The sequence below is a fragment of the Quercus lobata genome, chromosome 4 (assembly GCF_001633185.2).
Source record: "Quercus lobata isolate SW786 chromosome 4, ValleyOak3.0 Primary Assembly, whole genome shotgun sequence".
Taxonomy (NCBI): Eukaryota; Viridiplantae; Streptophyta; class Magnoliopsida; order Fagales; family Fagaceae; genus Quercus; species Quercus lobata.
The window spans coordinates 11,782,709-11,854,797 of NC_044907.1; the positions used below are offsets into that span (position 1 = coordinate 11,782,709).

The window sequence follows — 72,089 nt, forward strand, 5'->3', positions numbered from 1 at the left end:
GAGAAGTTGCTGCCCAGCAATCTCAATTCTCTTTGCATCAGTCGGTTTTCGAATCTCAAATATCTGGACTACAATGGGCTTCAACACCTTACTGCTCTCAATTCACTTGAGATTAGCAGCTGTGATGAACTCCAGTCCTTGCCTGAAGAGGCTCTTCCATCTTCCCTATCTCTTCTCTGCATCAAGGAGTGCTCTTTGCTGAAATCAAAACTTCTAAATAATAAAGGAAAAGAATGGTTCAAGCTGGCTCATATCTCTTGCATAGAAATAGATGATGAAATAATAAAAGACTGGTCCGAGATAGCTGATGTCTCTTGCAAGGAAACTGACGATGATGTAAATCTCCTGGAAGAGCCATAGTTTGAAGCAATGAAAATTCAATTTCAGTAAGGTACTTTTTCTACAAGTATATGAATAACAATTGCCCTGCTTAATGTCAATTCAATTTACTTTACATTGTGAATCAATTTTTGCACTTGCTAATAATCTTTTCTTTCCATCTTGCACTTAAACTGGGGCTACTTTGAAGACTTCTTCTTATTGGATCACCAGTAATTGCTTAGGTTTCTACATGGGTTCTTCTGCAGTTATTCACATTGGGTCTCCTACTTCATGTTTTTGTTGTGTATTTTTCTACCTTTGTTTCGTGATCAATCAAAAGTGTAATGTGAATCTTTTTGCGGGCTTCCAACTCCAGCTTTCTGCAAAATTTTGAGGAATTTCCCATTGCTCTAAGCATTATGTGGCTCAAAAGGCATCTTCTTATATGGGGGAGTTATAGCATTAGAAGAAGGCACCAAAATAAGTGGAGTGGATTTCTTCAACGAGCTAGTTTGGTATAATATGGGTTTTAAAGATGCATGTTTTTAAGTTGGATGTTGTTCAAGTGTTTGTTTATGTTTTTGAGTGAAGTGTGTCATTATATGTATTGAAGTCTTGGGATTGTAAGTTGACATTGATTTAGGAGACAGCTAATAAGAAGTCTGAGTTGGTTGTAATAAGATAAAACTTGATTTAAATTTGTGAGGGTTTGCTAGTTAATAGGAGTTGGTCGAATGTTTGTAATTCATACTGTTGGTAATAGATATTGATTGGCAATATTCATGGATGTAGGCTTATAGTTAGTCGAACCATGTTAAAATTTGTTGTCTAATGATGCATGCAAGGAGGAATTGACAATTATTTTCTCATAAAAATGCATTTGATATTGTTGTGTTTACTTGTATGAGTGGTCTAGATCTTGGTTACAATTGTATGGAAAAAAGTATTGTAGGTGATATATTCCTCTTATTTTAGCTCTATAAAATCAAACACTTAGTTACTTATTTAGTTGCTCTTCTGCAAATAATTAGATAATCTGAATGAGGAACTTTTAAAGAGATGTGATGAAGATTTCGAAAGAGTGACTTACAAATGAGAAAGAAATGATTCAGGGAAATTTGAATTCCTTAACTTGATGTTTAAGACAAATTCTATAATTCATTATAGTCCCTATAATTTTTATGCATTGATCATTCAATTGCCAAACATTATAAGAGTAAGTATAATTGTTTATTGGGTTTTTGTATATCTATATGCATTACCACTTTCATATTTCCCATTAATTCCATTATTTCATTCATGATACCCATTTACCTAAGTAACAACAATGAAGTACCTTCTGCAAATTGTAACGCATACGCTCAAATCCCCTCTGGTCAATATATAGTGACCTGTTTAGAAATTTGATATTCGCTAAAAAAAAATTAAAAAAAAAAATTGTTGCATAAGGGTTCGAATGTATTTGAGTATTCTACACAAATGCCATAAATACTTGTACGCAGAGAAAGTTGGTCTCAAGGTAAATTTTTGAAAAGAAAACTGAAAACCAATTTATGAAATGAAAATAATAAGATTGAACCGAAGGTGAATTTCCCAAATAATCCCAAAAACTCTTCTAATGATCACCCTTTCATGATTTAATGTCAATATCGATTACAAAAGTTTTATATACATTTTCTATTTTGATATATTGACACTATCTATGAAATTTGAATGTAGTAGACTAGAAATATAGATCTGAACCATAACAAAAATTGTAAGGAAATTGAAAATGTGAAATACAAAGAGTAAGAAAACAAATTTAATATCCAAGGGAGATCCAAATTGTGCATTCAAATGAGAAATTAAAGTATATAATCTTATGTGGGTTCTAGTAAACTCAACTTGTAAAATCTCTAATGATTGAATAAGAGATCCGAAGTTCAATTCTTACCTACACAAAAAACTGATTGGTATCTTGGTCTGATGATAAAGAATAAAAATCAAGAAACGGACGTCATATATTGAAACTCTATAATAATAATAAAAAGTATATAATCTTATATACCTTAGTATGGTAGTGCCTTAAGAAGGCATTCATAGGGAACAATTCAAAAAACAACTTACTTTTGATAAATATTAAGAGTACATTTTTTCTGATAAATAAAGATTATATTAAGAGAAAAGAGAGGGTGAGGGCCTAAATTCTGGTTAAGGATCCCAATTAGAAAGAGAAGAGATGGCTATAGGCCTATCTCATTTACAAAAAGAAGTCTAGCAAGCGAAATTAGGAGCAAATTCATTAATGTTCCTAGATACAAAACAAAATTCCCAACTGCAAAGGGATTTCAAAATTGACAATTTGTACCACCATGCACCCTTGATGCGATGATTACTTCACAAGTATAAGTGCTTGTGAGATGTGAGAAGTAAAGGCTAGAGTTCAAGTCTCCAAAAGAGAGTTTCACACATGCACACTTTTTTCTTTTCTTTTCTTTTCTCTTTAAAAAAAAAAAAAAAAAAAAGTAGAAGAAAAAAAAAAGACACTTATACACACTTTAGATTAAGTTATAATAGAATTTCTATCTTGTAAAAAAAGAAAATGACAATTTATTAGGCCAAAATGGTTAATAGATTAACAAACATTAGCATAGCCTTATAATTCAGCATCTAAATGCATCACTCAAGAACATATAATATATATATATATATATATACATATATTGTCAGACTGTGTGCCTTACTAATCCATCCAACAACCAATTGGTGAAGGATGAGGGGACACAAATCTTTTATAGCATTTGATCACAAACCAAGCCCACTGGTATTGGAGTGAATTGTGAAATCCCTCACAATCCCTCCCTCACAATGCGGCTCCAACAACTCAAACCTATGATCAGGCTTTGATATCACTTGTCAGACCGTGTGCCTTACCGATCCATCCAACGACCAATTGGTGAAGGATAAGGGGGCACAAATATTTTATAGCATTCAATTGCAAACCAAGCCCATTGGTATTGAAGCGAATTGTGAAATCCCTCACACACACATATATATAAATATATAAACTTTTAGTTTCTTCAATCTTTATTTCTTTTTTTGGGAAAGATATAAAAACTCAAACGAAGCACATTTGGGCACATGCTCTCTCCCTCTCAAACAATAAAAAATAAATCATATATTATATTTTTTGTGAACAACTCAATGCATGTATTGTGAATCCTACTACCCACCAACTAAATGTCTCTCTTAGGGCTGCCTGGTGTAGGCTCATCCTAAAAATGAGTTTGCCAATATATCATTGACTCATATTTAAGGTGAAAAAAAGTAGCCTGCATTTGGTTATAGGTCCAAGAACTAATTTTAATTCTTATATAGGGGTCCAATTTAACTATAAATGAGTCCAAAGTTAGGTTACAGGCTTGAGAATGTGTTAGTCGCTCAAACTCACCTGATCCAAGGATCAGCCTTCACTTATATCACTAGCCTTCACTTATATCACTAAGGCCATGTTTAACTAAGGATCTAACTAAGTTGAATCCTTCTAAATGCATACAAGAAAGAAATTGAATTTAAATTATGCATATGAGCTACACAAGTTACAAAGCAGGAGATGGATGTAATTATAGGGTTTGCAATATTTATTTTGAGGAAAGTAATACAAGACTTTAAATGAAAAAGAAAGGAAACATATTTCTACTACAATCATTTTTTTTTTATTAACCTGGATTGCAACTATAAATATTAAAAAAAGCTTTTTTTTTTTTTTTTTTTTTTTTTTTTTTTTTTTTTAATTTTATAGAAAAAATCAAAATGAGAGGTGGTTATGCATTCACCTCCTCAGCCTGCATACACATACAACCTACGCACATAGCCTTAAGGTGTGTTTACGCACCTTTATGACAATAGCTCTAACCGACATATTTAAACTAATAATAATAATAATAATAAAAAGGAAAAAATAAATAAATAAATAAATAAAAACACTAATCTAACAACTAAGGAAATCAAAGAAACTTAAAAAGGAACTAACATAGGCTTGAAGACTCAACTTGATTGGTTGATTCCGTTGTCATTTGGGCATAATTTCTCTACCAAACAGTTGAATAATATTGACCCTATATTATTTAAATATTATTTTTGAACTAATTTTGTATTGTATTGAATAATAATAATATTAGATAGAATTTACCTTCAGTTGGCTGGCACAAGCTAAACACTGATGGTGCTTCTATAGGGAATCTGAGTAAGGCAGGTGGTGGAGGAGTTATTAGGAACTTTCATGGAGATTGGGTCAAGGGGTATTCAAGGTCAATTGGGTATACCACTAGTGTGCTAGCTGAATGGTGGGCATTGAGGGATGGACTGATTTTGGCCATACAATTGGGCATAAACCAGCTAGAGGTGGAACTTGATGCTAAGGTGATTGTGGAGCTGCTCAATGGTTCTAAATGTCCTAACCGGAGTTACTCCCCTTTGCTGAATGATTGCAGGTACCTCTTAGCAAGATTTGTGCAGGTACGGGTGGGGCATATATATAGAGAGGCGAATCAATGCGCCGATCTTTTGGCTAAAAGAGGCTGTACTATGCAGGAAAATTTTGTTGTTTTTGATTCCCCCCCCCCCCCTCTGCTGATATGTATATATTGTTTAATTCTGATAAAAATGGGTTGTATCATTATAGGCATGTTGCCAATACGCTGGCCTCTGTACGCAGGTTGTAATGTTTTGTGTTGGTTTTTAATATAATATCTACCCTATTAACCAAAAAAAAAATAATAATAATAATATGATTATTATACTGATATAGTGTAATCCGATTAATCAGATCCGTAAATTAATCAACCCCATCCCTTGTAACTCGTTTAAAATAATTTTTTTATGATCTAAACTCAATTAACCTGACCTTACCCAACTTAACTCGTTTGATAAATCTACTTAAGATAGGGAAATGAAGAGAAGGTTGTGAAAAAGTTTAGTTAAAATTGGGAATGGGGAAGAGAGAAACTTTTTATTTATTTATTTTTTGGGTAGAGAGAAATTTCTTTCAAATAAATGAACCTCTTCTTTCTTTTCTTTTTTAAAATCAATTAACCTTTCCTTTCAATGAGTCACACAAATGGTTAATTAGGACACCGATATTGAGCTATACCAAAAATGTATGGAAGGAATTCACATAATTCCATAGAAGCTTAATGGCTTGATCTAGCCAACCAAGGTTAAAGAAAATAATATAATACTATTGTTATCTTTTTCTTAGTCTGGTGACAAGAATCTTAAGTTAATCAAACTATAGACATTACAAACAAAGAAATCAAAATAAATTATTGTCTGTTTGAAGCAATTTACATTGTTACCTCTAGCAGCATGTGTATTTACTCTTCATTGCTGTAATTTCTATAATAAAATAGTTTGATTCTTTTTTCTTTTTTTCTTTTTTATTTTATTTTTAACAATAGTCTAATTCTTTTACTTTGGTTGCCGCCTACACAACATAATGAGAGGAAAAGATTGAATCAAAATATCATATATTACTTAAAAAATAAATTTCATCCAACATATAAAATACAACAACAACCAATAATCACAATCCCAAAAGAACATATATTAGAACACTCAGAATTATAAGGTGAAATCAAAAGTAACCCAAACATGCTTCTTAGCAATACAGTTGACATTTGAGAACCTAATTGAATTTTTTATTTTTTTTTAGATAATAACCTTGTTGAACTTAGTGACAAATGTGGTTGAGATTTCAATAGTTCTATAGGGGATGAAAAAGAGAAACAATAGCACCCAGCTACCATTCACAATAAGACTTGCCTTATCAACGTTGCCTGGGCATGCTGCTCAACTGGGCTCGATACCATTCACAGCAACTGGGTTTAAGTAAGGGCTTTTAAGTGGGCCTTAATGATGCTGTTCAAGGGTGCTAAATATATAATTGGGTCGTGCGCTCAAAAACAAGGATTTTTTAAAAATGAATGGATACAGGCCCAATTGGAAAAGAAAGCACAGGTACAGTTTATGTGCAAGTTGGAAACCCATTTGACCCAGTCGAAAGTTGGAACAAACAAAGTTATTGGAGAAAGACAGCCCAGAAGCACGATCCAAGTCAGGCCCAGGTCGGATCTAGCCCAGCTCAGGTTCGTCTATTTTATTTCTATGTATCTATCTATTCCCTATGCTAAAAAAGTGTGAATGCTCAAAAGTACTTTTTGTTTTTGATGAGGATTTTTTTTTTTTTTTTTTTTTTTTTTATGTACTTCTTGATTAATTCTGATGTATTTTTTTGATGAGGGGGAAAAAATGGTTAGGGAAAAGGTTATTTTACACATTTTTCTTTATAAAAAACAAAAGGGGGTTATTTTACACAATATAGGGCTTTTTTTGAGATGTAATAGATAGGGGGTGTAATTACGTTTTTTTTATTTTTTATTTTTTATCACTAAAGAGTTGAATGGCTGGAAATCTGTGTGTGAGTATTAATCATAAGATTTACAAAAATGCGTTTTAGTGCTTGAAAATTCTTAAGCTGAAAGTCCATGTCATGAGTTTTCAAAAATTGTTCTAGGGAAAAAAGAAATAGGAGTGGAGAGAGATAGGGAGATAGAAATTAGTGGAGTGAGAGAGGAAGAAATAGATGGGGGAAAGTAGGAGTGTGCATGGGTAGGTTGGGTTAGGTTTGGGATGTTTTTCAACTCCTTTTGACTTCCTCAAATTGATAAATCTTCAACCCATTGAACCCATGGTAATTTAAAAACCAACCTAACCTAATTTGTGGGAATTGGGTTGGGTTTGGTTAGATTCTCAAAATGAAGTTATCTTGCATAATTAGTATAGTACATGTATTATTCTATATACTAGCATGTAACTCCATGCGAACCTATGGATCCATTTAAAATTAAACAAAATTTTTATTATAAAAATATAAATAATTAATCAAATTATTATTAAAAAAAAAAAAAAAGACATGTAACACGCATTCACGCATATGTATAAATACATTTAAAATTAAACACAATTTTTATCATAAAATATAGATAATTAGTCAAATTATTTTTTTAAAGTAAATATAATTAATCACAAATAAAAATTCTTACCTAAATTTAATACTACTTATTATCATTTTTTTTCTAATTTTTAATAAGATAGAACGTGTGGTGATTATTATTTTATTTATTTTTTGAGAAACATGTGGTGATTTTTATTGAGTATATGTAATTTTTTTTAAAAAAATTTTATCGTTCATTAATATTAGATTCTTAGTATTTTTCACTCAATAACTCACTTGATGCAAAGATTAAAAAATTTAAGTAGACAAATGACACATGCTTAAGTGGATAATTATAGAATAGTTCCCACATAAATTTAAACACGTGCAAAATTGGATTATAATTTCAAATTCTAATTCAACTTTCTCTAAGTTTTACCTATTAATATATATATATATATATAGATGACTTATAAATTTGAATTTTTTTTAGTTATATGATTATGTTTATTATGATTTATTATATTGGACTCCTCATTTTCTACACTAAATTAACTAATTTAGCACAAAAATTTAAAAATTTAGACTAGATGAGACACATGATACAAAATTAAACTCTAATTGAAATTCAATTTTTACATTAAATTAACTCACTTGACACAAAATTCTAAAATTTAGATTAGAAGAGACACATGACGCAAAATTTAACTCTAATTAAATTTCAATTTGAAATTTAATTGGATTTTCTCTCTGCTTTACCTATTATTATATATATAGATTACATGTATGTAAATATTTATTTAATAAAATTCTTGTTTATTAGACAAGAAAAAAATAAAATGAAAAATATATATATTATCTATAAACGCATTTAAACATTTTGTACAAAAATATATCAACTTAATTGAATTTCAATACTTGTGTCGAGTATAATTGTTTATTTTTTTAAGACATTTCATTACATTTAACAATTAAATTATCGAAATTAATATTTTTAGTTCTATTTTTATATTAAACATCAACATTTTCAATTTTTGTTATCATTTATTGATATTTTTTATAATTTAAATTATTAGGTTTTATTCTCTCTCTCTCTCTCTCTCTCTCTCTCTCTCTCTCTCTCTCTCTCTCTCTCTCTCATATAATCTAATTGCTAGATTTAAAATAAAAAGTAAAACTACTTGAAAATATAATAAAATAAGACAGTAAATACTTTTTTTTTTCTGCAAAGTAAGTAATTGAAAGAATATATTAAATATCATGTCATCATCTATTTCATTCACTTGTTATATAGCTTCCTTAAAAACATAACTAAAATTTGAAGACAAATATATACCAAATTTATTAAATTTTTAATTGGTTGAATTTTTATAACATATTATAAAATTATAATAGATAATATAAATATTCTACTAAATTAAAATATAATTAAGGAAATAACTTAACATATATAACTCTTTTAGTCTTTAGTGTTTTTCACATAAACATTTATAATTCAAATTCATTCTCCTCTTTTGGAAAGGAAATGAAATGGTTCCATAAATTTGATATATTCATTTGCTTGACCAATTAAAGCTAACATGGAAAAGAATTATATTTAAGTTAAAAAATTTGTAACTCAATTTGTACCTCTTAGTATTTTCAATATATACATTTAGGGTTTAAATCCACCATATTTGTTGATGGGTAAGACTTATGTATAGCTCGTCCTTGAATAGTCGTCCAAGGAATGTGAACTTGTCCTGGAATAGTGGTTCATTAGAAGAGTATGATAATCATGATAATCATGTCGTTCCCTTTAGATGTGGATCCTTGAGTCTCCTCCAAACCTGGTGTGCCTCGTTCAAACTTGGTGAGGTCGTCCAGAACTTATGAGGTTGTCCAAACATGGAAGGCCCTTAATATAGGTTTCGTCTACATGACTAGATGAATCAAACCACGTGGTGAGATCTTGATGTATCATTGTAACTCCCTATTGAATGTTTAACTTCCTATGGCAGTTATCCTCTGATCTCCACAAATGTGGGGGAAGTTACCAGACAAATAACTATCTCCATAGCACTATATATACACCCATCCCCGACAAAATAAAGGCAAGTTTTTTCTTTACACAGCTCTGAGAATTCTGGAATTCTATATCCTAAAAAAGAGAAACTAATTTTATCATCGGAGGGTTTGTGGCTGGTCAACCCCGGTCCCCTTTGATTCCTTGTTTTTATCTTCTAGGCCTTCAAGATCATCAAGATTCGGAACATCCAACCTACTGATTCTTAGAACATCATCAATTGGCGCCGTCTGTGGGAAACATCCGATTGTCTTACAATTTTTCTTCCTACGACAAAAGGCTGAATGGTTTGGACCAAATCGAGGGCTACCAGCCCAGGCCATTAGGTGAGTAGGGATGCTTTAAGCAATCTCCATCGTGATCGACAATCAGCCCCAATCATGCAATAGTCCTTTGTTCAACACATGTAGTCTATGGCAGCCGCTTACAATTTGTCTTCCTACGACAAAAGGCTGAATGGTTCGGACCAGATTGAGGGCTACCAGCCCAAGCCATCAGGAGAGTAGGGATGCTTCAAGCAATCCCCATCGCGATCGACAATCAGCTCTAATCATGCAACAGTCCTCTGTTCAACACATGTAGTCTATGGCAGCCGCCATGGCGGAGTTAACCTGTCAAAATCAGGAATTAACAAAGGAGATTAATTTAAGGAGGCAACACAACGAGGGGTACACTGAAGGTTAAGCCCTGAGCCAGGAAAATAGAGGAAATGTTGAACCTGGAAGCCAGTCAAGAGGTACCACGTCAAGAGAGGGAAGTGGACCAAATAAGGAAAGTTATGGAGTAGATGAGGGAGAACATGAGAAGGGCAAATCCAGTAGAGGATTTAGTCCACCGAACAGACTCCCCTTTCACGGCTTCCATCAATGGTCACCCCTTGCCTCCGAAATTCAAGATGCCTTCATTAGATTCGTACGATGGAACACGTGACCCGTTTGATCACATTGCTATTTTCAAGACGACAATGCACCTTCAAGGGGTCCCAGATGAAATTATGTATAGAGCTTTCCCTACTACTCTTAAAAGGACCGGCGTGAGTGTGGTTCAGCAAAATACCCCCAAATACAGTGAGTTCTTTTGAAGACTTGAGTAAGTTATTTATTAATAATTTCATCGGAGGTCAAAGGCATAGACGTTCATCGTCCAGTCTGTTAACCATAGAACAAGGAGAGAATGAAAGTCTGTGGTCCTTCATCACTCGTTTCAACAGGGAAGCACTGACTGTGGACGAGGTTCCGGATCTTGATGATCTTGAAGGCCTGGAAGATAAAAACAAGGAATCAAAAGAGATTGGGACATCCAGCCTACTGATTCTTAGAACATCATCATTTGTAATATTGAATTTATAAATAACTTTTTTCCCATTAAAAATTAAATCTATTTTTATTTTTATTGAAGTATCAAACCAATCATACTAAAGTCAACCAAATGGAGCCAAACGTGAGCCATTTTATTTTTTAAAGGGTTTAATTGTTCCCCCAAAAAAAAAAAACACCATGAGTTGTCTCCTTAAATTTAAATAAACAAATAAATATGGGTAAGCAATTGCGATCCAATCTTGCTGAAGTCAAATGAAATGAAGCCACCCATGAGCCACTTTCTTATTTTATTAATTTTTTTAAGGGTTCACTGTTTTTTCCCTACACACTATGGCATGAGTTGTCTCCTTAAATTAATAATAATAAATTTAAAAAAAGAAAAGAAAAAGAAAGTAAACAACCAATTCTGATTGACTCTGTGATTAAATTACATATGTCACAACAATTTTCTTTATTAAATTCAAAGTTAAAGCTAAAAGATAATTATTTCCAAATTCTTGCAGATAAATAAAATCTTGTAGAAAGCCCTTATGAACACTTTAAAATATTCACACAACCTTCATCCATCTTGCATAGATCAACCCCCATTTCTACTGATCGTTGTGGATTGGTGCGTGCGAGGGAGAGAACAAAATAATAAGGACAAATTACAACTTACTCATTTGTAGTTTGACCATTTATTTGTCTACTTATAATTTGAAATTTGACAACAGGTAGACAATTTAAATTTCAAATTTCTTCGTTAAGTTAAGAAAGAGAGAACCCATATTTACCCACCTGACACTTTACCCAACTGATGATGGTAGGCAACTCTAATGATGGTAATCTATAATTCACTTTGTTTAGCAAATGCTCTCACGTTATTTTTGTCCACGAAATGGAGCCAAACGTCAGCCACTTTATTAAAGGGCTAATTTTTCTTTTTTTCCCTTCACACTATGGATTGTCTCATTAAATTTAAATAAATAAATAAGGGTAAGCAATCAGGATCAATCATGCTAAAGTCAACGAAATGAAGCCATACATGAACATGAGCCACTTTCTTATTTTATTAATTTTTTAAGGGCTAGTTGTTTTTTCCCTCCACACTATGGCATGAGTTGTCTCCTTAAATTAATAATAAAAAATAAAAAATAAAAGGTAAGCAATTAATCCTGATTGACACTGTAATTAAATTACACATGTTGAAACAATTTACATTGTTAAATTCAAAGTTTAAAGAGCTAAAAGATAATTATTTCCAAATTCTTGCAGAAACATAAAATCATGTAAGATGCCCCTATGAACACATTAAACTAATCACACAAGTACCTTCATCCCTCTCGCATAGATCAACCCCCATTTCTGCTGATCTTTGCGGATTGGTGCGTGTGAGACTGAGAACAAAATAATAATAAGCTACAATAATATATAAGTTCTCTTATAACATTTTGTTTCAACGTAAGTGAGCTTACACAAAATTCCCTTTGTGGACAGCAAAGCTCCTAATGACCAAATCACTAAACAACTGTGATGGAATTTATAAGTTAACTGTATTATTTGAAAATACTAAACAATTGAACTACAACTCTCTTAGCAAGTCACTAAAAGAGTGGTTTTTTTTTTTAAAAGCAGTCACTGAAGAACCCTCAAAAAAAAAAAAGAAAAAAAAAGAAAAAAAAAAAAGCAGTCACTAAAGGAATTAGTAAACAACAAAAGAATAAGGGGAAATTACTATAAACTTACTTGTGGTTTTATCTACCTGTCGTTTGAAAAATGTCATTTTATCCGTTTGAGGTAAGATTTGTTTGTCTTATGTAACCCACCACTATTAAAAATACGGATAAATATGTATTTTTGCTCTCTTTTTATATTTCTCTCCTTCTTAAAAAAATAAAAATAAAATAAAATAAAAGATCAAAAGATGACACTCACTCCTTTCGTGTTCTCTGTCTCTATCTGTTTCTCTTATCTCTCACTCTAGTTCAGATTGGCAGTAGCTTTGGGTCACAGTGGCAATGGAGGAGCACAAAGGTGGTTGTATTGGTTTGGGTTTTGATTTGTGGAGGATGAGCACAACTGCTTTAGGTTTGGGTTTTGATAAGGAGCGTGACGTATGGGTCATTGGGTTGAGATTTGGGTTTTGGTTGTGGTCATTATGAGATTTTGGGTTGTTTTTGGTGGTCATAGTGGTGTCATGGTTGTGGTGGGTCATCGGTGGCTCTCTTAATTTCTTCATTCAAAACCCAAGCCTCAGACCCTCTGTTTGAGCCGCTTCTCTGTTTAGACTAGGAATTTTCACCTTCATTTGCATACAAATAAGTACTTACACATAAACAACATGGAGACAAACCCCACTACCTCTCTGAAAAATTTTCCATGATGTGATATATATTTTGAGTTTCTCCTGCAAGTTGGAACCCTTTAAAAAATTCACGGATTGCAATATCAAACTTCACAGAATATATATTGTCAAAAAAAAAAAAAAAACTTCATTGAATATACACAAGCATGCATCACAGCAAGGGGAAAATCTTCATACTGACCCAATAAGCGTCAATCTTAGCCTGAAAGACCAAAAGGGATACAAAATCCTACAAACAATGATGGTGGTCATATGAGATTCACTTTCATGCTAGCTCTTCTCACCATGGACCATGGTTCTTGGATTTTTTTTTTTTTTTTTTTTTTTTTTGTGGTTTTCATTTTTTAGTTTAGCTTTGAAATTTGATCTTATCGCTAGGTCCATTTGGTTGGAGGGATGAAAAAGTGGGAGGATAAAAAATAGTGAGAATGACCATCAAGCTAAATATGTGCGATAGTGTTCAAAATGTTCTCAATAAAATGCAACAGAGACACGAACTTGATGTTAACATTGATCAATCTCTATGCTCATTCAAACGGTCCAATTCGGTTATGAGCGAGAGATAGAGAGATTATTTATGATTTTGATTAATTTTACAAACTCAAGGAAAATGGTAAATCTTCTTATTTCAACATACTAACATGAGGTTGTTAGGGGTAAAGAGAGCTAGAGGAAAATCTTCTAAACACCTAAAGTTATTTAATTAAGGAATTGAGGAAGGTGGTGTGGTACTAGAGGAGGAGATTAGAATCATGAGACATTTCAATCCAAGTTTTACTTTTATTGCTTGTTTGGATGGATGGGGAGTAAAAGGGAGTAGAGTAGAGGGAGGGAGAATAAGTTAAATTACCTTATTTGGATGTTTTTTAAGGGAGGAGGGGGAGAAATTTGGAGGGGTTTTAACTACTTCTAACCCCTCATTTTTATGCCTCCAAATTGGAGAGATTTGGAGGAAGATTAGAGTATAAATGCTTGACCAAATGAATTACCAAATTTACCCTTATCATATGAATAAAATTACAAACTATGAAAATGTTAATTATCCCCCTTCTTCTGACTTAATTTCAAAAGCATCCAAATAAGGTGGAGGATAACCATTCCCGTCTACTCTCTTCTCTCTCCAAACTTCCAAACATAGCATTAAGGTTTTGCTATGCTAGCTAGTATATATTTTGTATTTTTATTGGCCACCAAATCAGTACGAAAATCCCTATCTAGGATGTGTACATAAAAAAATACTTTTAAAAGAAAAGGAGCTTATTAAACTATCAATAGTAACTCCAACTAATAAGGTGAGGTAGATAGATGGGAATATAAATCTAGAGATTGTTAGTGCATGCACGCATGTGTTGTTGTGAAGATGACACATATCGAGGATGACATGTTGCTTGTGTTTGTGTATATAGAATTGTCACTTATTTTATTAAGAAAAAAAGTAAGAAAAACTTTATGAAATACATTTTTATTGATGTATAATAACAAAGAAAAATCAATTGGCCCTAGTTTTAGATTCAATCTTGAAAAGAAAAAAAAAAATACAATGATTCAATCATTGATACAATCTAGAAAAATATATACATCATTTTTTTTCCAAGTTACAGTCTAAAAAAAAGAAAAAAAAAAGAAAAAAAAAAGAAGGCTCGATCTATGAACTCGAGACTTGAATTAGGAAGTTAAGTTATAAAATGAGAAGATGTTAGATATCCATTTTGCCGTGATATACAACTCAATCTTTGATAAATTGATGGTTATGTTATATTATGCACTTTTCATCCAAACAATAATAGAAAGGCAACAAATCATGGATGACTTTTTTTTCTTTTGTCCACGTACTGACTGATTCGCAAGTGTCAACTTGGATGGCTGCATTACATTCTATCCATCCATCCACTATCTATAGTTAAATCAGTTCTAGAAAACAATAATTTACCACATCAAAGCTAATAATTCATCCACGACCACGAGATTCTAGGAAAATGGTTAAACTGGCCAGCACGACTAATTTTGTAATCTGAAAATCATGCAGTCAGCCACAAAGTCAAAGTAGAGAAAGGAGCGGGAAAAAGAAGAAGAAAATCTCGCTGGACTCAACTCAATTATAGCGAGAAGCAATTTCTAGACAGCACAGGTTTTCGCACATTTCACAATCCTACGTACTTCTTCTCTTCAATCCATTGCAAAGACAGGCTCAAAAACAGGCTGAAAGACTGGAGAGTTTAGCAAACTGGAGAGATCTCCTCAATCTCAAGGGAAGTGTAAGCGTGAAACCACCATTCAGATTGCAGACTACTTCTTTGCTAGATGACCCTGAAGTGTTTTGTAGAGATAAAGATAAAGACGAGCTCATGAAATTTTTGCTTGGTGATATTGCACAAGGAACTGGGGTTGGCAAGACAACGCTTGCTCAGCTTTTGTATAATGACCCCGGGGTGATGGAACGTTTTGGTGAATTCAGAGCATGGGCTCATGTTTCAGAAGACTCTGATGTTTTTAAAATAACAAGAACAATTTTCGAGTCGTTCAGTTTGACGGACTGCAATGTCACAGATCTCAATGTTCTTCAAGTCAGACTAAAGATGAGATTGAGCGGGAGGAGATTTCTGTTTGTCTTAGATGACATTTGGAATGAGAATTTAATTGATTGGCAGTTATTGTTAACTCCCTTAAAAGTTGGAGCTTGCGGGAGTAGAATTATTGTCACGACTCGCAATATAAGTGTTGCATCAATCAAGCAGGCGGTTTTTACTCATGATCTATTGCATTTGTTAGATGAAGAATGTTGGTCATTATTTGCAAAACACGCATTCAGGACTAGCAACCCTGATGAACATCCAACTTTAAAAAGGATTGGTGGTAAAATTGTGAAAAAGTGCAGAGGGCTACCTTTAGCTGCAAAAACACTTGGGGGTCTTTTGCAATCAGAAGTAGAAGCTGACGAATGGTGTAATATACTGAATAGCGAGATATGGGATATCCCAATTGATAAGAGTAGCATACTTCCTGCTTTAAGATTAAGCTATTATCATCTTCCTCCACATCTCAAACGATGTTTTGCTTATTGTTCTATATTTCCCAAGTGTTATTAATTCAAAAAAGAGAAATTGGTTCTCTTGTGGATGGCAGAAGGTTTCTTGCAACAGCCAAGTGGTAATGACACAATGGAAGAGGCTGGAGACAAGTACTTCATCCGGAGAATTTTGTTGCAAGTTTGAACATGGCAAGCCACATAAAATTTTGGGAAAGGTTCGGCATTTTGCATGCTTGATGGGAAAGCTTGATGGTGCTGAGAAATTTGAAGACCTTATGCAAGTAATTAAGGACTCTGCGGACCTTCCTTCTACTAACCATTTCAAACGGTAATTGCCCTGCTTTAAGTGAAATAGTTAGTACTACATGATTGCCAGAAAATAAACACTTAACGTGTGCTTTCTTGTCAAAAAATCACTAAGTTGCCTACAACTTGGTGCAATTTGCTATGTCTACGATACTCAGTGAGTTACCAGAAAACATTGGAGGCCTCATTAATTTACGTCATCTAGATGTGAGTAACACCAATTTAAGAATGATGCCACCCAGGTTTGGAAGATTAAAGAATCTTCAAGTGGTGACTGATTTGTTGTAAGCAAAGATCTTCATTCTTCAAAGATAAGTGAATTGGGCCAGCTTTCACATCTTCGTACACTTTCTATCACAAAGCTGGAGAATGTAGCCTATTTTAAACATGCTTTAGAGGCCAACTTGAAAAGCAAGAAGTATCTCAATGACTTATTTGTCAAATGGACAACTACTACTATTACGACTCATCATCAGGTAAAAAATAAAAATGTACACGTCCATCTGCAGACTCATCAAAAACAGTATGAAAATGTACTCATTAATCTGCAGCCTCATGAAAATTTGAAGAAACTTTTGATTGAAAACTATGATGGCACAACATTTCCCAATTGGTTAGGTGATGCCATTTTCTCTAACATGGTGAGCTTACGACTGAGCAAGTGTACATATTGCGAGTCCTTGCCATCATTGGGGCAGTTATCTTCTCTTCAAGAGCTCTACATTGTAGAAATGGAAAGATTACAGAATCTAATTTTGTTTTGCATCAAAAAATAAGTCCGAAGGATCTTTGAAATTCTCTCTCCCTAGTAGGAGTCTTTCTTCCTCTCGTTTTTGAATACGAGCTGTTCCATCCCAAATCTTTCTTTTTTGGGTTGTATAGTTTTCTGTTTGTTCTCTTTTGGCAAGAGTAAATATTTAGTCATGGACCCAAGCATTCTCTCTAGCTTACAGAACCTACAATTCACAAAAGAAGAAGAAGCTATTCCCATCTTAGTCTCAAACTGCCCTGGCCTTTTGGAAGAATGTTCCCTCAGCCTCTTTGGGCGGCTCCTCTCTGATCGGCAACAGAACCAACGTGCTTTGAAGAACACCCTCAGATCAGCATGGAAAATGGGTTCAGACATAAGGATTGTGGAAGTTGGAAACAATATACTCCAATTCAAGTTCAGCTCAAAATTTCAGATGGAGTGGGTTGAGAGGTGTGGGCCTTGGTGCTTCGACAACAACCTGCTATTGCTCTGCAGATGGAAAAAAGGACTAACTTCCACAAACATTTCCTTCACCCATTCTCCATTTTGGGTACAAATTTGGGGTCTCCCCTTTGAACATATGTCACTGGACGTTGGGAAAGAAATCGGTAGCAAGCTAGGTACATTTATGGAAGTCGATAGGCGTTCATGGCAATCTGACCAGGCAAAGTTCATGAGAGTTCGTGTGGAGCTGGAGATTGATAAGCCTCTAAGAAGAGGAGCTTATATTGTAAGCTCTAAAGAGGAATGGCTATGGCTCACGCTCAAGTACGAAAGGCTGCCTACTGTTTGCTTCATCTGTGGGAAGCTTGGGCATGGTAAAAAACATTGCCCAGCAGCAAGGGACTAGCAAACAGCTTGCCATCAATATGGGGACTGGCTAAGGGTGGGGTGGAACACAAAAACGGCAGCCAAGGAAAAGAACCCGAGCAAGGAGATGGTTTGTGTTATCTCCGGTGAGGCTGATGCACAACTTTTGACCGGACAGGGGAATAGTTCTGCATCAACTTTCCTTCAAGCTTCTGGTCTTGTGGGCAGGAAGACTAATCTGGAGAAATGTGATTCATGGGGAAAAGATAACTCCACATGTGCGGATGGAACTCTTGCTGCAGAAGTACAAGCTATCAGGGGACCAACTGAGCTGCTAAAGACTACTGTGACAGGATAGGTTTTGGGCGCCTTGAGTTCCCTTGAGACATCACGTGATCAGCTAAGGCAGGTGCTCTAAACTGACTCTTTCTCTCATGGGCCAAAAAGCCTTGCTTCAGAAAGCCCAAAAGGCTCTTTCTTGCAGGGAAGCCCGAGTTCAAAAGCTCCATCAGAAATAAATGAGAAAGATAAATCTGAATTGATGAATGCGGCCAAGGCTGCCCATGTTGGTGTTATTTTTCAGGCAAAAGCTCAAGGAAAAGGAAAACAAATTTTGGGCAAAGGCAATCTGAAAAAAGTAGCCCGTGCAAAAGGGAAAGCCAGTGAAGACCAAACTCTCGCGCAAATGTTGAAGTTTGGAGCAAAGCATTGGAGAGTGACTGAAGTTTCAGAGGAAACGAACATCCGAGCTTCTAAACACCTATGTGAACCGGCCAATTTGGGTCCTACTAATGATGCTTGATCTTGTCTGCACTTTGGTGCTTATTAGGACCTTGGGCTTTTCTTTGTTTGCTTGATTTGTCTTCTTGAAAAGGGAGTTCAACAGGATTGTTTTCTTGTTAAGTTGCTTAGCTGGTTGGTTTGTTTAAGTTGTGTTTTTGTTGCTTAGGTTTGCTGATCCTGCGCCTGCTGGTTAGGTCCTATGGGTTTGTTTCCTTTTTGTCTTTCCTGTTGTATGCCAATTTCTTGAAGCAATGAAATCTCTGTTCCCTATCAAAAAAAAAAAAAAAAAAAAAAAAAAAAGAAATGGAAAGATTACAATTGCTGCATTCTGGATTTTATAGGGACAGTCAATTTGGAATCAAGCCATTCAGAGCTCTGAAAATTTTGTTGTTAGGTTCTAAAGTTTAGGACGTTATGTATTTTAGAACTTTAATTTGTAATGTTGGCAAACCATAATCAAAACAATGTGTTTAGAAGTGTTTAAAGCTAGCTCAAAGTTGTATGTCAATGTAAAGTTGTCTGCACTTTGGTGCTTATTGGGACCTTGGGCTTTTCTTTGTTTGCTTGATTTGTCTTCTTGAAAAGGGAGTTCAACAGGATTGTTTTCTTGTTAAGTTGCTTAGCTGGCTAGTTTGTTTAAGTTGTGTTTTTGTTGCTTAGGTTTGCTGATCCTGCGCCTGCTGGTTAGGTCCTATGGGTTTGTTTCCTTTTTGTCTTTCCTGTTGTATGCCAATTTCTTGAAGCAATGAAATCTCTGTTCCCTATCCAAAAAAAAAAAAAAAAAAAAAAAAAAAAAAAGAAAAGAAATGGAAAGATTACAATTGCTGCATTCTGGATTTTATAGGGACAGTCAGTTTGGAATCAAGCCATTCAGAGCTCTGAAAATTTTGTTGTTAGGTTCTAAAGTTTAGGACGTTATGTATTTTAGAACTCTAATTTGTAATGTTGGCAAACCATGATCAAAACAATGTGTTTAGAAGTGTTTAAAGCTAGCTCGAAGTTGTATATCAATGTAAAGTTGGAATCGAGTGTAAAGCAGAAAGCAGTGTGGCTTTCGGCCTAGCTCGATCGATCGAAGCTTAGGCTGGACCGATTGAAGCTCGGGCTGATTGCTTTTCTGCAGAATTTTCCAACTCAGCCCTAGTTGTTTTAAAACGTTTTCAGGGTTTCTTATTTGTCCTAAGTATAAAAGGCAAACCCTAACCATGTTTTAGTGTTGCTCATATTGTGGTTTGTGTAAATCTCTTGTGAGATCTAAAGGAGCTTTCCTTTACACATACTTAGGGTTTTCAAGGAAGAGACATTCTCTAAACCTCGATGATCAAAACAGTTGCTGCCATTAAAGTTTAAAGAATACATAAGCGGGGGTGCTTGTAGCTGGTGGGAATCCAAAGAAAGAAGGAGTCCGTGGATTCGAAGCTTGCACGTGGTCGTGTCAGTAAGTTCTATTGGTTGGTAGCATTAGGAAGTCGAGCGGGAGTGCTTGTAAGTCCTTTTGTATGAACTTCGATTCTTTTTGATAGTGGATTCAAGTTTACTTTGAGGATAGCTAGGTCAAATCCTCCCCAGGTTTTTACCGGTTTGGTTTCCTGGGTGATCATATCGTGTGTTATTTATTTTCCGCTGCTTTGCATGATTTGATCTTTATTATTGTGATAACCTAGAATTGTTTAATTGGACTAAGTAACAACTTGGTTAATTAACTAGGTTTAATCAATTGTTTTAAGGGGTTTAAAAACAAACATTTGTCATTCATAAAATTGCCATGTTGGAGTGTGTGGACACATGATGGTGAAGATATCCCTTTCCCTTCTCTCCAAGAGCTTCAAATACAAGATTGTCCTCAATTGATTGAAAGTTTACCGAAGAAACTCTATTCCTTGACAAAATTGGAATTATCTGATTGTCCGAAGCTCCTTCCATTTTCAGAAGACACAATCTGTGGTCATTACCAATTGCAACAATCTCACGCCTCAGAAGCAATGGGGTTTACATGGAATGAAGTCTTTAACTTGTTTTAAGATTGAAGGTGGATGTAGTGAGGCAGAGTTGTTTCCAGAAGAGCAATTGCTACCCAACACTCTCACTTCTATTCGCATCAGCGGTTTTCCAAATCTCATAAACCTAGGCGAAGGGCTTCACAGTCTCACCTCATTGAAAAAACTAGAGATCAGCTGTTGTGTTAAGCTCCAGTTGATGCCAAAAGAGGGATTGTCTCCCAACCTCCACTCTCAGGTTGTAACCGATTGCACCAATCTCATGCCTCTAAAGGAGTGGAGTGTACATGGAATGAAGTCTCTAACTTGTATTAAGATTGATGGTGGATGTAGTAAACTAAAGGTGTTTCCGCAAGGGGTGCTACCTAACACTCTCACTTCTCTTCGTATTAGCAACCTTCCAAATCTCATAAACCTAGGTGAAGGGCTTCACAGTCTCCTCTCACTGAAAAAGCTAAAGATTAAACATTGTGAGAATCTTAAGTTGATGCCAAAGGAGGGATTGCCCCTCAATCTACAATCTCTGTTTATTACCGGTTGTGAGAGCATCTTGCCTAGCACAGAATGGGGTTTGCATGGAATGAAGTCACTGGCTCATTTTATGATTACAGGTGGATGTAGTACGATGGAGCTGTTTCCTGAAAGGGGACTGCTGCCAGACAGTCTTATTTCTCTTTGCATCAGCAGACTTCCAGATCTCAAATACTTGGTCAATGGGCTTCAGCACCTCACATCGCTCAAAAAGCTGGAGATCGACTGTTGTAAGAAGCTTGAGTTGATTCAAGCAAAGGGATTACCAGTCTCCCTTTCTTCTCTTCGTATACGAAAGTGCTCTTTGCTGGCCTTGCGTTGTGAAAAGGATGGAGGGGAAGATTGGCCTAAGATTTCCTACATTTCCGATTTACAAATTGACTAAATTTCTTGTCAATTATCATGGCTGGATTAATTTTTTGTCTATTTTGGGAAGGATGCATGTGTTATTTGAGTTCTTGTATATTTTTTAAAGGGTGAGGATGTCCTGGACTTGTGACTTGAGATTGATTTGTTGAAGTACGAGAAACAGAAAAAAGTGGTAGCGCAATGAGATGTAGGTTGATTTGAGTCTACAAAGTTATTATTGGATACTCCAAGAGTATACTCTCAAAGTATTTCACAAATTTCTGTCTATGAAAGAATGTGACTATGCTTAAAAAGAGTTGGGAAGTGTGTGTAATTCGTTTTTTTTTTTTTTTTTTTTTTGAGAAGGCTGTAATTCGTATTATTTTGACAGTGAATGATTGGCATTATTTGTGAACATATAGTTGTTTATTTATTTATTTTGGTAAATAATAAGGATCTATTTATATGGTGTTTTTTCGCTAAACACTAATCTCTATCTATAACACGTTAGTGTCATTAACATGTCACAATAATTTTTTTTTTTTTTTTTTTGAGTAAACACAATAATTTGGGATTAAATATTAGTGTTTATTACATAAAACTCTAAATCATTTTCACTGGTTCAACATTGTTATTGGAGTTTTTTGGTTAAATATTGCTAAAATATAAGTTTATTGTTGTGCCCTCTGTGCCAAATTATTGGTTGAATTAAGTATTTATGTTCAGAAATCAAATCCTTCCCACTTTTGAAGAATGTTTGGAAATATTAGTTTTGACATAAAAGTGTGAAATTTAGCAATTGGATGAATTTTTTTACTTTGTTTAACTGCTGGTCAACTTGATAAAAAATGGTTAGGCATTTTGATCATTTTGACCGCAAACATGTAAAATTGGGTGATATGATATCCAATCAAGATAAACTTCTCCATTTTTAGTATTTCTTTATCCTGGAATCAAAATAGTAGTTTTTGCAATTTTTGTGTAAAAATTGGGGTTTTAGAGCGTAAAACGAGACGAACACAACACGGTATAAACGAAGTGTTTTAACAGTTTAGATGGGCATCTACCAAATTGAGTGAGGTTCAGTTCGGGTTTTTTACATTTCTTTTAACCATGCTATTGTTGCTTTCATATAAGATGAGGTAATGAGTTGTAATTAAAATATTCTTTGGTGGGTATTTTCGTGGTTCCTGTAATGTGTAATTGTTTTCATGTTGATGTCTTCTACAAGTGTAGCATCAGGTCAACGAGGCGTATCTACTAGTGTTGCATTAGCATCAACAGAAGAGAGGAGATCAAATGTTACAACTCCAATCACAAAATTGATAGTGCAAAAGGTCTCTCAACTCAAAGAAGTGTTGAAATTGGAGGGAACATGATGACTCACACAGTCTAGCCATCTATATATTACTAAAAGCTGAAACGTAGTGTTTAATGCTGCTGTTTTCACGTTGTGCCATATCAACTGCCACGTCATTCTTTTTTTTCTTTTCTTTTTTAAAATATAATTTTTCCTACAATTTTAAAATGGTTTTTACAATTTACAGCCCTATAAATGTAGCCCACTACTTATTTATTTACTTCCACTATCACCCTATAATAAATCTAGCCCACTTATTTATTTACTTATTTATTTACTTCCACTATCACCCTTTAATAAATCTGTATAATTAATCCAGCCCACCTCTTATTTTTTTAGTTCCACAATCAAACCCAATCAAAAACCTTTTCAATTCAGCTTTAGGGTTTTGTGTGAGCCTTTTCAGCTTTTAAAAAAAAAAAAAAAAAAAAAAAAAAAAAAAAAAAAAAAAAAAAAACCTAAAGCTTGAAAGGCTTCAACTTTTTTTTTTTTTAACATTTATTTTTTTAATATTTACACTTCTCCAACTTTTCTCTCTCCCTTACCATTTCATCTCCCCACTACTTCAATCTTTCCCTCTCTCTTACCTTTTCATCTCCCCACTACCCTCTACATTAATATCATTCTTTCTCTTTCTTTTCATCTTCCTTTATTTTTGTCTCTTCTTATTCACACCCTTTTACTATAAATTTGTCACTATCTCTTCTATTTTATGCATAGTTTTCCCTCACAAAAAAAAGGTCCCCTCTCTCTCTTTCCCTCTCTCTCTAAATTTTTTAGTGGATTCTTTTATTTTTCTTGCATCTCTACTTTAGGTTGATAATTTTTTTATATTCTTTAAAACTCTATTTTGGGTTAATGCGATTTAGTTTTGTTTTTAAAATTGTGATTTAGTTTTGTTTTTTAAATTGTTGTTGTTGTGTTTTTTTTTTTTTAATATTTTATTCTCTTTGATTGTTAAATGTTATCCTATTGCGTTCTAAAGAATTAAATATAGCATATAAAAATATAATATTATTCTATTACATAGCATGATTTTTTATAGTGCTCAATTTAGATGTTAAACTATGAGACTTTACTAATTTTTGTTTATTTTCTAATCCTTTGTGGTGGACAAAGTACTCTTAATAGTTGTATTAGAAGTACTCTATAATGCCATTTATTTAAAGAAAAGCAAAGGTTAGCCAAACAAAAATAATTGGATAGATGACAAATTTTAACTTTTGCAATTTTTTATTATTATTTTATAACAATGCATGTATAGAAATTTAATTCTTAAATTTTGCTAATAATTGTTTATTTGATAATATGTTTTGGGCGGCCGAAATTATAATTTCTACAAAGAAAATAACCTTAATAGATTATTAAAAACAAAATTTTATCCTAATATTGGTTCAATTAATCATTGTTAAGTTTTATTAATTTTTTTTTTAGTTTACGTTTTTTTGGTGTTTTGGATTGTTCCTATATTATATTTATGATTATTCCTATAATAAATAAAAATATAATTACAAAATACATTACTCATTATTAGATTAGTTTAAATTGTAAATTTTTTTTTTAATAAAATCACCATAAAAATAATTATCACTCGCAACGCGTGGGTTTGCGGCTAGTTTTTAAAATTTTAGAACAATCTATACAATACTAAAAAATGAAGCGTAGCATTTAATGTTGCTACACTCATATTAAGCCACATCAGAAGCTATATCATCTCCTTTCTATTTTTTTGTATTTTTCCTACAATTTTAAAATAGTTTTTATCAATTTTAAATTACTCACAAAGCCCACTTATAAATTTAGTTCCACCGTAAAGCCCAAGCACAAAGCCCTTTTCAACCTAAGCCCTTTGGAGAACCCTTTGAGAGACACGGTTTACTCAAAATTTCAGTTTTCCTTTTGTTGCACGTTTTAGGATCCTTCCCCTTCCCCAACGTTCACGGTTTCAATCTCTCTGTTTTCCTTTTATTGCACGGTTTCAGATTTCCTTTTGTTGCACAGTTTCATATTCATTCCCCTTCCCCACATTTCTATTCTACAGTTTCACCCCTTCTAACGGCAGCCTCTCCTTCTTCCTTCCTTCCTAACTTCCTCACCTCACAATATATAAATATTAACAGAAGCTTGATGATTCAGTATAGGTATCTCTAAATCTAGTTTATTTTGTGTTCTATTCTTTTGTTTGATTTTTTCACCATTTTTTTACATTTTGTTACTGCCTCTTTTGTTTGATGATTTAGTTCACGTTTCTGTTTTCCTTTTGTTTGATGTTGTTTTCCACTTTTTGTACCATACGTGTAGTGCATAATAAGGGTATGTGTAAATAGAGATTTTTTTTGTTATAAGTAATTGAGTTTATTCAATCTATACAAACACAGAGTTTAGGAAAATAAAAAGAGAAGGCTATTAATTCCTAAAACAATTCTCTTTAGTATTGTTTTATATACTTGCCCTTGGTACCATTGAATTTTTTTTTTTCTTATTTGTTTAATAACAGGCATACGTTGATTTTGAAATATTAAAGGATGAGTTTGAAAGGACCAAAGAGCTTTATGAAAGAATTTTGGACCAATTAAAGCACCTGAAGGAATGTATAAACTATACGAAGTTAGAATATAGTGTTTAAACTTCAGAATTGTTTCATATATATATATATATATATATATTTGCTGGGTTTTATGGTTTCTGTTGCTTGCTTGGGTGGTGTTATTTGATTACTATTCTCTGTTGAGAAAAAAATGTTGACGGGCTGATTACAATTGGTACTTTGATGCTTTTGTTTTTTTTGTTTTTGTTTGTTTGTTTGTTTGTTTTTTTTTTTTTTTTTTTTTTTTTTTTTTTTTTTTTGGTGTTAGCATTTGGACCCACAATAAGTATATTAGCTAGGTAGTTGTCCGAATGGCCAAATCACTAATACACTAGCACTAGACTAGGTGTAGAGTAGCAACCTATGAATAGTGCAGCAACATAGCAACAAGGGAACCACACATGATCGACTTTGTAACACACTAAAAATAGCTTTTATATGAATTTAAAAATATTTCACAAAAAACTATTTCAGGACAGTACAACACAAAATTTTGCTATGGACCTACATTTTATTGCTGTCATGATTTTTTATGTTCCCAAATATGAGGCTTAGGGTCTAAATTTGGTGAATTCCTTGATTAGTTACAATTGCTTTCATATTAGCCTACCATACTTTTTATGCAAATTCTTCTATTTATGGATATGCTTATTTACCTATGTTGATTTCAAGAGGAGGGTGGCACTGACAAATTGTTACTTGCTAATTGGAAGAGTTAAGAACATGATCCTATTTGGTAAGTTTTGTTTTTAGTATGTTTAGTCTTTTTAGAATATTTGAAAATGAACCAAATGCTAAAATCTTAAATCTGGGTTGCTCAAATGTGTGTGTTTGTGTGTGTTTTACATTATTCTATTTCCCCCTTCCATTACAATGTTCACATCAATCTTTTCTTGAATAAATGTCTTGGAGACATTGGTTTGTTGTTGGCCAAATTTCTTATTAGGGGTTTTGTTGTTTTTTAGGTAGAAGATGTGATACCCAAAATTGGCCATTATACAAGTCAAAGATTCAATAGTTTTGCACGTAACTACGATTACACAGGGACATAATGTTTGAGCATGAGATTTAATGTTATTTATGTGTTCCATTTACATTCTAGGAAACATAAGATATACTTAAATTCACAAACTATTTTGAGAAGAGTTTCTCATTACGAAACAAACATTGAGCACTAAAATACATGTTTTATCAAACATAATAAATAAAAGACCTAAATCAAATCACATTGTGATGCTTGCATTTTGGCATCCAATTATGCAAAAGATAAGTAATGATTCTGCGACTACCCAAAAAAAAAAAAAAAAAATGTAATGATTCTGCATGTATATTCAAGTTACAAGCTTAAGTATTATACCTGAAACTATGGTTTCACACTTGAAAGCCCACGAAAGTGCATTGGTTTTTGGGTTTTATTGAAAATTTAGGAGAGACCTCATGACTGCGTACCCAAAGTAAACCCCAAAGACCTCAATAAAAACTACAGCCAAATGTATATCATTTGGGCCAAGGGTGTGAGACCACTCCATAAACACATTCATGCATGATAATTTAATCATTGTAATTGAGAGAACCACACTGATAAATATCTGATTGTTTCATTCCTATAAATTTCCCAAATTTCAAACATAAGGGTTATAATGTTTAAGTTGGAGGTGATGCTTGCTATTGATACAAGTTTGAATTCTTCTAGAGGCCTTCATTTTTCTGCGTTTAAATTGGCCTTCCTTCCTCTACCTTTCTTTATAGTTCTTGGTTTTTTTATGGTTCTTGGTTGGATGTAGCACTAGGATATTTAAATTAGTCAAACTACACAAATTTGAATAGTGGACAACATTAAATATTGTCCTTTTTGAAGAGAGATATTTTATGTCAAAATTAAGTTGGATAAAAGGGACAATCACATTTAGTTTTGAGCTTGAAAATTTTGTTCTAAAATTTTATTTTTCCTAACTTCATGGCTTATATTATATTTGTTTTGACTCAGTTTTGTATTCAGAGAGATGTTATTTTTTCTTATTTTGTTGAGAGATAATTTTTTATAGGCTTATGGAGACAATTCAAGTGCAGGGAGTTCTTCACAATGTTGTATTGATATTGCCAAAGCCTTGAATGCCCCAATCCATATAAAACCTGATGATATGGAGATTGTTCATGTTTATGAGCTTCAAATTTAGTGGCACAAGACTTTCGACTTATATGTGGTTGATTTAAACTGTTGTCATTGTTATAATATGTAAGATATTTACATACAAGAATTGTTTGATAATTAATATTTAATATGAGTTACTTCTATCACTCTTCAGTTAAATTGTATTCTCTTGATATTTTTCCCTTTAGCTTTAATTTTTTAATTTTATTGTCCTCATGCAGAATACGAGTACCATGTACTCTTTTCTAATATATTTGTTTATTAGCATTTGTATATTAGAGGAAGCTTTCAACAAATATTCTTAATTCTTCTACCATTTTGCTCTATTGATGCGCCACAATTTAATTTTGTTAAACTACCCCGTGCATCGCACAGGTTAGCGACTAGTATCTTATAATTTTTGGCACATGTTATTAGAGTACTAGCATCAGCTTTGCAATGTTAAATGTCATTTTAATGCACCAAAACTTACTTTATCTATTTTATCTAAAGGTGTCAAATGGGTGGGTTTGGGTGGGTTTAGAGTGGGCATTGGACAATCTTCTATAGATTTCTTGGGAGTAAGCATTTCAGATGGAAAATATACTTTGCAGCCTCACATAGCTATCTCTCTTAACGAATTTCAAGATAAGCTCACAAGTGCCAAACAGATACAATAGTTTCTTGGAATTGTTAATTACATGTCTGACTCTTCATCCCAAAGATTTCCAGATACAAGAACTGTTTAGCTCCACTCCTGAAGAAAAACTCTCCAAAGTGGAATTCTGTTCACACAAAAGCTTGAAAAGATTAGCAGAAAAGCTTCCATCACTATAGATTCCAAGACCAGGCAAACAAATTTTGCAAACAGATGCAACTGACGAGTATTGGGCAGTAGCTCTTTTTGAAGAAATTGATGGAAAAAGAAACATTTGTGGATATAAAAGTGGAATTGAAAATTTCCAGTTTCATCTCCTTGGGCATAATTTTTTAGTAGAAATGAACATGTCCTCTTTCCCAAAAATGCTTTAGTTCAAAAAAAGAAATGCTCCCACATCCTCAGTTACTCAGATGGTCAAATTGGTTTTCACAATGGTCTTTCCAAGTAAAGCACATTAAAGGAAAAGATAACCTGATCACTGATTATCTCTCTAGAAAGCCTCCAGCTATTAATACCACAATTGTTCCTCCACCCCTATGTGTATATCCTATTACAGATCCATCCATATCCTCAGGCTCTTCCTCTGCTTCCCTTGATGATATTCTTAACATGATAGAAAACCTTCCTCCAGAAATAAAAGACCAAATAACGATCTTGACCCTTGAAGCTAGATCCAAAAAAATCATTTAAGTCCTCCATAATTACCTTAAAGAACACCACAACCACTTTCTTGCCATTCATCTTGACTTGGACCATCCATGGAAAACCTCTGTTGCTTTTTGGATAACCAACAAGACGGTCATACATTATCTTTACATGTGGCATTTACTCAATGAGTATTACTTGTATCTTCATTTTGAACCAGAATTTTACAAATTTATTTTCCCTCATGAAAATAGATATTTTCAAAAATTCTAGTTTGAAATTTTGAAAAATGATGCTCATGGTGGAGATTGGAAAAAGTATCCTGTCATATAACATCCAAGATTTGGTCACAAAATTACTACAAGATGTATAATTACTAAGCTCAATTCAAAAAAGGACATCCAAGCAGATGGTATCTTTCACCCATCAGAAATGCATTGGGTCACTAACCCAGATGACACTCTCTATTTACACATGGACACCTCTTGGGTATCCTGTCACCATGCTCTTATAAAAGCAGAATCCCTTGATAAGGGAATCTTATCGAAACAGGATCAAGCACCCCAAAAGATTTCAGACAACAATAGCCATATGAAGACATTTGGCAAATTCCTAACTCTTTTGTTGGGTTTGATGACCCTTATTATGATAAACAGCTCCAACACTTAAAAAAAATAATTAAAAATAATAATAATAAAAAATCCCAGAAACGTTCTAAGGCATTTTAGCCTTCTCCATGGTTGTCAGAACACTTATTGCCCATGCAAAAGCTTATCCAAAAGCAGCTAGCTAGGCCCCTACTTCCATCAACACATGTCAATCACAAGCCAGACCCCTACCATCTTGTGTAAAGCAGATTGTAAATTGTATCTGAATTTGGTTTGAGTTTCGTTGTCTATAAATAAGCTCTTTGAATCTTTGTAATGGCAAGAAATAACCTCCCTCAGAAGTCCTTATGACCTATGTAAAAAGTCTATTGAATCTAATAATATCAGTCAGTTTATTGTATCTAGTTTAGTATTTCGGTCATTTTTTAGGTTTAAAGGGTATTTTGGTCATTTTTTAGGTTTCGAGGGATATTTATGTCATTTTTTAGGTTTATAGGGTATTTTGGTAATTTTAGAGTTTTCATGGGTATTTTGGTTTTTTTAGTGGTTTTGGAGTATTTTAGAGTTGGGTGATTTGTAGAAATAATACTTCAGTATAATTGGGTACCCAGTTAAAACCCAATTAACATTAATGTTAATTGGATTTAATTGGGTTAATACGCATTTAATCCAATTAATAATTGAGTGGGTTTGGATGTGCAAATGGATTTGGGTTGATTTTGCCACCCTTTTTACCACATCATCTTATAATATACCTTACATCAAACATTCTATTTTCAACATTACAACACATTAAAATAATATAAACAAAAAAAATCATATAATTTCTCTAAACCCAAAACCTCTCTCTCTCTCTTCTCTCTACTCTAAACCAGAAGGTCCAGAAACCAATCACCAAAGCCTCCATAACCACAACCCAAAACAACAGTGACCACCAACCATAACCACTAGCAAAACACCACCACAACCACAAACCCAAATACAAATACAAAACGCCACCAAAATCAACCAACCCCAAACTACAAACATAAACCCACAAGTTGCAATGCAACCCACCACCCTTGGCTAGCTAGGCCCAACCCAAAACTGCCACTGCCCACCACCAAGTTAGAGAAAAAGTGAGAGAGGAGAGAGATCAAAATCCACCACTAGATCAGAACCAACTAAATCTGCCCATCACTATCCCTCCCACAACAACCAAAAAAAAAAAACCCACACAACAACCGTCACTGACCAACCAAAACCACAAAGATCAGCCTCCCTAGACAATAATGCTTCTAAGAAGTCTTTTTCTGAATCTTAGAAGCATCGGGTGCAAAAGCTCAAGCTCATCTCTTCTTTGTTCAACTATTTGCTTTTGCTTTTGCTTTCACTTCCTGCTTCCCTTCTTTCTCGAATTTGTGCAACATGGCTGTACTTATGGTGGGAGGAGCAATTCGGGTGCTGCTGGACTATGTGGATTCTAAAGAAATCAAAGACTTCTTTCTGTTACACGATTATAGGTTTCGTTGCAGTTTGCTGCTAAGGTGATCAATAATGCTGAGGAGCGGCGGGACAAGGAAACACAAGTTCAAGATTGGCTCAACGATCTTAAGAAGCTGTCTATTTTACACAGGATTTCATGGTTGATATATGCAATTTGCTGGACAGTTGGGGTGGTGGAAGTAGAGCAGATAAGTCCAAAGAGTATGAAAGAAGAATGATAGAGCAGTTCAAGGAAAGGATGGAGATCATCCTTAAGAGGATGGAGTTCATCCGTGAATCCGGAGAATTCATTGAAGCATTAGATTTTCGAAGACTACCTCCATTTGATTTTTTTGATGGCTACGAATCTGAAGTTGTATACGGTAGAGAGTTTGACAAAAGAAAAATAATTTCACTTGTTGTCAGATAATGCAAGTCGTAAACAGTTGTCTGTAACTTGGATTGCGGGCATGCCTGGGATAGGCAAGACCACACTTGCTGGGCTGGTTTACCACAATCACGAAGTAAGTCAACATTTTGAATTTAAGGCCTGGTTTTGCTTTTCTGAAGGTTTTGACATGTCCTGGGCGAAACGAGCAATTATTGAGTCAGTAACTTCATGGCCTAGTGTTACTGTGGAACGATTGTCTTTTGGAAATATATTGAAGGAATACCTTAGGGGGAGGAGATTTCTAATTATTCTAGATGATGTTTGCGTGGACAATAAGATTGATCAGAAATGGGACATCTTTCTATCTGATTTTGAAGATGTCGCAAGTCAGATTTGTTTGATTATAACCGCAGGCAGTTTTGGCTTTGCAGCACAAAAAAGCATTAATGATTTTTATGTTAAATTGAATCCATTATCAGAAGAAGATGGTTGGCCTATGTTAGAAGTAGAAGCTATTGGCAGAAAAATTTTGCGGCAGTGTAATGGCTTACCATTAAGAGTAAGAACACTTGCAGCTCTCTTGCGCTGTAAGCCACAGCCCACAAGTTGAGGAGTGGAAAGATGTACTGGAGCGCCTGGAGTGTTACAATACAAAGTTATTGTTAAAATTGAGCTATGAACTATGATAATCTTGCACGTACAAAGTTTATTTTAAAATTGAGCTATGATAATCTTCCTGCACATCTAAAGGCTTGCTTTGCATATTTTTCAATATTTCCTCAGGGTTATGAATTTGAGAAAGAAAAGTTAGTCCTCTTATGGATGGCAGAAGGTCTTCTTCAGCAGCAAGGAGGAAATCAAACAATGGAGGAGGTTGGTGACAGGTACCTTAATGAATTAGTGTCTAGACAATTTTTTCAACTATCAAGTGGCAATTAATCACGTTATGTGATGCACAATCTTTAAAATAAGCTGGCTGTTTCAATGATGAAGGAAATTTGTTTAAGATGGAAGGATGATCATTTAAGTATCTCCAAAAGGACACGGTATTTGTCACTTGTAGGAGGTGTACATAATAACTCAGTGATATTTGAGAGTTACGCCAATTATTTAACAACCTTTTTGACCCTAGATTACAAAGGCTGTCACTTGAGAGAAAATGAACTAGTGCGTTTGTTCAAAATGCGCCTCTTACGAGTGCTTTCTTTATCTCATTCTTATATCACTGAGTTGCCCAATTCAATCTGTAAATTGGAACATTTACGTTACATAAATCTCTCTCACACTACAATCAAGAAGTTACCTGAGTCAGTTTGTGCTCTCCGCAATTTACAAACAATTATACTGTCAAATTGTCAGTTTCTTACTATGTTACCAGAGGAAATGTGGAAGCTCCTTAAGTGACGAAACAGGTTCTGCAGAATCCTCATTGTCCAAGAGTCAATATGCCGCAGCTGCAGAATGCTCATTGCCTATGACTCAACTCAAGGTGTAGTTCAATCTTCATTTGACATGACTCTAGGGGCCACACAATCCTCATTGGCCATAACTCAAGGTGCCGCAGTCACAGAATGCTCATTTCCTGTGGCTCAAGGTGTTGCAGCAGCAGAATGCTCATTTTCCATGATTCAGAAAGTCAACAATGGATCACCAGAGATGTTGAAGAATAAGTTGCAGTCTCTTCTTTTGGTGGTCGATGATGCTGAGGAGAAGCAGTACAGGAGCAAAGTGGTTAAAGAGTGGCTTGACAAGCTGCGAGATGTTGTCTATGATAAAGAGGATCTCATAGATGAGATCCACACTGAAGGTCTCCAACACAGGTTGGATGAGATCCTTGATAGGGTAGAATCCTTTGCTAAGCGAAAAGATGAACTTGGTTTGAAAAAAAGAATAGAACACATGGAAAAATCTCCAAGAATGCCTGCAGCTTCTGTTGGAGACGACAACTCTAAAGTAATATTTGGTAGAGAATCTGACATAAAAGAAATTATCGATCTCTTGCTTTCAAATGATGCAAATGGTAGAAAGTTGTCTGATTTTGCTACTGGCCAACGATGGCATGGGCAAGACCACTCTCGCTCAGCTCATTTACAAGGATCACAGAGTCACTGAACATTTTGACCTGAAGGCCTGGGCCTACGTTTCAGATCTTTCTGACACGTTCATGGTTACAAAAGCAGTTTTCGAGTCGTTCACTTTACAGTCTTGCGATCTCAAGGAACAAGATATGTCTCAACTTGAAGCTAATTTGTGCGAGAGACTTGAGGGAAAGAGATTTCTACTTGTTCTAAACATTGCGTCCCCTTTTATTTTTGGAGGATGGGAAGCCTTACAACCTCATTTTATAAAAGCTGCAAATGGAAGCTATGTTATTGTAACTACACGCAATGAAATCTGTGCATCATCAATTAAACCTCTCTATGTTTATCACATTAAGCCATTATCAGATGAAGATAGTTGGTCGTTGTTTGTAAATTTTGCTTTTGGAGGCCAAAACCCAAGTTCATATCCAGAACTAGAAGATATTGGCAGACAAATTATGGAAAAGTGTTTTGGCTCTCCTTAGCTTTAAGAACAGTTGGAAGCCTCTTGCGCTTGAAGCTGCAAGTTGAGGAGTGGGATGCTGTACTAGATCATAAATTTCGCTTATGAGACTAACTCCAATGAATGCCACCAACAAGAAAGCTAAGTTAATTCAGAAATAAAGACTTGAAAACAGAACCTCAATTTATCTTTTATTAGAAGCTATCAGTGGTAACTTTAATTTTACATGGTATTGATAATTGATTACATGTTAGTGTACATGAGAGTGTTTTTTTGGGGATTACAAGATGCACAAAATACAATTCTCCATCAAAGAAATGTATCTAGTTCTTTCTTTCAAGAATCATGAATAAAAAGCGTTTGCTAGAGGAAGAGCAGCCTATCTTCTATGTGAAAGTGGATTATAAAGTAGAAAAATGCAGCTTTTTTTCATTTTCCTTTTGACACAAATTGATATTTAAAGTAAATAAACGAATATGAAATTGCCCCTACAATTATTAGAGTACGCATTTGGAATTAACAAAAATTGAAATTTAGAATAAATAAAATGAAAATGAAAGTGCCCTATTTTTTTTTTTTTTTTAAGAGAGTTGCCTATGGTATCCTCTTCTAATGATAGTTCTTTATCATCAGACCAAGACACCAATCAGTTTTTGGTATAGGCGGGGATTAAATCACAGATCTCTTATACATCTTTCAGAGACTTTACCAGTTAAGCTAACTGAAACCCAGCCCCTATAATTATTAGGGTTTAACATTAGAAATCCAAAACAACTTTAAGAAAATTAAACTCATAAATATATAGCTTATTCTTAATGAAATTTGTGAAAACAGAGTTTGAAAAGCTCTTAAGAAACTAGAGGTTGAAGACTAAGAGAGAACAACAGAGAGATATTTCTGCATTCTATTTATATTGTCTTGCATTGGTTTCATTATGACAAAATATTAAAAATCAATACAAGACAGTATATATAGCTTATCAAAAAAAAGAAGAAGTATATAGTATATATAGATTACAGAATCTGAGCGAAAGAGAAAGATCCTGATAACTCAATGTAGTTACACTATGACTAGCCGCTAGAATCGGTTAAAAACTGATTCCACCATTTATGAGTTATGACAGTTTTTATGTACGTTTAATGAAACGACATCGTCTGGTGGATTAGACTTGGGCTAGGGCTGTGTATGACACAGATCCAATATGTTGACGGCCCAAGCTTGAAATGGCAGTGTTTAAGTCATCACTGTTATGTGTCAGGACTCAGGAGCATTCAAATATTCTTAATTTGGCACATTATAATTTGGAATATTAGCAGGGTGCGTTTGTGACAACATTTAATAACACTACTAATGTGAATCAAATTTTCTGTTTTCATGAGATATTTGGAATCAAAAAAATATATGATCGAGAATTTGAGGTTTCATATATATATATATATATATATTGTGGAAAAAACTACATTTTTTCACTCTAAATTATATATCATTTTACACTTTTGTTTCACAGATGATCAAAATGCACGATTGACCCCCAAATTATAATTTTGTAACAATAACCCCTGCCGTTTGCTTTGGGGATTAAGTCTAAAAGAACTTAGTATTAAAAGACCAATTTATCCCTTCCTCTAAAACAGAACAATTTTCTTAATATTTTGTATAACAATAAAGTTGGGTTAGTTTTTACTGGTTTTCATCTAAGCCCATTACTTTTTTACTTACTATATCGACAATTGTGAATTCTTTTATGAAATTTTTGTCTCTAAAGTTATTGTATTAGAATTAGGTTTTGTAGATCAAAGTTTATGTTCCTATAATTATTCAAGTAGCATCGGTATTCTTTTTCCTTTTACTAACAACAAATAACTTAGGGCTATTATAAACTCACTTGTGATTTGGCTTGTTTTCACCTTGCCTATCCATGATTTAAAATTTGATACTTTGTCCAATTGAGATTACCTTTGTTTGTCTCCTATAACCCACCTCATCACTCTTACCGCTAAATACACAAAAAAAACGTAATAAAATTATATAAAATAAAATTTTAAAAAAATATATCAAAAATTTGATTTCTGTAAAAATATTTGGAAGCTTCAAGAGCTTCAATGAGAGGTCTTTTTTTCATTTGTGCATAGGGAGTAGTTGTGATTCCCCGTTATCCATCCCATTATATTTTTTTCCAAAGCTTAGAAGTCTTTTTCTCTTGGATTGTGCAAATCTGCATTCCCTAGCTAGAATTCAGAAAAAAATCTCACATCTCTTTAAGGCCTTGGATCAGGGATTGTCCTAATTAGCTAGTATCTTTTCCCAAAGGTGGATTGCCACCCCAAACTGACATCCATTTGGTTCTCCAGTTGCAAGAATCTTAAGGAACTGCCTCATTAGTTGCACACACTCAATTCTCTGCATTCAGTGTTTATAAATAATTGTCCAAAAGTTCTATCATTTTCAGAAATAAGGTTTGCCTTCGAAACTAAATTTACCCAGTATCACTTTCTGCAAGGAGTGGGGTTTGCATGAGCTTGCAAGTTGGTTGGAGATTGAAGGCGGATGTAAAAACGTGGTGTCATTTCCAGAAGAGAATTTATTATTTACTACCGAGCAATCTCAAATATCTAAACTAAAAGGGGCTTCAATACCTTAGTGGTCTCAAGTCATATATTGGAGATTAGCTACTGTAACAAACTCCGGTCATTGCCAGAAGAGGGTCTTCCACCCTCCTTATCTTTTCTTTGCATCAAATAGTGTTCTTTGTTGAAACCCAAACTCCAAAATAAGACTGAAAATGATTGGTCCAATATATCTCACATTGCTCGTATAGAAATTGATGGGGAAATAATCTTATAAGCAAGTCTTTCAGCACGGTACTTTTTCTACATTTAAATTAATGACAATTTGAATTGCCAGACATCAATTCAATTTACTGTACATTGTGAAATACTTATTACACTTACTAATAATCTTTTCTTTCTATGCTGCAAAATCTTGGGCTGTTTTGAAGACTCGTTAGGCCAACAAAAATTGCTCAAGTTTCTACATAAAGTTTATCTGCAATTATTCATGTTCCTTTGCTTTGAGATCAATCAATAGTAAATTGTTGCGGGCTTCCAACTCTAATTTTCTGAACAAGTTTGAAGAACTTACTGCTGTTTCTAAGGATTAAGTGTCTTCAGATCAAAGCGGTCTTCTTATATGGGGGAATTATATGATTAAGAAGGCTAACAATGTGGGGTAGATTTCTTTGAAGAATTGGTTTGTGCTATATCTTGGAATTGAAAGATGCACATGTATATAAGTTCTTTTTTTCTTTTTTTTTTTCTTTTTTAAATGGGAACACATGTATATAAGTTTGTGGTATACCTTAGTTGAAGAACTAGTTTTTCATATAATTTCCACAAACATTAAAAGATAATTTCCTTTTTCCACAATATTTTCATATGTACAATCAAACTCTGTAAAATGAAAACATTTTACTGTCAGCATAATGAAAACATTTTATAGCAAAACAAACGAAGTGCTAGGAGTGTTTGTTTGCTAAGTGTGAGAGTGCTTGATGTAGGTTTATTGATTATTTGGATTTTATTTGGGCTTATTAGTTAGTTAAGATGCTATTTTTGTGATTCAATAAATGACTTTCTTATACTCTTATGGAGAAAATTTTGCATGATTACATGCAAGGGCAGCCCTAGGCCTAGGCCACTTAGGCCATTGCCTAGGGCCCTTACTAGAGAAAGGTCCCAAATTTTGGGGGCAAAAATTGATATTTTTTTTGGAGATATAGGGAAAAAGAATTTTATTTTTACATTTTTCCTCTACTTTTAAGAATTCCCAAAGAGTTGAGTAATGTTAGATATGATACAATTTTAAATACATGGATCTTACTAATTACAAAAAATAATTCAGATAGAAAAATTCTAGAAATACTATAAATTTTACTTCAAAACCTTTACAAATTAATGTAATAATTAATATGATTTGTACGTGGAAGTTAACAACCTATTCAATCCATTTTTGAATTACTTTTTGTAATTGGTGATACATCTTTATTAGCCTCATGTTGTAAAATTTATAATATCCCTAACATTATCCATTCAAATACTTGTTTATTATCTTCTTAAAGTGTCACTAATCACATTCATTGTGACATTGTTTGTAAGTTTTTTGTAGTAAAATTTGTTACAGCTTTAGCATTTTTAGAAAAGAAAAAAAGAAAATTACAAAATAAAAAGAATGGATTTTTGTTATCAAAAAATTATGATAGTAATCACTAGTTAAATATTATTTAGATAATAACAAAAAAGTCACATTTAAATATATCATCTTAGGCCTCTAAGTTTGTTGGGCTGCCCCTGATTACATGTGTGTTCCTACACTTTCTTTTGAACATTTTTTTCAATCTCTCTAGTAACTTAAGTTCGTTCAAGGAATCAAGAGACCATGTCCTTTGCAGGAGTAAGCAGCCCCATCACCATAGTCACATAGCAAAACTATCTCTGAGTGTTGCTAACAATGTCGCATTCATGAAAACCACCATGCTACACCGTCCCAACTACCACCATGGCAACAATCTGTGGTTAACGTCACACATGAACCAAGTTCATGCAGCCCATTTAATTTAATTGGGCCACGAAAAACTTCTGTCCAATCAGCCTGTAAGCCCAGTAGCCAGTTTCAACATATATGACCTGGGCCTAGACACAGCAACAACCAGCTTATAGCCCAGGTCAGCAAGCCCAAGTTCTTCTTACGATTATTGGGACGGCCATGCACGTCATAAGTTGTGCCACGCCATGAGTTACACGTGTGAGGGTGTACGTGTGTAAAAACATGTTGTAGTCCAATATATCAAATAAAAATATAAAGATCCACATTCGAGTCAATGAAAATCTGCAGGAGCCAAGGTAGATCAGGCGAAATAGGAAATTTTTGCCACCCTTATTGTGCAAGGTGATAATACCTACCAAACAGAGCCCACTAACTTTTCCAAATCCTACCCTCCCTCCTTTATTTATATTTAAAAATTAAATTTAAAGTAAAATTTAAGCATTAGCCCCCCACAGAAATTAGAGTGTAACTATATTTCTTGTTAAATATGATAAAATAGCTTTTGTTAATTATATATATATATATATATATATAAGTACCAATTTTATTAAGCACAAACAAAGATTACATCCTTCTTGACTTCCTCCACACATCTCGAATAGAATTAGACGGGGAGTGTTTATGATAAAAATAACTTTTTTATAAATCATAATACTTATATTTTTAAGATAAAAAGTAAATTGTACATTCTTAATTTAACTGAAATTTATTTCAGACTTTTAACTTTATGTTCGTTCAATTAAGTCCTCTAAATTTTAAATTTATTCAATTATGTTTTCTTACAATTTCATTAAAAATTGCCGATAAAAAAATATTTTTCTCACGTGAAGAAAAATTCTATGAAATCAATAAAAATATTTTAAAGATTTTTTTTTTTTGTGTGAGAATTTAAAAAAAAAAAATTAATGAAATTGGAGTGAGAGCTTGTGTTGAATAAATTCAAAATTTAGAAGACTCAATTGAACATAAGTAAAATTAGAGGTTTGAAATGAATTTTGATTAAACTTAGAGAGTGTAATTTGCATTTTAGACATATTGTTATGTATATATATTGTTAGAGTGAAAATTCACCTTCAGTTTGGTAGTTTGTCTAGAGATGTCGATGGAAGATGTTTTCAAAGAACTGGTGGTGAAGGTCCAACGAGCCTACAAAAGAGAGATGGGTGATTGGAGGGGATACTAACCTATGGGTCCCCGGCTCGATGCTTAAATCAAGACTCCAAAGACATAATATAATTGCATAGAGAGTTAAAAGAAGTTTAAGTGTCTCATACCTTTATCTATGGGGATGGATTGTCTTTTATAGGAGAAATTATTAGGTCCACTTGGAGGACTATTGACATGGTCCTCCTTGACCTCACAACCAATAAAATGCTCTTATTTATGCAAATGTGACATCACCTAGTAATTTTTATTTTTTATTTCTTGTGCTAATTAGGAAGTTCACTCACACATATGCATAAATGGCATTATCTCATTGGTTGGGAAGACCACATCAGCAGTCCTCCTGGTGGACCAAATAATTTCTGCTTTTATAGGTGTATCTTTTCACTATTGGCTGTCTGTCAATTAATTTTGTGCATTTATATGATTAACGTAATGTTTGACCACCCACTTAATGTGGCAATGGCTATTTGTCCGATGGAGTAACGGTAGACAATTGGTCATTATTCTTCCATAAATGCTGGCATTGAATGCCGGCTCTAAACAATACTTATCATTTATATTTTGACTGAAATGTCTTCTAACTTAATGGGCATGTAATTTTTGGGTAACAATTGTCCTTTACATTATTAAATGCCTCTGTTACTATGAGAGACTATACCCACAGCCCAAACTTTTCAAATTGTAGGGTTTTGTCTATGTCCTATGCGAATGGGGTAGAGTCATGTTGGTTGTCTCTCAAGAAAAACAAGTTAATGCCAAGTCAAGATTTCGAGCCTTCTTCTTGTAGCAACTTCCAAGGTTCATATATTTTACACTAGACTTATTTTTTCCGTAATCTTGATTAGAATGTATTCTAGGACATTCAATGTACTCTTGTGGTTTGTCATGAATTGTCAAAGGGGGAGATTGTTAGGTTTGTATTTTTATGTAATTGGCATATCCTATGACAAAACGCACTTTACTTGTATTTGGGTAAATCTAAGTGGATTTAAGATGATCATTACAAGTGGTTACATTAAAGACATGAAGAATACTTAAGAAACTACTCAAGAAAAGCTAAATCTGCTGGTCTCGATACCTATCTCGATACCTCTCAATCTATCGAGCTACGGGATTTTTGATATTGCATGCAACATTTTAATCCTATTGGCTATTTGTTTATGGGTTTGTGTAAACCTAATTGGACTAGGAGAGAAAACCTTATTGGAATAGGAGATCCATTCAAAAGGCCCATTAAACTCCTATTTAAAAAAGGAGGTGGAAAAATAAAACCCTAACCCTAGAAAGTTTCATAAGATTTTCTTTTTGAAACCATAGCCTCCTTCTACAGAAGAAAGAGATAGTGCTGCATTTCTTGTACATATTGGGTTATGTAACCAAGCAAAATTTCTAGCACCAACATTAAAGATTTTATTAGTGTGTCTATGAGAAGTTGTTGCATATTAACTACAACAATCAAAGGGTTGCTATGGATTTAGTCATGCACTGAGATCTGTATATAGGAATTAGTCACAGATTGGAAATTTATGTAAAATGGAAGAAGTCTCTACAAGATCAAATTCAATTGGGTATTGGAGTAAAGGTCTAACTGTAGGCCGAACTATGTAGGGCTAGCCAAAAACACGAATTAAGCACCCCAAGACATGCCATGATCACGAGATGATGCCTTTTGGGAAACCGTCTGCCAAGCAATAACCAACGGCAGGCACGAGTTATTAGGAGGTCATGTCAACAACAAAAAATGGGTCCCCTTTGACTAGTGATATGATACGGAAGGACCTATTGACATAAGGAATATCCTCTCATTATGACAACCCCACTAAGAAAGGGATATAAATAGGGGAGGGGAGGTAAGAAAAAGGGGCTGGAAAATTTTGGGAAGTGAGACACGAGAGTAATGAGAAAAAACACATCCCGAAGAGAAGGAAATCTTATTTGGATTTTAGGCGGAGGGCTCGGCTGCTTAGTAGTCATCTCAACAATGCCAAGATCAAGAGAGTTTGGTGCCAAAGTAATACTAGAACTCCATCAATGACTTAAATGACCACTTTTTGGACCTCCCATTGTGGAATAAGCCCAACTCAAAGTATAAGTAAATTAGGGGTCTAGACCCAAAAGCCCAAGATTATTAGGATATGACTACCACAAAACTAAAAAATAAAATATTTTTTATATATAATTTTTTATTTTGAAGTCGAGGGTTCATTTGAACCCCTAAATAGACTATAGCGCTGCCCCACTTGGTTTATATTGCGCAAGTTAATTTTGTATTGTATTAGCCAATATTGCTGATATTTGTCTTACCAGTACCTAGGTGAATAAAATATTATCTTTGTTTCATGTCAAATTAAAATTTTAAATATTGGCTTCTGTATGGTACCGAGATCCCAAGACCCATATGGGCCCTGGGCTCAAGCCCAACGGAACAGCCCCATTGCCCTAAGCCCTTCTTGAAACTGCCTTCATATAAAAACAAGTTTTGGGCCTTGAATCCTGATAAGTGTTCGGCATAAGCTTTCCCGAACAAGCATATGAACCGTGTCCAGGAAAATCATAAAATGCTCGGGAAACTGCATTACCGAGCACAATCGACTAAGCTGGAACCAAGTTCCAAGGCCATAATTGTTGCATCCCACTCTCACCTAAACACCCACTTAAAGCAGATAATATTGGACCTTCAATAGCATTAGCGGTGGGTGTAATCATAATCTCCCCACTAATCTTAACTATAAATAGTAGAAGTTTGGGAAGAGGAGGGGGTTTAGAAAAAAAAAAGAAAGATAAAAACAGTCAAGGAGGAAGAGAGAATGAATATTGCTTTGAGTCTTTCTACCGAGAACGACCCAGAATAGGAAATCGTGAAGCCCACTCTACAAATAAATTGTGAGCCCAAGTGAGTTCAAGCCCAACAGTCTCACCTCTTGTTCGCACAATTGGCGCCCACCGTGGAGCTCTCCTACGAAATTGTGGTTCAACTGAGACTCAAACAAGGGAAATGTCCGAGGAGCGTTCAGGAGGGCATGCGCCGAGCAGTTCCATAGGATCCTCTCGGGGATCGACGTGGAGGGAGAGAAGGCAGAAACGGCGGGAGGATAGGGAGCACCCCAGAGGAGAGGAAATGTCTGGATTGGGAGAAGGGTCGGATCAGACCCACCGAACGGTTTCAGGTGTCTCGGCGCATAGGCAGTTTGATGATAGAGACCGAGAACTGGAGCGGTTGCGCAGACTGGTAATGGATCTAGAGCTGGAAGCAAGGGGTCGACGCCAAGAAAGGAATCGCAACCTCCGGCAAAGGAGAAATTGAGGCAAGGAGGGCTCTAGTCGATCCGGTACGCGACGATTCCAAAACTGATCACGCTCTTAAGAGTCACACCGGCACTCCCGAGAGACACGTCATCACCGGGACCGTTCACGGTCACATGGATACGATGACCGAGGGTCAGAATCACCGGAGGAACGGCAGCCCCACAATGTTGCCATGGATGCCATGAGCCAAGCCTTACGAATGGCTGCCCGGTCACCATTCTCCGATGAGATTGAACGGGCCCCTATGCCGAGCAGATTTACATGATCGCTATTCAATTCCTACGAGGGGAAGACAGACCCTGTGGAGCATGTCAGTCATTACATCCACATGATGTCCTTGCATGCCCACAATGATGCATTGATGTGTAAGGTATTCCCCTCCAATCTTGGCTCAACGGCCCTGAGATGGTTCAATGGGTTACGAAAATGCTCCATTCGTAGCTTCGCCGAGCTGATTCAAGAGTTCGGCAGTAGATTCGTGACATGTAGTTGAGTGCAACAGCCAGTAGACGCACTACTTTCCATAAAGATGAGGGTCGGAGAAACCCTTCGGAGTTATGCCAACCGGTACTGGGAACTCTACAACGAGATTGGTGGAGGAAATGAGAAAATTGCGGCAAGCACCTTCAGGATAGGGCTCCCCGAAGACTCTAAATTACGGGAGTCGTTGACGAAAAGACCTCCCAAGGATATGAGGCAACTTATGAGACGCATAGAGGAGTACAAACGCCAGGAGGACGATCGGCTGCAGAACAGGGGGAAAGCTCCGTTACTCGGGAGATCTCGGCAAGGCGTTGTGCCGGCAAGACCCAAAAAAGACTTCAGAATGCAGGAACCAGAGGTGCCAATTGAAGGAGTTAATGTGGTGTTCAAAGAGCCTATGCACAAAATCTTAGATCGGATCAAGAATGAGTCATTCTTCAGGTGGTCAAACAAAATGAGGGGCGACCCATCTCGGAGGAACCAAAACCTATACTGCACATACCATAGAGACAAAGGGCACACCACCGAGTAGTGTCGGGTACTAAAAGATCACCTCAGGCAACTAGTAAAGGCAGGGTACTTGAAAGAGTTTGTAGTAGACTCCACTGACCGAGAAGCTGGCCAGGGCGTCCAACAGAAAAGGAACCCCCTCCCGCCACCACTAGGGGTGATCGAAGTCATTCACGCTGCACCAAGAGGAACGGCAACAGCAAAAAGGGTATTGACAGTGGATTGCACAGAAAGAGATTCAGCCGAGAAGAAGAAGAAAGTTGAACGGCTGACCATCTCATTCGGAGAAGACGATTTGGAAGGGACGGTCCAACCTCATGACGATGCATTGGTGGTGACGGCTCGGATAAGCGGGTTCCTGGTGAAGAGGGTGATGATAGACCAAGGAAGCGGGGCTGACGTCATGTACCCAGACCTGTTCGAAGGGCTCGGATTGAAGCCCCAGGATTTAGCGAAATATGACATGCCGCTGGTCTCATTTGACGGGAGAGTCATGATTCCTGAGGGACAAATCTCTCTCCCGGTGGACATGGAAGGCAAGGGAGTTATAGTGACCTTTATAGTAGTCCAATCATTCTCACCGTATACCGCAATCCTGGGGAGGCCGTGGATTCATGCAATGAAGGCTGTTCCATCCACCCTCCACGTGAAAGTAAAATTTCCCACTGAGTATGGAGTCGCCGAGGTGAGAGAGAACCAACAAGTGGCGAGGCAGTGTCTTGTCGCCGCGGTCAGGTGTAAAAGTGAACAACTCAGACAAGCGGAGCAAACCGAAAAGAAACTTCATAGCAATTACAGAAGCCCCGAGGGGAAACGAGGGCGGACGTGGCCGAGGAGGTATTGAAGGTTAGAATTTTTCCAGATACTAACAGGTATTTCTAGATAGGTACAAGCATGAATGACCGGGAAAAGGTAGAGATGTTGTTGTTCCTTTTGCAGAATGTAGACGTTTTTGCCTGGAACCCGTATGAAGTGCCCAACGTAGATCCCGAGTTCATTGTCCACAAACTCAACGTGGACCCATCATTTCCCCTGAAGAAGCAAAAACCGAGAAGAGCGTCAAAGGAACATGTCAACGCAGTAAACTTGGAGGTCCAGCGGCTGAAGGAAGCCGGAGTGATAAGAGAAATATTCTTCCCGAGATGGCTAGCAAATACAGTTGTAGTGAAGAAGAAGAACGGTAAATGGAGAGTTTGTGTGGACTTCACGGACTTGAACAAGGCGTGTCCCAAGGACCCGTTCCCAATGCCCAAGATTGATCAACTAGTAGACGCCACGTATGGACATCCGAGGACGAGCTTCCTGGATGCTTTCCAGGGTTACCACCAGATTGCCTTGGTGCCCGAGGATCGAGAAAAGACAGCATTTATCTCCCCGAGTGCAAACTATCACTACGAGGTCATGCCGTTTGGATTGAAGAACGCCGGAGCCACGTACCAGCGGATGATGATGAGAATGTTCCGAGAAAAAATCGAATGCACGGTTGAAGTATATATTGATGACATGGTGGTAAAAAGCAAAAAAAAGTCACAGCATACGGAAGACCTCCGGGGAGTATTCGAGATACTACGGCAGCATAAATTGCGCCTGAATGCCGAGAAGTGCACTTTCGGTGTGGGGGCTGGCAAGTTCCTGGGTTATCTGATCTCTACTCGGGGAATAGAGGCTAACCCTGACCAAATAGAGGCTGTGAACCGTCTCAGACCACCAAGCAATCCCAAGGAAGTGCAAGTGCTTACTGGGATGTTAGCCGCCCTAAACCGATTCATCTCCAAATTCACCGATCGCTGCCAGCCGTTTTATCAACTTCTGAAGAAGTGGAAGGGGTTTCATTGGAACGAGGGATGTGATGAGGCTTTTCGAGAGCTGAAGGAATACTTGGCAAAGGCACCAAGGTTGACGGCCCCGGAGCCCGGGGAGGATCTGTTTATGTACCTCTCAGTCACCGACCATGCCGTAAGTGCTGTGTTACTATGGGACCAAGGAGTACAGATGCCAGTGTATTACATAAGCAAAACCTTGGTAAATGCCGAGACGAGGTACCTGCCCCTGGAGAAGTTGGTTTTAGCCCTGGTACACGCCACTAGGAAGTTGCCACATTACTTCCAGGCTCATACGGTGTTCGTCCTCACCGAGTATCCATTGTAGTCACTATTAAAGAAATCAGACTTCACGGGCCGAATTGCCAAATGGGGGACTCGGTTGGGATTGTTTGACATAAGGTACCAACCGAGAAGCTCGGTGAAGGGGTAGGTTCTTGCAGATTTCATCGCAGAATTAACACCTAAGAACGATGGCAAGGTAATCTGTACTGCAGAAATTCGTCTGTGGAAGGTATTTGTGGATGGTGCTTCAAATGCTATGGGGGCCGGGGCTGGTATTGTCATAATCACCCCAGAGGACATACGATTGGAACACTCCTTCAGATTGGGATTCAAAGCCTCAAACAACGAAGCCGAGTATGAGGCCCTACTGGCCGGTTTGAGGGCCGTATTGCATCTAGGCGCAAAAGATGTTGAGATTTATTCAGACTCTCAGCTGGTTGTTTATCAAATCACAGGAGACTTTGAGGCTCGAGACTCTCGAATGAATGCTTATCTAAGTGCGGCCAAGCAGATTATCGATCAATTCGGAACGGTAAAGGTGTCCCAGGTAGGTCGGTCACAAAACAAACACTCCGACTCACTTACCACGTTAGCTTCATCGGCTATCGAGGATACGCCACGGCTAGTCACAATAGAGCTTATAAGGGAGCCAAGCATCAGTGTGAAGAGTATTCACGACCAGGCCAGAGTGGAGGTTGCCAAGGTAGCGGTGGCCAATCCGTGCTGGATGAACCCGATCATAGATTTCCTTATCGAGGATAAAGTTCCGGATGATGAAGACGAGGCCAAAAAGATTCGTCGGGTAGCTCCCCAGTACTGGCTGTCTTGAGATCACAAACTGTACCGAAGGTCTTTCGCAGGCCCTTACCTTTTGTGTTTACATCCTGAGAAAGTAAGCGAGCTTCTGACCGAGCTACATGAGGGAGTGTGTGGCGGCCATGTTGGGGGACGATCTTTAGCGCACAGAGCGATGACCCAGGGGTTTTGGTGGCCACAAATGCGGAAGGATGCCGCCGAATATGTCCGGAGGTGCGAACAATGTCAAAAGCACGTCCTTTTGATCCATCAGCCAGCAAGTCGTCTGAACCCCGTCAGCAGCCCGTGGCCGTTCGTGCAATGGGGGCTTGACATCCTCGGACCGTTCCCCCAAGCAACGGGAAACTGCCGTTTTGTATTAGTGGCTGTAGATTAATTCACAAAATGGGCGGAAGCTGAAGCCTTGGCCAACATCCGAGATACTGACGTAAAAAAGTTTGTATGGAAAAACATAGTCACAAAGTTTGGGGTGCCAAATTTGCTAGTAACAGACAATGGGCTACAGTTCGATAGCAAAACTTTTCGGGCCTTCTGCAGTGATATCGGCATCAAGAACAAGTATTCAACCCCGGCTTATCCACAAAGCAACGGCCAAGCCGAGGCAGTGAACAAGACAATTTTGAATGAGCTCAAGAGGAGGTTGGACGGGGGCAAAAGGAAGGTGGGCTGAAGAGCTACCCAATGTACTATGGGCCTACCGTATGACCCCTAGAAGATCCACGGGCGAGACCCCGTTCTCTTTGACATACGGGGCAGATGCAGTGATACCAACCGAGGTGAGCTTATGCAGTGCATGGGTCGCGGGGTTTGACCCCGCCCAGAACGCCGACCTAATGATGGAGCGTTTGGACTGGCTAGAAGAATGCAGGGAGGCCGCAACCATACGACTAGTCGAGTATCAGCAGAAACTAGCCCAAAGATACAACCGAGATGTAAAGGGGAGGGAATTCAGTGCCGGAGAATTGGTACTAAGAAAGGTCGTGGGAAACATGCGAGACGTAGCTGCAGGGAAGCTTGCTCAAACCTGGGAAGGACTGTATAGAGTTACCGCCATCGCCGGTGCAGGGGCCTACTACTTGGAAAACCTTGACGAGAGGCCGCTTCCCCAGCCGTGGAATGCCAACAACTTAAAGAAGTTCTACGCGTGACCATCCGTGTAAGCCAAAACTTGTATTTTGCTAAAATCAAGATTATGATGGAGTTACTTCTATATACTGTTTTTGATTCCATAATTGCACACCAAGAGAATTGCAACTAAAAACTCTAAGGACAGAAATTTGGCCCTTGGCTCGATTAAAATCGCCGAGCAGGTGGAAATCTTATCATTAAAAATTCTAAGGACAGAAACCTGGCCCTCGGCTCGATTAAAATCGCCGAGCAGGTGGAAACCTTATCATTAAAAACTCTAAGGACAGAAACCTGGCTCTCGGCTAGATTAAAATCGCCGAGCAGGTGAAAACCTTATCATTAAAATCTCTAAGGACAGAAACATGGCCCTCGGCTCGATTAAAATCGCCGAGCAGGTGGAAACCTTATCACTAAAAACTCTAAGGACAGAAACCTGGCCCTCGGCTCGATTAAATTCACCGAGCAGGTGGAAACCTTATCACTAAAAACACTAAGGATAGAAACCTGGCCCTTGGCTAAGCTAAAATCGCCGAGCAAGTGGAAATCTTATCGTCACAAAGGAATAACAGATAAAGGACAAAAACATCATCCTCGGTAGGACCAAAATCGCCAAACATACGGGAACCCTAATTCTTTACAAACGTTAAATCCATTGACACTCTCGGATTCTCCAAAGCACCGCGCAATAGGTTTTGGGGTATCATTCCATTTACGGCCAAAACACTGGCATAGTCCAAGCGAAACATACAAATAGATAGAAATTCATTCAACGAATTAAAACCAAAGTTAAAAAAGGAAGCTGTTTACCGATTAAACAAGTAGAGGAAATTGTTCGTTCACCACATCCCGGTGACATAGGCAAATAAACCATTAAGAAAACTGAAAATGCGATAAAAATAGATGAAAGCATAAAAAAAGTGAGAGGCTGCAGAAAATCAGCTGGAGGGTCGGGTCGGATCCGTCACTTCTGGCTGGTCAGTCAGGGGGTAACGTGAGTCTTCACCGAGAAGGTCCTGTACAGTCGAGATGCTGGTGGCTTCCATGTTCTCCGGCTCGGCATGAGCGTCAATTTGTTCAACCAGCTCCCTCATGCTTGCCGTTTCCTCCTCCTTAGCAGCAGCCGGGGGATCCTGCACGGCAGTAACGGGGCTCGGAAAGGGAATTTGGCCAGGGTCTCTCAGGTGGGAATCCTTGGGAACTCCCAGTGCTTGGAGAGCGGCGAACCACCCGGCCTCAAAACCCAGGTTCCGAGCCTGGGCCACTACCGGCTCTGTAGATTTCTCGGCATCAGCAAAGCCTTCGTTGTACCACTTCTGCTCACACGCCGCCAGGGCTGCCCTAAGGTCGGCTAGTTCCTTGGCATTGGAAGTATTGAGGCTGATGGCTTCAGCTAGCTTGACTTCCGTTTGGTTCTGCTTAGTCAAAAGCTCCACACACCTCTTTTCTGCCAACGCCCTGTTTTTCTCCGCGGCAGCGGCCTTCTTCTCGGCGGACTCAGCTGCCTTTAGTTTTTCCTTCGTTGTTTTGGCCGCTGACTCCCGTGCCCCTTTTTTACGCTCGACTTCCTCAGCAAGATCCCGTGCCTGGCCAGCCATTATGTGAGCTAGTTGAGTAGCCTAACAAGCACAAAAGTTAGTAAGGAAGCAGAAGTAAATGGATGGGAAGAAATAGATAACTAAAGAATTACCGCGATAGCGTACCACTCTAACCGGCGCCCCACAGACTCCTCAGATCCCTCATCAAAGGTGTGCATGTCCTCGGGAAGAAGAAGACCTTCGGCCAGGGTTTGGGCAATATGGCCACCCTCGCCTTTCTCCCACATCCGCACACAGGCGGTCGAAGGCAAAGGCTTGCCGTCCAACAAGAACTTGGGCTTCCATGTTGGAGCCACTTGGGAGGAGGACGCAACCCCCGGACCAACCTGGGTCTGCGGCTCATGGATAACGATCCCCCCTGTTGGATGGGGAGGAGTCTGGACAGCAGCATCTCCCGGGCCCGTGGATGGTTGATCGATGACCTTTTGTTTCTTACGGGCCCGTCCAGCTTGAGAAGAGGGTGGAGGCTGAGGCACCTGGCTCCGACCCTGAGAAGGTAGGGGCTGGTTGGGCTACCGTGCACCGGGCACGAAGCGGTCAATGGTCATGACCTTCCTTGACACCATCCTTCCGCCGGGTTGGATAACTTCAGCCGACGAGGTAGCCACTTCAATTACTGGTTGTTGGGGCTCAGCGGGCGGATTCTCAGGCTGCGGCTGCTCTTGAACAGGGTCCTCTTGTTGGATAGCTTCGTGGGCTAACTCTCTAAGGCGCTGAGACACGCGTTCCGCGGACTCGTCTCGCAAAGGGGCTAGCTCGTCCGAGCAGGTGAAGCGCCGTCCAAACTCCCTCGCCTCCTCGGTTGTAAGTTTCGGCGGCAAGAAGTTTGTGTACCGGACATCTATGTATAACAGCAGGGGGCTATCAACTAGCAGTGCCTGCTTAAAGTTCTGCCAGGTGGAGTAAACAGGCTCTACTCCGAGGATCAAGTGTGAAACCCGGAGTTGTCCGTCCCAATGCACGTATATCTCGGAACGAAGGATGAAGTTCAAATCCTTGGCATGGACGGTTCTAATGTCCAGAACAAACACTTTGCCATCTGCAAAAGAGCAAGTGTCATGTCAGTATCTGATAATAAAGATTTACTTCAATAAAAAAGAAAAGGAAAAGTGGAGGAAAACAATTAGATCAAGGGATTGGTACAAACCCACTTCACGCCGTGAAAGAGGGCAAGGGACGTCCCCGGCAAACCAATTGCCGCGCACCCAAACAAACTCCCCGGCGGAGTTCCTGTTCGAATCAGGTAGGCATGATATCAGCCGTACCCGATTATCTCTTGTCTTTAGGTAATAGTTGGTGGCTTTGTTCCCACAGAGGCTATACATATAGTTAATGTCATGATAATTTAATTGTAAATCAAAGGTATGGTTCAACCTACTGACGCAGCTAACTACCCGGTAAAAGTTGGGGGGAAGCTGGTCGGGATACAGCCCGTAGTACCTAAGTGTATCTGTCAAAAGGGGATCCACGGGGAACCTAACCCCGCCCTCTAAAATCGACATCAGAGGAAAGAAGGATGTACCTAATCCTCGGTGGAGAGCAATATCGCTCTCATGGCAGTAAGCCACTTCCACGTCATCGGGAATACTAAATTTGCTCCTAAAGGTGGCTAAGGCAGCCGCGGACTCTAGAAGATAAGAGTAACCCATCTATAACACTTAATGCTATGAAAGTGAACTTGAAGAAATAAAGCTGAAGGAATAGGAATGGGAAGAAAACTTGCTTTGGGTTCTAAGGAGGAAAGGAACACTGGGCAGGTGAGTAAGCGCATAGAGAGTTGGTCGGCAGAGAGTAAGCGCGAAAAATCAGAGGTGGAGGAAAAATGAAAGAATGTTCTGAGGGAAACTATTTATAGAGTCAAAAAGGGGGGCAAAGAAACGTTTAATCAAGTAATAAATGGGCACGATTTACGAACGGCCCTGCGAATACCAAAGGTAACCGATACGCGCACCACTTCGGTTCACGAACCGTCTGGCAATAATGACAACTGTATCTGACGCCGCGAAATGGCACGTCTTTTGAGATGAGCATTAATGAGAAACCATAACCATGAGTCCTAGGCCATAAGATCTCCGAGATCAAAAAGCTTGGCCAACTCCTTGATTCTTCCCGGCAACCGGGTATGAATCAAGGGGGGGCTAATGTACGGTACCGAGATCCCAAGACCCATATGGGCCCTGGGCCCAGGCCCAAGGGAACAGCCCCATTACCCTAAGCCCTTCTTGAAACTACCTTCATGTAAAAACAAGTTTTGGGCCTTGAATCCTGAGAAGTGTTCGGCATAAGCTTTCCCGAACAAGCATATGAACCGTGTCCGGAAAAATCATGAAATGCTCGGGAAACTGCATTACCGAGCACAATCGACTAAGCTGGAACCAAGTTCCAAGGCCATAATTGTTGCATCCCACTCTCACCTAAACACCCACTTAAAGCAGATAATATTGGACCTTCAATAGCACTAGCGGTGGCTGTAATCATAATCTCCCCACTAACCTTATCTATAAATAGCAGAAGTTTGGGAAAAGGAGGGGGTTCAAAAAAAAAAAAAAAAAAACAGTCAAGGAGGAAGAGAGAATGAATATTGCTTTGAGTCTCTCTGCCGAGAACGACCCAGAGTAGGAAATCGTGAAGCCCACTCTACAAATAAATTGTAAGCCCAAGTAAGTTCAAGCCCAACAGTCTCACCTCTGGTTCGCAAAGCTTCAAAAAAAAAAAATTTAAATATTATCCATACCAAGTCGTTTCGGTCATACAGGGGGCAAATATTATATTTCGGCCTATCAATGCGTACTAGAGCTTAAAACAAAAATCTTGTAATATTAAATCTAATAATACCTCATGTTGTCACTGTCGTCTGCACGTTGCCTTTGTCACACATTATGTTGTGGTCGTGAAAAAAAATTTAGTTCAACAAACTATAATACTACTTTCTTAGCACAACTATAATGTGATAGAGTATGAGTAGTGAAGAAAAAATAAAAAAAAATGATATGTTTACAACATTATAAATAATGGGTCTACATATAAATTATAAATAACTAATTATAATTTGACACATCAAAATTATAGTAAAAAACTATGAAATAGTTTGTGATCCTAAAAAGTAACTTACCCCTATCCCCTGCTTTGTTTTGTCCCCTCTTATCTAGTTCTTAACATTTTTGCTTCTTGGGCCACTTAATGTAATTGGCGCATGTGTCCTATCAAAAAAAATAAATGTACTTGGCATGTGGGTATTGACTGATGACCCCTCTCGTGAAGTGTAACTGTTTTTTATAATGTGTAACGGTAGAAAAACTATATTGAAATCTTCAAGAAATTGGACAAACATGAAGCTACTTGGAACTTTTTTAATTTTTTATGAACACTTGGAACATGAATCCAAGATCCAACATGAATCCAAGAAATTGGAACTTTAATAGGTCATACTTTTGATTTTATATTTATTTTGACATATTTAACACTTTGACCTAGAAGATGAAGAAGAAGAAAACAAAACAAAATAAAATAAAACAGAAAAACTTGCTAATTAACTAAACTTTGCCACTGAATGCGGGCAACGAATCAAGGACTTGAAAGTTGAAACCATTGCCCCTGCAATAATAGGACCGTGCAGAGTAGCTAGAAAGCCGGAGAGTACTATGAGTTTGGAATAGTGTTAAACGACTGGGGAGAAAGGGACAAAACAATGGAGATTCTCTTCAACATTGCGTGGCTCGATAGAAACATGGAGTAACAAGCTAGTCACATGTGAGGCAAGAACTCAAAACCCGAAGCACGTGAGGCGAGATCTCGAAACCCTATGCAAACACAAACAGCAAGAAGAGCAGTAGAGTTATTATAAGTAACTATTATAAAAGTCTAAAACACATTTACATGTCTTTTCAAAAAAAAAAAAAAAACATATTTACATGTAACCCGATGCAATGCATGGTAAATTTTCTCCCATTTTAATAGAGGGAGAGTGGGACTATAGTGTTAAACAACTAGGGAGAAAGGGACAAAACAATGGAGATTCTCTTCAACATTGTGTGGCTCGATAGAAACATGGAGTAACGAGCTAGTCACAGTGAGGCAAGAACTTGAAACCCAAACCACATGAGGCGAGATCTCGAAACTCTATGCAAACACAAACAGCAAGGAGAGCAGTAGAGTTATTATAAGTAACTATTATAAAAGTCTAAAACACATTTAATGTAACCCGATGCAATGCGTGGTAAATTTTCTCTCATTTTACTAGAGGGAGAGTGGGACTATAGTGTTAAACAACTAGGGAGAAAGGGACAAAACAATGGAGATTCTCTTCAACATTGCATGGCTCGATAGAAACATGGAGTAACGAGCTAGTCACAGTGAGGCAAGAACTCGAAACCCAAACCACATGAGGCGAGATCTTGAAACTCTATGCAAACACAAACAGCAAGGAGAGCAGTAGAGTTATTATAAGTAACTATTATAAAAGTCTAAAACACATTTAATGTAACCCGATGCAATGCGTGGTAAATTTTCTCCCATTTTAATAGAGGGAGAGTGGGACTCACACAGTAGCAAGGATAGGCTACAACGATGTGAAGACAATGCTGTAGCTCATTGTACAATAGGACAAGCATAGAATGATGCTTCCTTCTGTAGAATTAGCCCAATTCAATGCTTTTCGGGTAATGGACTGTTTGAGGTCATTTTGAAAGCACAATAAGAAAACGAGGAAGAGGAAATGTTGGAAGGCATCAAGAAATATATTTGAAAAGTTCACCATCGCGCACCCTTAGTGCTGTAGTTACTTCACAAGTATAAATGCTTGTGATGTGAGGGGAAAGGGCTATGTTCAAGTCTTCAAGAGGGAGTTTCACACACATATACACTTAGATTAGACTAGAATAGAAATTCTATCTTGTATAAAATAAAAAATAAAAATAAAAAATCGATTTTTTTTTTTTTTTTTATAACAACGAAAAGTCGAATGTTGATGGAAAAAACAAAAAAAGGGAAAAAAAGTGGCTACTGATTAAGAAGTATTGGAGAGAATTGAATAATTATTAATGTTAGTTTCATAGGATAATAATTTTTGTTAAGTGGTAGTGCAATAGAATTTTAAGGGAAAAGATGTCAAGTGGAACCAAATAGTTTAGGGCATGTTTTTTCGGTTACAAACTGAAAGAGTTAAGACAATATCAATGTGAGTAATAAGCATGCAAAAGAAAACAAGTTAGAACCATTCAGCAAAAAATAAAAAAACAAAAACAAAAAGGTCAGAACCACTTAAGAGAATGTGTTAAGTCATGGTGTATAAACATTTTAGCATTTTATATATTCTGCATTCTTAAAAAAATAACAGAAAATGGAAAAAGAAAACAAAGAAATAGAGATGTTGATGATAATATGGAGGAGCAACAAAAGTATAGCAACACTTTCATTGTCATATACTAATATATAAATAAATATAGATTATAGATTTAATGATTCAGATTCACATGACTAAATTTATTACCTGTGATACATTTATGAATCCACTATCTACTCAACGTCATTAAAGAATCCACTTGTGATACATTTATTAATCCACTATCTACTCAACATCATTAAAGAATCCACTAAACTCACAATTCAACTTGTTCTTATATTATATGATTTGTATGGCTCCTTTTTCTTTCTGTGTTTTTATTTTCTATTTATATTACTTTTTAAGCCTTCGAATTTTGGAAATGTTTTATTTTATTTTTTTGGTTAATTTTTGGAAATTTAACCATAATTCACATAAATGACATTGTAACAAAAAGTAATGTACACAATCAATATTAAACACACTCACACACATGTAATATAAATTTATAATAAAGAGTAACACTTATAATTTATAAACACTTACTCTTTACTCTTAGAGTCGAAAATGCTTATAATAAAAGTGTGCAGGATTTAAGTTTGTGTGTGAAAAAATATCTTTAAAAATAAATTAAAGTATTATACTAAAAAAAATTATATATATATATATATATATATTTTTTTTTTCTTTTTTCTTTTTCTTTTTAAAGTGAGGGGATTTATTTAAACCCTAAATAGAATGTAGTGCCGCCCCACTTGGTTTTATTGCGCAAGTTAATTTTGTATTATATTAGCCAATATTGCTGATATTTGTACTGGTACCTAGGTGAATACAATATCATCTTTGTTTCATGTCAGTTTAAATATTATCCATACCACCTTTCAAAAAAAAAAAACAAAAAACAAAAATTATCCATACCAAGTCGTTTCGGTCATACAGGGGCAAATATTATATTTCGGACTATCAATGCGTACCAGAGCTTAAAACAAAAATCTTCTAATGTCAAATCTAATAATACCTCATGTTGTCACCGTCGTCAGCATGTTACCTTTGTCACCCCATTATGTTCTGGTCGTGAAAAAAAATATAGTACAACAAACTATCATACAATTTTCTTATCATAAGTTCATAACTATGATCTGATAAAGTATGAAGAAAAAATAATGGATGCACGTATCAATAGTAATTAATTATTTACCATTTATCATATCAGAGTTGTAGCAAAAAATTGTGAAATAGATTGTGATTCTAAAACAGTGACCTGCCCCTGTCTTGTTTTGTCCCTCTTCTCTAGTTCTCTAGGCCCTATTTAGTAGCTTAGTTCTAACACACATTTTCATATTTTAAACAACATTATACACTTTTTCACATACTTTTTCACTCACACGTATATTAAAAATACCCAAACAACATGACTCAAACTCCTCTACCAAACTGACCTTACATTGCTTCTTGGGCCACTTAATGTAATTGGCATGTGTCCTATAAAAAAAATGTACTTGGCATGTGAGTATTGACTATTGACCCCTCTCGTGAAGTGTAACTGTTTTTTATAAAGTGAAATCTTCAAGAAATTGGACAAACATGAAGCTTCTTGGAATTTACTTTTTATTTTTTATTTTTTATGAACACTTGGAACATGAATCCAAGATCCAACAACTGTTTCCCATCAACCAGACATACAGCTGAAATAGTTTTTGTCATAAGCCAAACATGTATCTCGTTGGACGTTGGCTCCAAGAGGGAAGGTCAATGTTTATGTAATAATTTATTTATTTATTTTTTTGGATAAATATCAATGATTCAAAGTAATAAATTAAACGTGAAAGTGTTAGAAGTTAGACCTTCCAAACTAGTAATAATTTCATTTAGAACTCAAAATTTGAAATAAATTTCGTTTAATTTGATGTTTAACGCGAGGGGTTAAATGTTAATAGGAAAAAGAGTGTTAAAAGGTTACGCTTTTTATTATTTTTGGACAACTAGCGGTGGAAGATCATCTTATTGTGTGGACAACCTTTTAGGAAAAGTCGTCATTCTACATGGAAGACATTTTTTATCGTCTACTTCAATAGAAAACTTTCTTTATTTTTTCAGGTCTAACATTATATATATATATATATATATATATATATATATATATATTAATAGGTTTCAAAATTAAACGAAAAAGTGTTAGAACTTTCAAAATTACCAAAATATTTCAAATCTCTGTTTTGGTAATTTTAGATGTTTCAGGTGTATTTTGGTCATCTTACAAGTTTAGAGGTATTTAGGTAATTTTAAAGATTTTAAGGGTATTTTGGTCATTTTAAATATTTCGAGGGGTACTTTGGTTGTTTTAGAGGTTCATGGCTACTTTGGTCATTTTTTAGGTTTTAGTATATTTTTGGTCATTTTTTAGGTTTTAGATTATTTTTGGTCATTTTAGAGGTTTTGGGTGTATCTTGATCATTTTATAGTGTATGGGTATCTGGGCTAGGCCTAACCTATTAATCTTCATATGCCTAAGAATTTTGGACCTAGTGTCAAATCGGGGCTCATATCAATTCGAGGATCAATACCAAGTTGGGGCTCAAACGGAACAGTCATGGTAGTGGCTTGGGAGAAATCACTTGCCGAACACCATTTGGCGACAGGTGCAAGTTTTGAGATTGTCACATCTATCGCGAGAAGTGAGTCCCATCTGGTTAGATATATCCTATAAGAGCCCCACCAACATGAAAAGCCACCCCATCATTATAACAACACCCCACTGAGGGAAGTCTATAAAGAGGGACCAAAGGAGTGAGAGAGGAGGTTGGAAATATTGGGAAAGGGAAAAAGATACACGAGAGAAAAAGAGAGAGAGAAACAACTAAGAAGGAGATCAGTTCTAAGCTTAAGCCTCCTCGGGAAGCATACATAGGGTAGTAGAATACACACTAAGCTAAGATTCCATCATTTGGGCCATCAGGTTGGCCCAAAAAGGTTTTCCTTATTGTAGGAAACTCTTTACCACCCTAAACAAGTAAATTGGGAGCCAATTCTCAAAGTCCTATAGGCATTTTTAGGTCTGGTTGCCACAATTGGCGTTGTTTGTAGGAATCTCCTACTCAGCTAAAGGCCCAGAGCTAGCTTGTCGTTGCCTAGGATGGAAGGGCCACATGTAGGAGAGGGGTCAGTGGGATCCAGAGGTAATCGTTCAAGGGTCTCGTCCCGGGGCCAAACGAGATTGGAAAGGGAACTAAAGAGGGAACGGGATCACATGCAAGATGGGTATGAGACAAGGGTGGACTCAGATGAGGGATCTTCATAAGGGGAAAGATGGATCTCTTATGTCCCTGAGAGGTCATATCGTAGTGAATGGGACCAGGAGATAGAAAACTTATGAAAACAAGTAAAGGAGTTGGAGCTAGAAATAAGGGGTCAACGTCGAAGAAGGGACTAAGAAATGAGGGATCTTCAGGTGTTTAGGGCCCATTTTATCACTTGTACTCAGGTCCCCCAACCCATTGATGCATTGCTATCAGTGAAGATGGGGAGTGGGGAGACTCTTTGGTCTTACGCCAATCGGTATTGGGAGTTGTACAATGAGATGGGTGGGGGAAATAAGCAGGTTGCAACGAGCACATTCAAGCTGGGGCTCCACTAGGAATCTGAACTAAGAGATTTGTTGACTATGCCACCCCCTGAGAACATGCATTAGCTCATAAGAAGGATTGAAAAGCATAAAAGGTTAGAGGATGACCAACAAAAAAGTAAGGGGAAAGCTTTCTCTACCTCACATTATAGTAAGGAACCTCGGCCTGGTTGCTTCTAGCAAAGATCGAGGAGGAAGCAAGGTTCTCGGAGCTTAAGGCCCGTACGGGAAGGGTTAATGTGACATTCAAGGAGCCGGTTCGTAAGATTTTGGAATGGATAAAAAATGAACCTTACTTTTAGTGGTCAGGATAAATGGGAGGAGACCCATCTAGAAGAAACCAAAACTTGTACTGCACGTATCACCGAGAGAAGGGTCACACCACCAAACAGTGTAGAGTTTTCAAGGATCATTTGGTCCAACTTGTGAAGGCCGGGCATTTAAAGGATTTTGTGGTTGGACAAAGTGGTAACACGGTAGGGCAAACATCAGGGAACCAAGGGAATGCACTTCCTTCACCCTTGGGGATTATTGAAGTTATCCACGTGGCTTCCATCAGTATGAGTACAAGTTTTCTAAGAGGGATTTTGAGTGTTACCCCACAACAAGGACCTGAAGCTAGAGATCGGCCAGAGAAGAGGCTGAGGTTGAGTAGAGAGCCGATCGCCTTTGGAGATGGTGACCTCGAAGGGATGTCCCAGCTGCATGACGACACCCTAGTCATGGCCTCGAGAATTAGGGGCTTTTTGGTTAAAAGGGTATTGATAGATCAAGGGAGCGGGGTAGAGGTTATGTATCCTAACCTCTACAAAGGCTTGGGTTTGAGGTCAGAAGATCTGAACAAGTATGACATGCCTTTAGTGGGATTTGACGGAAAAGTTGTGGTGCTTGAGGGGCAGATATCACTCCTTGTTATGACCGAAGGGAAGGAGGTATTGGTGAACTTCATTATGGTTAACATTTTCTCTCCTTACATGTTGATTCTTGGTCGGCCCTAGATCCGTGCCATAGGGGTTGTGCCATCCATGTTGCACATGAAGGTTGAGTTTCCTACTGAAGATGGGATTGCCGTGGTCAGGGGGGATCAGCAAGTCACGAGACAATGCTTGGTTATGGCGATCCACCATGAGATTAAATAGAAGGAGCCAGTTAAACCAGAGTCATTATAGCAATTACAGGAAGCCACAAAGGGCACCAGGGCTGATAGTGCAGAAGAGCTTATTCGGGTTAGAATACTCCTATATGAAGACAAATATTTTCAGGTCAGAAAGAGTCTACTGTTAGAGGACCTAATCGCCGTACTATTGTCCTTGGTATAGAATTTGGACGTTTTTGTGTGGAGTCCATATGAGGTGCCTGGGTAAATCCGAACTTCATCACCCATAATTTGAATGTAGATCCTTTGTTCCCTCCTAAAAAGCAGAAGCCGAGGAGGTCTGCCAAGTAGCATGTGAAGGTTGTGAAGGAAGAAGTGGAAAAGTTGAAACAGGCTGGGGCCATTAAAGAGGTGTTCTTCCCTGAGTGGCTATCAAATACAGTGGTGGTGAGAAAAAAGAATAGGAAGTGGAGAGTCTATGTAGATTTTACCGATTTAAACCGAGCATGCCCAAAAGACCCCTTCCCTATCTAAAAGATTGACCAGTTAGTTGATCCCACTTGTGAACACCTGAGGATGACCTTCTTAGATGCTTTTCAGGGGTACCACCAGATCGCCTTGGCTCCCGAGGATCAAGAAAAGACTTCTTTTATACCCCTCGAGGGCAACTATCACTACATAGTGATGCCCTTTAGGCTAAAAAACTCAGGGGCCACCTACCAACGAATGGTGACAAGGATGTTTAGGGATAAGATAGGGAGCTCGTTGGAAGTTTATATCAATGATATGGTGGTCAAGAGCAAGGAGAATCAAAGACATGTGAAAGACTTAAATGAAATGTTCAAAATCCTCAGGTGCCACAAACTACACCTCAATGCCAACAAGTGTGCATTCGGAGTAAGTGTCGGGAAGTTCCTAGGGTATATGATCACAAATCAAGGAATTGAAGTGAATCCAGACCAAATCAGGGCCATATAATAGCTCACTTCCCCGAACAACCCCAAAGATGTACAGAAACTCACAAGGATGATTGCTGCATTGAACCGTTTTGTCTCGAGATTGACAAACAGATGCAGGTTGTTCTTTTAATTGTTGAAGAAATGGAAAGGGTTTCAGTGGACCGAGGAATGTGAGAGGGTGTTTCGGGATTTAAAGCAATATTTGATGAGCCTTCCAATCTTGTCCTGCCCTGAACTCGAAGAAGATCCGTATATGTATCTTGCAGTTTCCGACCATGCTGTAAGTGCAATGTTATTAAAGACCTAACAGGGGGTATAGAGGCCGGTGTATTACATCAGCAAGACCTTGGTAGATTTGAAAATGCGGTACTTGCCGTTGGAGAAGTTGGCTTTAGCTCTAATCCACGCGATGAGGAAGTTACTTCACTACTTTCAGGCCCATATGGTGTACGTGTTAACTGAGCACCCCTTGCAGTCACTATTGAAAAGGTCAGATTTCACAAGAAGAATAGTGAAGTGGGAGACGTGGCTTGGGTCATTTGACATCAAATAGAAGCTTAGGAACTCCATTAAGTGACAAGTGTTGGCAGATTTTGTTGCAAAATTTACCCCTTCGGCAAGGGATGAAAGTAGGGTTTGTCAAGTCCTAATTTGACCCTGGAAAGTGTGTGTTGATAGGGCATCTAATGCTCGAGGTGCGGGGATAGGCATTATGCTTGTTTCGCTAGAAGGTGTAAGGGTAGAGCACTCACTGAGGCTGAGCTTCCAAGCATTAAACAATGAAGCCAAATATGAAGCACTTATTGAGGGGCTTAGAGCTACTAGGAAGCTAGATGCAAAAGAGGTTGAGATTTTTTTGGATTTGCTCTTGGTAGTAAACCAGGTTAAAGGAAGTTTTGAGGAAAGGGACCCTCGGATAGACGAGTACTTGAAGTTGGTTGGTACACTACTGACCAATTTTCAAAAGGTGAAGGTATCCTAGATCTTAAGGGGATAGAACAGTCACATGAATTTCTTGGCGATGCTAGCTTCATCCATGGAAGATTGTGTCCCTTACTTGATTTTGGTAGAGGTGTTGAAGCAGCCGAGTATAGAATAACAGTTAAAGGTGTCTGTAGTATCAATGCCTGGTCCAAGTTGGATGGATTCGATTGTAGCATTTATAACTGATGGTCTCCTGCTGAGCGAGACTAAGGAGGCCGAAAGGATACGAAGGATTTCGGCTCGATTCTAGTTATTCGAAGATAGGAGGTTGTACCAATGGTCGTTTGGGGGTTTGTATCTATTATGCCTTCACCCTAGGAAGGTGGATGGTCTCTTGGCCGAGCTACATGAAGGAATATATGGGAGTCACACTAAAGAACGGTTACTAGCACACCGAGCCATGACACAAGAATTCTGGTGGTCGTACATGCAAAGATACCAATGAGTACGTAAAGAAATGTGAGCAATGTCAAAAGCGCTCCCCAAACATCCATCAGCCGCAAGGGGGGAACCTAAATTTGATCTCTAGTTTGTGGCCCTCTGCCTAATAGGGGTTGGACATCATGGGGCCATTTCCCTGAGCTGGCAGTAACAAAAGGTTTGTTATAGTCATCACAGATTATTTCACCAAATGGGTCGAAGCTGAAGCCCTGGCAAACATCCGAGATGTAGATGTGAAAAGTTTGTTTGGAAAAATATAGTTACAAGGTTTGGGATCCCAGAAATGTTGATTTAGGATAATGGACTGCAGTTCGGCAGCAAGGCCTTCCGTAAATACTGTGGTGACCTTGGAATCAAGAACATGTACTGAACTCCAGCGTACCCTCAGAGTAACAGACAAGCTGAGGCAACAAATAAGGCGAACATAAATGGGCTAAAGAAAAGCCTAGAGGGAGTTAAGGGTAAATGGGCCAAGGAGCTCTTGAACATGCTATGGGCTTACCACACAACACCTAGGAGGTCCGCTGGGAAAACCCCTTTTTCTATAACTTACAAAACTGAAGCTATAATCCCCGTGGAGATAGGCTTATCTAGTATAAGGGTCTTGGATTTCTCCCCAGGGAACAATAGAATATGGCTCGGAGGTATGACAAAAATGTAAAGCCAAGGGAATTTGTCGTGGGGGACCTGGTATAAAAATAAAGTGGTGGGAAATACGAAGGATCAAGTTGTAGGGAAATTGGCTCCGAACTGGGAAGGCTTGTACTGAGTCACTGCATTGGAGGGAGTTGGGGCTTACTACTTGGAGGATATGGAAGAAAATCCACTCCCTCAACCCTGGAATGTGAGTAGTTTGAAAAGATATTACCACTAAGTGCAGCCATTATGATGAAATGTCACACACTGTAATTCACTTTGAAATGAAACAAAGCCAACCATCTTTGTATAAGCTAGATTTCATTTACTACATTACACACTTTTACTATAAAGGGACTGAGGATAGAAACCTAGCCTTGACCTAACCCCAGTCACAGATTGGGTGGAAATCTTAATGAATTTATCTAAGGACAGAAACCCAGCCTCGGCCTGACCCCAGTCACCGACTAGGTGGAAACCTTAACGAATTTGTCTAAGGACAGAAACCTAACCTCGGTTTGACCCCAATCACCGACTAGGTGGAAACCATAATGAACTTATCTAAGGACAGAAATCTAGCCTTGACTTGATCTCAGTTACTGACTAGGTGGAAACCTTAACGGATTTATCTAAGGACAGAAACCTAGCCTCGACTTGACCTTAGTCATCGAATAGGTGGAAACCTTAACGGATTTATCTAAGGACCAAGACCTAGCCTTGGCCCGACCCCGGTCACTGACTAGGTGGAAATCATGACGAATTTATCTAACTACATAATTATTTATAATGATTTGCTCGGATTTAGCAGTTTAGTTATAGAAATATTTACTAATAAAAAAAAACTTGTGAAAATTTCCAAAACCATACTTAAAGTAGCTTGGAACAAATTCAACTGAATGTATAAAAAAGGGGGGAGGGGGAGAGGAGAAAGCTGTTCTGAATTTCAATAGCCAAACATTGCTTAATCCATAAAACAATACATATGAGTCTAAACTCCTAACAAAGGAGAACTAAAATAAATATAATAATAACAACAAACAAACGAACACAACTTAATACAACTACAACAATATATTTAAGGGGCGGGATCTTAGGCGACAGCAGGAAGGACAAGGGAAGCTCTTTCGAAAGCTGGGGTGGTCGGCACGAGAGTGATCTCTGAGTTACTCGGGCCTTCGGGAGCAACCGGGGAGGTTGGATTATCCTAGTCGACTACCTCTATATGGGAGTTAATCTGCTCGGCTAGCTCCCTCATGCTGGGGCTATATTCCCCCGCCCCCTTCATCTCCTCCTTCGGTAGATTGCTCCTCGATCGTAGCTTGAACAGGAGGATCATTGGGCAGTGGTATTTAGGCAGGATCTCTGAATGTAGAAGTCTTAGGGAGGTTGAAGGCATCCACGACTGCCATCCAACCCTGCACCAATCCCATCCTCCGAGCTTCAAAGATGACAAGGCCGCATGAATTTTCAAGTCGGTGAAACCCATGTTATAGAACATTTTCTCGGACTGCTTCATTATATCCTTTCGATCGGCAAGCTCTTTATCATGAGTTGAGACCACGTTTTAGGCCTGGGCCAATTTAGAGTCGGAGTCCTCCAGCTTACCCTCTAACACCCCCACCTTCCGTTTAGAGGAATATCGGGCTCTCTCGGTAGTCACAACCCTTTGCTCCATTAAGGCCAACTCAAGGACCTTCTCTTGGAAAGTGGATTCAAACAACTACTTCAGGGCTTTCTCCTTGTCTGCTTCCTTCACAGTAATCTTAAGCCAACCTTTAAGAAGGTAAGCCATTTGGGTGGCTTGGGGTGATAATATTAAAAAAAAAGGGGGGGGGGGGTTAGATACGAATTGAAGATTGATACTTAACAAAAAAAAAAAAAAAAAAAAAAAAAAAAAAAAAAGCCAAACACAAACACAAACACACAAAGGATGGTGGGATACTTACAACAATGGTATGCCACTTTAAGTTAAGGGCAATATCTTCGTCCCTGCCATCGGACCTGTACTTCATATCCTCAGGTAGAAGTAGCACCTGATCGAGACTGTTTGCAATTCGGCCACCTATCCCATTCCTTCAAGTCTGGACAGAAGAGTTAGTTGGGAGAAGGTCGTCACCCAACATGAATGAGCTCTGCCATCCCGAGGGTGGGAGTTAAGAAGTAGAGGCCACATTAGACCCAATGGTCACCAACTACTTGGTAGGCCTTGGCCTTGGAGTGGTTTCCTAAACAGGCAAAGTCACCATGATAGTGGTGACTATGGTGGGGGTGTGCCTGATGGGATGGGAGGAGCACCAGACCCCCTAAAATGTTCGTCAGTAGTCCTTAGCCTCTTGTTGCCACCGTGGGGTGTAGGTGGAGAGGTCTGCTGGGAAGTTTGCTAGGAAGTTTATTGGGGGACTGCTTGGCTCCTAATAGGTTAGGCTCCCAAGAAGAAGCACACGACACTCATATTGCGCTGGTAGTCAGATCTTCAATGGGAAGGTTTTTTGTCCTACCATGGAAGACTATGTCTGTTGAACCATCCCTAACTGTTAACAAGAGCCTTCTCTTATAAAACAAGGTTCTCTTTCCCGAGTTTTGCCTACAGTAAGGCCCCTCGGTATGAATCCTGGGAGGCAAAAATAAATGTTAGACAATAGGGGGTTATCGACCATTAGAGCGAGTCTAGGATCCTAGTAGTTGGTGTAGAATGGAACACAGCCGAAGATCAAGTGTGAGTCTCTGAGCTACCCATCACAGTGCACACAAATTTTCGAGCGCAAGACAAAGGTTAGGTCCCTAATGTGGACGACGTTGAGATCCGACCAGAAGCACTTGGAAACTACATGGTGGACCAAAGGTAAGTTCAGTTAAAAACAAAAGATTAGTAAAAATTTCATATATATACAAAATAATAAATAAAATAAAATGGTAAAATGATGAAAAGTAATAGTGAGATATATGCATAAATAAGATAGGGAAAGGTAGGACAGAGACAATCAGCTCAACACTACTTATGCTCAGGAAAATAGAGGTATCGACTGATTTGTCAAGGTGAAGTTGGGCATGTGAGTTCACCAGCAAACCAGTCTCGCTCACTTTAACGAACTCCCCCACAGAGTTCCTATTGGAGTCAAGGAGGCATGATATCAATCTTACTATGGGGTCTCGGATTTTTAGGTAGTAGTCATTTTTCAGGCCACCGCAAATATTGTATAGAAAATTGATGCCATGGTGGTTGAGCCCTAAGCCGTACAGATTGTTTAGGCGGCTTACACCACTCACTACCCTATAGAAGTTGGGGAGACACTAGTTGGGGCTGAGCCCATAAAAACTAAGGGTTCTAAGAAACAGAGGATCTACAGGGAATCTAACCCCACCCTTAAGGATTGCCATCAAGGGAAAGAAAAATACCCTAGGAAGCCCATCTTTTTCTTTGTTTTCCTCAGGGCAGTATTCAATATTGACGTTTAGGGGAATATTGAACCTAGCCCTAAAGGCCGTTACAGCGGCATCAGTCCTAAGTAGGTGTGCGAAACCCATTTTTTGGGTGTCTAAAGATAAACTAGGAAGAATGAGGGAAGGGTTAGAAGACTTACAGTGTTGCCTTTTTGTTTAAAGGAGTGATCTCGGGTGGAAGAGACAAGTGAGGTTAAGAGAAAAAAATGAAATAAAGAAACTGATCAAATGAGGTTAGACCTTATTTATAGGAGAAGTAGCTTTAAATTTTTTTGGAGGGAAATTTAATAACTTCCCATAATTATCTGTTACAAGCATGCGACGGTATATGAAAGGTCAGTGGATCTTGATCAATTGATATGACAGCTGTCATACTGTGTGCAAGGAGTACAGACTGTCTTGTCTATCACATTTATTGATTGATAGTTGGTTTTCCCAAGGGAAAACTGTATGCCGAAGGGGCAGTTCATTGAATGGAATGCTCACGATAGTGCCTTGGAGGAAATTGCTTGTTGAACACCATTTGGTGATAGGTGCAAGTTTTAAGATGGTCATATCTGTCATGAGAAGTGGGTCCCATCTGGTTAGGAATATATCCCAGAAGGGCCCCACCAACATGAAAAGCCACCCCATCATCATAATAGCCGCACTAAGGGAAGTCTATAAATAGGGATCGAAGGAGTGAGAGAGGGGGTTGGAAAAATTGGGGAAGGGAGAGAGATACATGAGAGAAAAAGAGAGAGAAACAACTAAGAAGGAGCTCAGTTCTAAGCTTGAGCCTTCTCGGGAAGCATACACAGGGTAGTATAATACACACTAAGCCTAAGACTCCATCATTTGGGCCATCAGGTTGGCCCAAAGAGGTTTTCCCCATTGTAGGAAACTCTCTTTCACCCTACACAAGTAAATTGGGAGCGAGTCCTCGAAGTCCTTCAGGCGTTTTAGGTTTGTTTGCCACATATAGGTTTAGGGGTATTTTGGTCATTTTATAGGTTTAAGAGTATTTTAGTCATTTTTTAGGTTTAGGGTGTATTTTTATCATCTTAAAGGTTTTAGGGGCATATTTGTCTTTTTATAGGTTTCAGGGGTATTTTGGTGATTTTATAGGTTTCGGGGGTATTTTGATAGTTTTTAAGTTTTTGGGGTATTTTGGTCATTTTTTAGGTTTCTAGAGTATTTTGGTAATTTTTTAGGTTTAGGGGGGGTCATTTTTAGGCTTTGGGGGTATTTTGGTCTTTTTTAGGTTTGGGGATACTTTGGTCATTTTAGAGGTTTCGGGTAATTTGCTCGTTTTACATATTTAAGGGTATTTTAGTCATTTTAGTGCTTTTTTTAAGCATATTTGGTGATTTTAGAGATATCAGAGGTATTTTGGTCATTTTAGAGATTTTGAGATATTTTGGTCATTTCAGTGGTTTTTGAGCATTTTTTTTATTTTATTTTTTATTTTAGAGATATCAGAGATATTTTGGTCATTTTAAAGGTTTTATGGGTATTTTTCTAATTTTAGAGATTTTGGGGATAACTTTAGATTTAGGGTGTATTTTTATTGTCATATAGGTTTTAGGGGCTTTTTTGTCATTTTATAGGTTTCAGGGGTATTTTGGTCATTTTATAGGTTTCAAGGGGTATTTCGGTCAATTTTTAGATTTTAGAGGTATTTTGGTAGTTTTAAAGTTTCAAAAGTATTTCGGTCATTTTTTTAGTTTGGGGGTATTTTTGTCATTTTAGAGGTTTTGGGGGGGGGGGTATTTTGCTCATTTTAGAGATTTTGGGAGTATTTTTTGGTCATTTTAGTGGTTTTTAAGCATATTTGGTGATTTTGAGAAATATCGGGGGTATTTTGGTCATTTTAGAGGTTTTGGTGGTATTTAGAGATTTTGGAACTATTTTGGTCATTTTAGTGGTTTTTAAGCATATTTGGTGATTTTAGAAATATCGGGGGTATTTTGGTCATTTTAGAGGTTATGGTGGTATTTAGAAATTTTGGAAGTATTTTAGTCATTTTAGTGGTTTTTGAGCATATTTGGTGATTTTAGAGATATTGGGGTTATTTTGGTCATTTTAGAAGTTTCATGGGTATTTTACTCATTTTAGAGATTATGGGGGGTATTTTCTATTTTGGTCATTTTAGTGGTTTTTTAGCATAGTTTTGGATGTCCAAGGGTATTGGTAATTTTGGAAGTGTAGGGGTAATTGGATCATCTTGGGTATTTAAGGATATTTTGGTAATTTTGGAGGCGAAGAGGGTATACAAGTAGTTGTAGAGATATTTGGGTCATATTTGGTTAAATGGGTGGGTTACTAATTAAATGGGTTAGGTAGGTAATAAGGTTTTTTTTTTTTTTTTTTTGAGAAAAAGAACTTGAATTTTATTAAGTGATAGGCAAATCTACCTAATAAGATGCAAAAATTTGGATTGGAACATCCTCCATCCAAACTTAAAAACTAGTGACATGACGTGCATGTCTAACTAGGTTGTAAGCAACATAGTTTTCATCCCTACCTACAAGTTGAAAACTAATACTAGTAAATAAGTCTGCCAACAAATGAGCATCATAGATTAAAAGACCATATGAGGCTACAGAAGGAGAGAAGTCCCTTAAAGCATTCATGACAATCAGCGAGTCCCCCTCAAGAATTGCTTTGTCTAAGCCTAGTTCTAGGGAGAGTTCGAGTGCTCTACATGTTGCCAAAGTTTCCAGGTTCACAACTAAATGTGGGAGTGGGATATTTTGAGATAATGAAGCCATGACCATGCCCCGACTATCTCGAACAACCACTCCAATACTAGCTCTGTATTCATCCTTAAACACTGCCCCGTCAAAATTAATCTTGAAGCAATCAACTGGATGAGGCTGCCACCTTACCCGCAATGGTGCTGCTGTTGTCGGCTTCAATGGCTGGACTGTCTAAAACTCCAGGAGTGATTGAAAGGCTTGCTGTGCTATCTGGTTCAGTGGCAGACCCGGTGGAGCAATCCTCACATTGTTGTGCCTAAATCAGATAGTCCAGGTAAGCATTGCGAAGAGTTCACCACTACAACCTGAGTTCAGAACATGAAGTAGCAGTTGTGGGAAAGTTTGGAACTATGTGCTGCTCCTAAAATTCCATTGCGGATCATCCTCCCATACCTGTGTCAAACTTGGACATGACCACAAAGAATGCAGAACGTCTTTGTGGTGTTGTGAGCAGAGGGGGCAAGTTGGATCATTGATAATACATTTTGATAGGCCACAAACTGAATGACCCCTTATGATAGAAATTAATTAATTAATTAGTCAAGTTATTAATTAATCAATTTATCATGCAAACGCCTGGAAGCACAAACAAATCACCAATAAACTAATTATGCAGTGGAAAATAAATAACTCGGTGATTTGTTTACGAATGGGGAAAACCTAACAGCAAAAACCCCACCGGGTGATTTTCATATATATATATATATATTTTTTTTGTTTTTGTTTTCATATTTAGGTGTGTGGGTAGACTCATTAAATGACTTTGAGTGTCTATATTCTGAATTAGCAACATATGTGCACCTTGACGGCAAGTGTGAACTATAATATGGTGACATTTCCTGGCTGTGTTAATGGTTGAATGATGAAATTTAAGTGGGGACGAACTAGCAATGATGAACAATGGAGTGGAGGATTTTTGTTTTTAATTTTTAAATGTATTTTAACAACGGTAATTTGTAGTAAATGTTTAGCGAACATTTTTCATAACTAGAACTTTTTTTTTTTCTTTCATACATGCCTGCTTTTTGTTTCCTTTTGGAGTTTGGATGGAATGCCATGTTGTCTTTGGCAAGATGCTATATGGGATGGATGTTATCTACAAGAGTGAAGTAGAAGGATATCTTCCTTTTAGTTTTATAGAGTGCAACTCAATGCGTCATTTATGTTTTATGCTAATGCTATTTTTTATGAATATTTTATTTTTATTTTGCTAGGTCTTAATTGCTACTTAAAGCCAGAGAGTAATTGACAAAGAGGTAGAGACAAATAAGAAAATGAATATTGGTGAAACTGAGAAAAGTGCAAATATTATCAAGATCCTAATGAAGTAGGAGTTGATGGAAAAGGACAGTGGTAGGAAGCATCAAGAAATTGAAACCAAATGTACATGACTCAAGGAAAGAGCAAGACAATGCAGATTTCTATTGGTACCAGTTCTTATCTTTTAATGATTGCTATTGAGAAAATTCTATAATGGAAGACTTGGTTAGGCCTACCATAGCCACTTTCTTTGCACTTACATAGGCTTGGACATTTGATCTTGAGGGACCAATTTTAGTTTCAATCAATGCAAGTGCAAAATAAGGATTGGCTTTAGGGGATCTCTTTTTTCTCCCCCCTACCTCAAGATATATATTTTGTTTGACTTTGTATTCTTGGAATTAATTGTCCTCTTTGCAATGTAAGGTTTAGGAATATTTTTGACTTTGGCTGATGATATTTTTGATATGGTTAGCAGATGAAGAAATTATGAGATTAAATGCAATGTTCAAAGGCATGGTTTTTGACAACTTTGGACCTACAAGATTTAGAGATGAAGCATGAAGTCATTAAGCAAGGAATAAAATATTTGAAAGATTTTAATAAGTAGAACTTCTTCTTTTTTTACATTTTAATTAACTATTATTTTTAAATAAGTTCATTTCTTTATTTCTATTAATTATTTGTATTGTTGTATTATGAGTTTTGTATTATTTAAACTAGCAACAAAACACACTTACTGATTGCTTTATAAACTATATACTATAATGCATTAGTTAAATATTATAAATTTTATTTTGACCTTTGGATCTGATGCAAGAAATCTACTTGAGAAAAATAGTTTGTTACCATTGCTTTAAGTTTTACATTATTTTTGCAATTTAAGGTTGAAGTATCAACCAATGTTTCGTAACTTTTTAACAGTTTTGAAATTGAAGATAGAGAGACAGATTAGAGAAGAAGATGTAATTCTGGATCTAAGTCTATCCAAGTTGCATTGGCAAATATGTCTGATGTAAAGATATAGTTGCATTCCTAACTTATTGTAGAGAAACTTGGTACAATATATATTTACCATGATTGATTGCACCAGTTTCATTTAATAGCTCTTCCTTGTAGTTATTAGGAAACTTTGTGCTAGACAATTTATGTATACTACCCTGTTTCTTAAATTATTCTCACCTAAATATCCTTACAAAAAAACAAGTAGTATTGCTATATATTTAGTAGGCAAATTATTAGGTACTCTTGGAGTACCATAAATACGTACTCTTGGAGTACCGTGGGTCCCATCATGGATTTAATTAGTGGGACCCACTATTTATGTGAGAGGAGGGAGTACGCATTTATTGTATTCCGGAAGTACATAATAATTTCCTTATTCAGTAAGTACTCTCAACCATGTTATGATATTAGAGTCATTATTAGATTAGTCCATGAAAGAATCATCCTTCAATTGTTTTTTAATATGTAAAATGATCCCACACATTGCGCATGATAAATGTTAGTATATATAAAAGCAGAGACCTCATGAGGTCTTGTCATGTGGCGCTTTAATAGAATAGTTTTGCAAAAACATAGGCTGGCATTTAAAATTAACAAAAGATTTTGTCCAAAATCAAAGTTCATAGCAAGCCCAAGCCCATTTTTAACCCTAGCCGAACTCTAATAAGTAATAAGTAATAGCCACAATTAACACCAAGTACAATTAACGTAGTGGCTTTGAAGTTCTCTTATAACACAACCCTCTCCTCTTCATGTCTCTTACAAAACCCAAACATTCTCCTCAATTACACCAACTCATCACTTTCTACCTCTTGCTATTTTGAGTTCCAACTTTTCACTTTTCTGTTTCAATCTCAATTTTAAAACAACGACTTCAAAGGGCCTCAAATACATGACCGAGATGT

General features: G+C 37.2%; 1 protein-coding gene and 1 pseudogene across 1 annotated transcript; both read left to right on the forward strand.

Annotated features, from left to right (window-relative positions):
* Nucleotides 1–3,879: 3,879 nt before the first annotated feature.
* LOC115984608 lies at nt 3,880–32,918 on the forward strand (annotated as a pseudogene).
* A 10,815-nt stretch (nt 32,919–43,733) lies between these two features.
* Nucleotides 43,734–44,879, forward strand: LOC115984609. Its single transcript, XM_031107628.1, has 2 exons — nt 43,734–43,966; nt 44,084–44,879. Exons 1-2 carry the CDS (start codon nt 43,734–43,736, stop codon nt 44,877–44,879), a joined length of 1,029 nt encoding a protein of 342 aa, XP_030963488.1.
* The last annotated feature ends 27,210 nt before the right edge of the window (nt 44,880–72,089 follow it).

Excerpts from the sequence above, each read along its gene's own strand:
- LOC115984609 (XM_031107628.1), top strand. The coding sequence starts at position 43,734 with ATGAGGCAACTTATGAGACGCATAGAGGAGTACAAACGCCAGGAGGAC. Across the intron at positions 43,967-44,083 it reads AAGAATGAGTCATTCTTCAG|GCAACTAGTAAAGGCAGGGT; the intron begins GTGGTCAAACAA and ends AGATCACCTCAG.